Genomic DNA, 72089 nt, shown 5'->3' with positions numbered 1-72089 from the left:
TGAGTAACTATATGTCTAGTAATGAATTCCAAAGGTGAAAGGGTTAATGAACATAAGGACCCTATTAAGATGTTGATTGATACCCCATTGAGGATAAAAGCAGTGAGTGGGAAGGGGAGTGCATTGTTCTGAGGAAACAGCCATAGACATACGGCTGAGAAACGCGTCAAGAGTGCTCCTTGCGTATGTGGACATAATTATCAATGCAGCCTATGGGTCTCCCCGTGCCGGTAAAGCACCAGATCAATCTCGTGAAGTGAGAACAGCGCGCAGTCGCTGATAGATACCGCCGGAATAAATCAGCCCGAGGGTCTGTAACATTACAAGCCATTTGCGGCACTGACACAGGAGAGGCGGGCCGCGAGATCCCTGGTGCAAGCGGAGCAGCTGTGTGCTGCATAGGACACTGACGGACGCCCGGCGGGAGTTGCAGCCGTGGTTAATAGTGGTGAGACCAGCCGTGTATGCGGCCTCCAAATATAGAATGAGATATTATGAATGAACTGTGGAGCATGCTCATTATCTAATAGGAGTTCTACTGCATTTATCTAAAATCTAAATATCAGACGGGGACGCCCGTCAGAACTTTTTATATCAATTTGGCTCCAGTAGTCTCCGGATAAGAGACTGTATTATGAATAGTTTGTATTTGCTATAATTCAAATACTGCGTGCTTCAAATCTGTGTTTCTGGTATCAACACAGACAAATCATTGTCCCAGCGGGAGGATATAAAAATAACCTGTGAATACAATCTTGATATATGGTGACTTTAGTTCTCCAGATATGTCTGGGACTGTGAACATTTAGTGTATTCAACCATTTTACTTTTACGAGGCTGCCTAAAGGAGTGATAATTGCTAGAATTAAATGCATAAAGTGGAGTAATACATATGATATCTTGGAATGATACAATTGTTTCACTTGGAATAAGGTGTGTCAATTTAATGAAAGTGTATCCACTGTGCATAGCTGTGTTATTATTAGGTACCACAGAAAAGCAGTTATGGTCCTTTGATATGCTTTGATGTCCAATTTTTAGATTAGAAGTATTGATTAATTAATTATATGTGAATTAGTGATTCTATAACTTTTTAATAAAAAAACTCTTTTATTGTGGACAGCGCTTTCAACCATTTGCTTTTGTGTTTACAACCAGGACCGGCTCAAAGAGCCCGAGGCTGGTTATGCTTAGGAGGGGGGACCCCACACATATTTTTTCACGATTTTTAACCCATTCCCACCCCTTCCCACTGAAAAACATAATCTGATCTCTCCATATTATTTTAGTCAGTAAAAAAAAAAAAATATTCTTTTAAAAAATATATAAATAATACTTGTGGCTCCTAATAGACAAACCAAGTACATCATCCCTTCTAATATAAATAGATATGCTATTAGCAATAAAAAAACCCACAAAAAAAACATGTTTTTAAAATGTTTTATTAGATCCCGCCAGCAAAATGAGGTGGACTGAAATTGACGAAATTACTGTCGAAAAGCACTGTTGTCGAATCGACATTCTTCAATTGAATATACTTTTGTCGAAAAGCCGCATTTTTACTATTGCAGACATGTCGAATTTGATAATTGTCGAATTGCAAAAAGTCGAATCTGAAACGGACGTTTTTTTGTCGAAAAGTACTGTATTGCATTGTCGAATCTTTTTTTGTCGAAAATGCCCCGTTTTACGACATTTGCGGCAATTCGACCGCAATTGCATATACCCCTATGCATCTTATTATATGTATTGGGCTGATGCAGAGGGACTGCTATGCTGGCTGACGTAGCATATGTGGCACATGCCCAGAAGAGGGTTACAATTACAGTATATGCACCCGTGCAGATCTGCGTGAGGGACTGAACAGGATGAAATAAGGGCACTGTCATGTAGGCCACGTATAGTTAGAGTGTGTTTACTGTATTTCGAACACATGCAAAACGGGACAAAGAAGCATAGGACTATGCCTGGGTAAGCTGCTTTATATGCAGATAGCCAGGGATAGGTGAAAATATAGGGTGTAGTATGTTATGCCGGCAGCCGAGATCCCAGCGGCCAAAATACCGGCGCCGGGATCCTGACCGCCGACATGCCGGCAGCTGGGCGAGCGCAAATGAGCCCCTTGCGGGATCGCTTTGCTTGCCACGCCGCGGGCATGGTGGCGCACGTAGCTATTTATTCTCCCTCCAGGGGGGTCGTGGACCGCCAAGAGGGAGAATAGTTGTTGGTATGCCGGGTGTCTGGATTCCGGCGCAGGTATACTGAGCGCTGGGATCCCAACAGCCGGTATACTAAATACCATCCACAAATATCAGATGATGACTGGTGATAGCACTAGCGGACCACTTGTGGTTGTTTGCTAATGCTTTGTTTGCACTAATTGGTGCTTTTTTCATTGATCGGGCATAGATTATACTTCTGAAAGAATGCTTGGTTAGCTTTACTGCTTCACAGCCCTGAAGTCGTGAACTCAATTCTTGACCATAGCAACTTGTGTGGCGTTTATATGTCCTTAAGTGGTTAATCCAACACTCAAAATGCAACACTAGTGTATATGGGTGTCCATGTGATAGGGGATATAGATTGTAAGCTCCACTGGACCAAGGACTGATGTGAAGGACTGAAATATTCCCTGTAAGCGCTGCATAATGTGTATGCACTATATAAATAACTTTTAGTAAATGATTAATACTTCAACTCTTTGTATTTGTATGTTATTTGCATATGCAACACGTCGTGGTTTCTGCTGCACTATAGAGGTTCTTGTCATTTTATTGATGCCTAAACTGTACATGAAACAAGTTGTTTACAGCATGGATGGGTATCTGGTCTTTAGGTCGACACTCATTAGGTCGACCACTATTGGTCAACATGCAATAGGTCGGCATGGTCATTAGGTCGACACATGAAAAAGTCAACAAGGTTTTCACATTTTTTTCTTTTAATTTTTTGCACTTTTTCATACTTTACAATCCACGCGGACTACAATTGGGACTAGTAACCCGTGCCGAGCGCAGCGGTAGCGGAGCAAGGCAACCTGCCTGGAGGCATGGCGAGCAAAGCGAGCCATGCGAGGGGACACGGTGCACTAATTGGGGTTCCCTGTCACTTTACAAAGAAAACAACACCATTTAAAAAACAACTCATGTCGACTTTTTTCCATATAGATCTAATGACCGTGTCAACCTATTTTACATGTCGACCTAGTCACTGTCAACCAATAGTGGTCGACCTAATGACTGTCGACCTAGTTACTGATGACCCAATGATCCACACCCGCATGGATGAGCCTGTTGGAAATCGGATGCATATGCTAATGTTGCCCATCGTTAGGTATTTTGTTCTTCTACACAGGTGCAGAAATGCAATTTTTAGTTATGTAAGTAAATTGTGCAACCAATCCTGCATCAGTCCCATTTCCATCTACAACTTCAAAGCTTCCTAACATAGGCAGGATCCCCCCCCCCCCCCCCCCCCCCACACACACACACACACACACACACACCCGCCCGGCAGCAGGGATGGCCATGGTTGGGATAACTATCAATGATACAATTAGTGGTTAACCTCAATGGCACGAAACAATTGACTAGAAACAACAAAGGTTTTGCATATCGATGAACACCCTTGCTCTATTACTCAATGGGCGGTTTGACAATCAGGTGGGGGCGGGGCTTTGCGTGTCACATCAGGGGGTAGAGCTAGGCTCTGTGTCTTGGCACCAGGGTGAATGAAAAAAAAACCTTTGTGGGGGCTCTGCATAGGCAAATGCAGGGGGGAGTTTCGGTTGCCCGGAAACCCCCCTCCTCTTTATGATCACCCAGAACTCAACTTTATGATCACCCAGTCTAGCCGTCCACATGTAATCTGCTGAAAATGTCTCTCTAAAAATAGGCGCCGCCTTGGAGGAGACCTCTAGCATCTGTCAGGGGAGTGCCGGGAACGCTGGCACCGTCGGCAGAAGAGGCAGGAAGCTGCATCTTTTGCTGTGAAACCCCTGACAAGCATGAATTCCCTGGTAAGGAACATGAAACCCCATGCAACGAACATGAAACCCCTGACAACAAGCATGAGACCCCTCACAACGAGCAGGTAATTAAAAAGTAATTAGAAGCCTGACTGTGGGTCATAATTTGTAAGGGGTATTATTGTACGTGGGGCATAAAATGGTGTCAGGGGCATAACTGTGTGTGGCATATTATGTAATGGGCATTACAGTGTGTGGCCAGAAGCTGTTTTTGGCAGGAGGAACAAAATTCATAGTTACGCCACTGCCTAGAACCTTGCAATAAGCCCTAACACCTGGGACTTATATTACCCACCCTCATGGCCATTGGACTGGAGCATACCCGCAGTCAGCCCTACCATCCAGCCTCCAGAATATAAACTACCCCAGACATAGCCTCCTTCAACCACACAGCTCCAGGGACATACATTACCTGCCCTATCCCCTCCCCGGCTCATCTTACCTCCACAGTACCGGGGACAGGGCTGGTGCTACCATTGGTCAGCTCTAGGCAGCTGCCTGAGGGAGCCGGCACCTGGATGGCGCCACTGATACTGCCTAACATCCTTATACTACACAACGCTTGCGGTAGCTGCGAGTCTTCTCAACTGCAGCTACCGGACAGAGGTGTAAGCAGGCTGTAACTGCAATCTTGCTAATACATTTAAAGCCATAACCAGTGATCGCGATTTGCATTATCCACAGCACCAACATTTTTCTAATCAGCGGTAGTGTCTTGCAGACACGCAGCAAGCCTACAGTATATCACCACACCCACTTCTGTCCTTCCATCCAATCAGAATGCCCTTTCTGCTATATTAGAAAGACTCACAAAATACCAGCACAGCACAGTGATCATCTCAGTCCTTGCGTATATATTCGCATAAAGTTGCAGATGCAACTGAAATATAAGACACAAGGAAGGCCACAACCGTGTGCAATTCAGAAACAGGCCCTATGAGGGATCCCGCCACCTTGACAGACCCCACCCACATTAAGGCTGCTTCCATAAATTTCTCGGGCTGGTTTTCCATCCCAGTACGTTACTGATGACTTGCTCTCTATAGTGCGATATTGTAGGAGTGGGGTATTATCCGTTATCCCTTTGTAAATAGTAGGGATACTTAAATGATGTGAAATTACATGGGATAGATTTTCATTCAATGGATTTGTTGAGGAATTTTGAAAAAAATCATTAAAAGTAAATGGACAGTTTGACATTCAAATTACTACAAGCCAAAAGCCACATATTAAGTTCATGACATAGTTGCTAAATGATATAAAAGCACATGCAATATTATCAGTTATACAGCAGGGATTTTTACCTCCCAACCATCATATTTTCAGTCATGTGCACAATTGTAAACTACTATACTGCAATATAACCCACTGCATCAGCTGGCACACAGGCACTTCCAGTACTTCTACAGCACTTGGGCGGCAGGGACAGCACAACAAGCATGCCTTGTGCAATAGTACTGCAGTTTGGTGAATAATACTATCAGTGCACAGTGACAGTCATAGCTCTTCAGAATGACATGAATCCAACACCTGATGCCACAATATAATGGCTTTAATTGAAATTAGAATTAGCGATGCATGATACAAAACAAACATACTGTACGGAGCAGCCAGGAGAACAGACAGTGAGAACAGACATTACAACAACATATTGCTTAGGAACCTGCCCTATAATTCTACACGTTTGGAAAGGCTGCAGGCATGTACCATGTGTGTGCAGGATGGCCCATGTGTGTGCAGGATGGCACATGCATTTATAAACCTCTCAAGATAATAAAGAGGGAGGAGTGATTGTTCTAGGAACTGATGTCACCCTAATTCTCTTTCTACATGTTCAACATGAATGATTTTAAAGTTGTCTGCAGCAGCATCCCTGTGAGGACATGAAGCAGACAGCACGCAGGGTGAGAGATCCAGCAATGCAGCATGCCACACACTGAGCACATGGCCAGCACCCGGCTCCTGATCCTCTTGTGGACTCACCTCAAACGTGGGAGACGCACCCTTGTCTGGCAGTGTGCAGCCCAGAAGCTCTGCAAAAAACTTTGCCATATACAGTCAGTGTGGATAGGGATCTCACCAGCAGATATTGCAGTGCAGTAGTAATGAAGTGCTTAAGGTCCAGAGTTGTCCAGTAAACTGTCATCAGCATCAGGGCAGGAGAACAAATCCCATACATCCTATCCAGCCCCGAGTAGTGCTCAGAAGGTGCTGTTCCACGTATTGTCTCCCGTCCAGCATGGTGAGGCTGCTAGATAGACACAAGGGGTCCTAAATAGGCAGGAATCACCAGCACTGTCTACGCTTTCATGTCTGCTCCTAGCCTCCCCAGCTGAATGTCACTATTACCAACGAGGCTGAAGTTAGCTTCTTATTCGGCCAGCTTCTTATTCACTTCTTATTCAAGCTCCAGCTTCTTATTCACTTCTTATTCGAACTCCAGCTTCTTATTCAGATCATTCAGTTTCGCAAGGGTTAATAAGTCTTCTGTCACAAATTTGACACCTGAAATCAACAGAGTAGGGTCCCTTGCATGTGACCCACTTGTATTTTGCCTGGCCCAACACTGTTTTGGGCATGAAATACACTGGCAAAGTGGGCACACACACCATATTTTGCCATTTTGAATAAGTAGCTGTAGTTTTGCAAGGGTTAACTAGTCTTGGGCCACAAATTTGACACCTGAAATCAACAGAGAGTGGTCACTTGCATGTGACCCACTTGTATTTTGCCTGGCCCAACGCTGTTTTGGGCATGAAATACACTGGCAAAGTGGGCACACACACCATATTTTACCATTTTGAATAAGTAGCTGTAGTTTTGCAAGGGTTAACCAGTCTTGGGCCACAAATCTGACAGCTGAAATCAACAGAGGGTGGTCACTTACATGTGACGCAGTTGTATTTTGCTTGGCCCAACGCTGTTTTGGGCATGAAATACACTGGCAAAGTGGGCACACACACCATATTTTGCCATTTTGAATAAGTAGCTGAAGTTTAGCAAGGGTTAACTAGTCTTGGGCCACAAATTTGACCCCCATAAACAACAGAGGGTGGTCACTTACATATGACGCAGTTGTATTTTGCCTGGCCCAACGCTGTTTTGAGCATGAAATATACTGGCAAAGTGGGCACACACCATATTTTACCATTTTGAATAAGTAGCTGTAGTTTTGCAAGGGTTAACCAGTCTTGGGCCACAAATTTGACACCTGAAATCAACAGAGGGTGGTCAGTTACATATGACCCACTTGTATTTTGCTTGGCCCAATGCGGTTTTGGGCATGAAATACACTGGCAAAGTGGGCACAAACACCATTTTATAAATTGCCATTTTGAATAAGTAGCTGTAGTTTTGCAAGGGTTAATTAGTCTTGGGCCACAAATTTGACACCTGAAATCAACAAAGCGTAGTCACTTACATATGACCCACTTGTATTTTGCTTGGCCCAACGCTGTTTTGGGCATGAAATACACTGGCATAGTGGGCACACACACCATATTTTCCATTTTGAATAAGTAGCTGTAGTTTTGCAAGGGTTAACCAGTCTTGGGCCACAAATTTGACACCTGAAATCAACAGAGGGTGGTCAGTTACATATGACCCACTTGTATTTTGTTTGGCCCAACACTGTTTTGGGCATGAAATACACTGGCAAAGCGGGCACACACACCATATTTTCCATTTTGAATAAGTAGCTGTAGTTTTGCAAGGGTTAACCAGTCTTGGGCCACAAATTTGACACCTGAAATCAACAGAGGGTGGTCAGTTACATATGACCCACTTGTATTTTGCTTGGCCCAATGCGGTTTTGGGCATGAAATACACTGGCAAAGTGGGCACAAACACCATTTTATAAATTGCCATTTTGAATAAGTAGCTGTAGTTTTGCAAGGGTTAATTAGTCTTGGGCCACAAATTTGACCCCTGAAATCAACAGAGAGTGGTCACTTGCATGTGACCCACTTGTATTTTGCCTGGCCCAACGCTGTTTTGGGCATGAAATACACTGGCATAGTGGGCACACACACCATATTTTCCATTTTGAATAAGTAGCTGTAGTTTTGCAAGGGTTAACTAGTCTTGGGCCACAAATTTGACACCTGAAATCAACAGAGGGTGGTCAGTTACATATGACCCACTTGTATTTTGTTTGGCCCAACACTGTTTTGGGCATGAAATACACTGGCAAAGCGTGCACACACACCCTATTTTCCATTTTGAATAAGTAGCTGTAGTTTTGCAAGGGTTAACCAGTCTTGGGCCACAAATTTGACACCTGAAATCAACAGAGGGTGGTCACTTACATATGACCCACTTGTATTTTGCTTGGCCCAATGCGGTTTTGGGCATGAAATACACTGGCAAAGTGGGCACAAACACCATTTTATAAATTGCCATTTTGAATAAGTAGCTGTAGTTTTGCAAGGGTTAATTAGTCTTGGGCCACAAATTTGACCCCTGAAATCAACAGAGAGTGGTCACTTGCATGTGACCCACTTGTATTTTGCCTGGCCCAACGCTGTTTTGGGCATGAAATACACTGGCATAGTGGGCACACACACCATATTTTCCATTTTGAATAAGTAGCTGTAGTTTTGCAAGGGTTAACTAGTCTTGGGCCACAAATTTGACACCTGAAATCAACAGAGGGTGGTCAGTTACATATGACCCACTTGTATTTTGTTTGGCCCAACACTGTTTTGGGCATGAAATACACTGGCAAAGCGTGCACACACACCCTATTTTCCATTTTGAATAAGTAGCTGTAGTTTTGCAAGGGTTAACCAGTCTTGGGACACAAATTTGACCCCTGAAATCAACAGAGAGTGGTCACTTGCATGTGACCCACTTGTATTTTGCCTGGCCCAACGCTGTTTTGGGCATGAAATACACTGGCATAGTGGGCACACACACCATATTTTCCATTTTGAATAAGTAGCTGTAGTTTTGCAAGGGTTAACCAGTCTTGGGCCACAAATTTGACACCTGAAATCAACAGAGGGTGGTCAGTTACATATGACCCACTTGTATTTTGCTTGGCCCAATGCGGTTTTGGGCATGAAATACACTGGCAAAGTGGGCACAAACACCATTTTATAAATTGCCATTTTGAATAAGTAGCTGTAGTTTTGCAAGGGTTAATTAGTCTTGGGCCACAAATTTGACCCCTGAAATCAACAGAGAGTGGTCACTTGCATGTGACCCACTTGTATTTTGCCTGGCCCAACGCTGTTTTGGGCATGAAATACACTGGCATAGTGGGCACACACACCATATTTTCCATTTTGAATAAGTAGCTGTAGTTTTACAAGGGTTAACCAGTCTTGGGCCACAAATTTGACACCTGAAATCAACAGAGGGTGGTCAGTTACATATGACCCACTTGTATTTTGCTTGGCCCAATGCGGTTTTGGGCATGAAGTACACTGGCAAAGTGGGCACAAACACCATTTTATAAATTGCCATTTTGAATAAGTAGCTGTAGTTTTGCAAGGGTTAATTAGTCTTGGGCCACAAATTTGACACCTGAAATCAACAAAGCGTAGTCACTTACATATGACCCACTTGTATTTTGCTTGGCCCAACGCTGTTTTGGGCATGAAATACACTGGCAAAGTGTGCCCACACACCATATTTTACCATTTTGAATAAGTAGCTATAGTTTTGCAAGAGTTAACTAGTCTTGGGACACAATTGTGAGACCTGCAATCAACAGAATGTGGTCACTTACATATCACCCACTTGTATTCTGCTTGGCCCAACATTGATTTGTGAATGAATTACGCTGGGAAAGTAGGCACAACCACCATATTATGATTTACCATTTTGAATATGTAGCTGTAGTTTTGCAAGGGTTAACTAGTCTTGGGCGACATATTTGATACCAGAAATCAAGGGTTAGATTAGCTCCTTATCGCACAGGGGAGTCATAGAGAGTCTATGTTGCGTTAAAGTTGTCTGAAGTCAGCTCTTATCCTTGCTTGAAGGAAGCTATACTCAGCAGGATTGGGGTGACGGGTCCCAGCAAAGCCCAATAATATTATGAGTTGCAGCTGAACCCATCTGAGCCTCCAGTGGTCAAACTGGCATAATTGGCCAAACTGAGTAAAACCTGGTTACAGATAAAAACTCTTCTCAGTGGGTAGTGGAAGTGATGGCTCTAGACCAGGCTATACGGGTATCAGACCGTGGTGTAAAACACTGGGCCTTTGCAGGCTGACCCCAGACAATTGAGGAGCTAGCAGTGGTGATTGAGAGGTACCTGACCCTGGGAAATTTTAATAAAGCCAAGCAAGGGTTACAGCCAGTACATAAGCCCAATACCCAGATCCCCATTGTTAAACCAAACAGCCCGTCTCCAGTCATATGTTTTGAGTGCAGAGAGCCCAGTCATGCACAGCGGTACTTCCTAAAGCAGGGTGAGCTAGTGGATTGCAGCTCAGGGAAAACAGTACAACCTGTATTCAGTATGGCGCCTGGAATTATTTCCCCAGCTGAAACTACCATTTCATCTGATGGTACAGATTGAAGGCTGGGATATCTGGGCCTTGGTTGATACTGGCAATGAATTATCTATCATCTCTGCTAACCTGGTTCTTCCCGGGTCTGGCCAGGTTGTGCTTCTGGTAAAGATGCTATGTATACTTGGTGACATAGAAGAATGCCCATGAGTGCACCTGCCGGTGGTGATTAAAGTAAGACCAGTAAAAATGGTAGTCACAGTAGCTTCCAAACCTCTTTATCCACTAATCCTGGGCCAGGACTTCCCACTGTTGCAGGAGTTTGTTACCTGGCATGACATTGGCAGACAGACAAAGGTTAAGCTGTCGCAGGGGCCAAGATCTACTGGAAGCCAAGGTTGTATGACTGTAAACCCCTCTCTTGCCAGTGAGATTGAGACACATTAGTCCCCCATTTGTGAAAGAGTGTCTTTGCAGGACTTTAGGCGAGATCAACATAACGATGGCAACTTGTCTAATACTTTTTAAAATGTGGTAGTGGTAAATGGTAAGGTAAACTCTGCTTTACCACCTGGAGGTGTACCTTACTTTATGTGAAAAACATTTTTTTTTTACCTTGTAACTTATTTGCAAGGTAAAAGGGTAGACCAGTTGCTGATTCCCCGAAAACACGAGCAGCTGGTACTGAGGGCGGCTCACATGCATTTATGGGGTGGCCATTTAGGGGAGAGGAAAACTCTCCAGCTATGTTTCTCCTGGCCAGGCATTCATGCTGCAGTAAAAGAATATTGTCAGGAATGCCCAGTGTACTAAAAGAATGCACCCCAGACAGAATTTAGGGCGACCTTGGTTTTCCTGACTATAATTTCCATGCCTATTCAGCCAATTTTTATAGATCTGATAGGGCCAGTAGAAAAATCGGATCATGGGCATCAGTATATATTGGTGACGGTGGACTACTCCACCGGGTACCCGGAGGCCATACCACTATGTAACATGAAATCTAGCACTATTGTCCAGGAGTTCTTGATGCTGTATACCCGTCTAGGAATACCAATAGAGGTCCTGACCGACTAAGGTACCCCTTTTGTGTCTAAATTAATGAAATACCTGTGTCGCCTGTTAAAGGTGGATAGAATTACCATTTCGGTTTACCACCCGCAGACAGACGGCTTGGTTGAATGCTTTAACAGAACCCTTATGCAGATGATGAAAAGGGCAGTGTCACAGGAGAAGCGAGATTAGGACCTACTCTTACCTTAGCTAATGTTGGCAGTTTGAGAGGTACCCCAAGCCTCTTTTTTTATTATTATTATTATTATTATTATTATTATCCTTTATTTATATAGAGACTTTATATAGAGACTGTATGGGGTTTAGACCCTTCAAACTCCTCTATGGTAGACAACGCAGAGGGATACTAGATCTATTAAAAGATGGGTGGGAGCAGCAATTGTCCCAAGGGGATGCGGTTAAGATCCCGCCGGACGGAATCCCGGCGGTTGAAATACTGACGCCGGAACCCCGACCGGCACAATCCCGACATATTCTGCCTCCGTGGGTGTCCACGACACCCATAGAGGGAGAATATAAAAGTGTGCTGAGCATAGCAAAGCACCGTGCCTGCAGCGTGGCGAGCAAAGCGAGCCCACAATGGGCTGCGTTCTGCTCGCCACCCCTGTCGGGATTGTGTGGTCGAAATTCCGGCGTCAGTATTTCGACCGCCGGGATCCCATCCTGCGGGATTTAGTACTGATCCCGTCCCAAGAGCCTAACATCGTTCAGTTTGTGTCCCAATTATATGGCTGTCTAAGGCAAATTGCGCCACTTCTGACCAAGCATATGGCAAGAGCTCAACAGGATCAAAAACGCAGTCATGGCGTTACTGCTGTCAACCGGACTCTCAATAGGGGCAACAAGGTACTGATACTTGTGTCTAGGTACGGCAGGAAGGTAGAAGGAAAGAGGTAAAAGTCTACCATGTGAATTTGTTGAAGCCTTGGAAAGTGCCAGTCATCCCTCTTTAGTGGCCATGAAAACCCCAGAATGTCTGGTGCCTACTGAAGTAACTGAGTCCTAGCCAGAAACAAGAAGTGGTAAACTTAGTAGCACAGTACCAGGTTGTGTTCTCTGCCCTCCTGGGGAAAACTCAAATCATACAGCATGACAATGTTACTCCACCCAGGGGGGTGATAAAACAAAGGCAATATTGTATATCTGAGGCCCAACAGGCAGCAGTAAAACGGGAACTGGAAGTGATGCGGCGCTTGGGGGTCACAGAGTAGTCAAACAGTGAATGGAATAATCCCATTTTTTTTTAGAGCCCAAGCTTTTTGGAGCTTTGAGATTCTGTAATGACTTCAGAAAGTTAAATAAAGTTCCTCGGTTTGATTCCTATCCTATGCCCCGGGTTTATGAACTTAGCAATAAGCCTGTATCTAACTACGCTAGATTTACTGAAGGGGTACTGGCAAATTCCTCTGATGGAAGCTGCCAAAGCAACAACAGCCTTCTCTACCACAGTGGGTTTGTTCCAGTCGCACCTTCCAAAGGTGGATGCAGTGTTACAGTCTCTACAGGCACAAGGGTTCACAGCTAACCTGGAGAAGTGTGCCATCATATCTGTGGAGGCAAAGTATCTGGGGTATATTGTATGCCAAGGGTAAGTTAAACCTCAACCTGGCAAGGTGGAAGCAGTCTTCACATGGCCTAAGCTAAAATGTATGTCGCAACTCAGGATATTCTTTGGTCTGGTGGGCTATTATCGTAGGTTCAGGGGTGGAACTTGCAGCGGTGCAACCGGCAGGGCCCCTCCACGATGAAGGGGCCCACAGCCGGAGGCACTACAATGAGTGAGACTGACTCATTACATGCCACCTGCCGGCGCGCTGCAAGCCGCCGCTTCCCCTTAACAGAATGAGGCTGAGCTGCAGTCTGGCCAGAGGGGGAGGAGGATGCAGTGGAGGAGTCTGGAGAAGGAGAAGGGGCCATCTTCCCCTCTCATTCACGGGCAGCCCAGCTGTTTCTTTTTGCTACCGGAGCCGGAGCATCACGTGACCATGCGGCTAAACTGTAGAGTTAGTGCAGCAGCATTCCTTGTAAAGGCGGTAAGGCAGCTGTGTGTTTATTTATTTTTATTTTATTATACATTTTTCTAATTGTACATTTCATCCTGCAAACTCAGAATCGCGGACCTCGAAGAGGCGGAGCCTACATTGAGGGGGCGGAGATTGGGAGGTGGTGGTCTCTCTGCAAATAGTAATGGTGACTGTGCAGTGACATATAACATACAGCACAGCATAGAGTGACCCCACTAAGGCAGCCAGGCACAGGGTCATGTGTTGTCACCCAGGGTGCATGTGCTGCTGCTGGCTGCATGATGCATAGTGTGGACATCTGTCTCCATGGGCCTTGTGTATCCTTGTACAAAGGAATTGTCCCATTTTTATACAGTGAGAAGTCTTCTGAGTTTTTGTGGGAGTTGGATACAATTGGCCGACAGTTATCATATTGATATTCATTATGTCGACATAAAGAACTGTCAACAAACAGTCCCTTGTGATATAGCAGTTTCGTACTTTATACCGGTGACAGCAGTGCCTTTTTCTGGATCACATTGCATTGGCGATGTCTCAGCAGTGTTCTGGTGAGTATTTTCCCCATTATCCCTAATCCCTAAACCTTTCCCTAGTAGCTAACCTTAACCTTTACCCCTCCCCACAGCCTAACCCTAGCCACCACCCCAGTGCCTCCCCCCTCCCCCCCAGCAGCCTAACCCTAAAACTTTACCGTAGTGCCTACTATATTGGCGTTATGTGTAAAAGAAGCTCTACTGTGTGGCGTAATGTGTATAAGGAGCTCTACTGTGTGGCTTAACCTGTATAAGGGGTATTACTGTGTGGTGTAACGTCTATAAGAAGCACCACTGTGTGGCGTAACGTGTATAAGGAGCACTATTGTGTGGCGTAAAGTGTATAAGGACCATTACAGTGTGTTGTAACGTGTATAAGGAGCTCTACTGTGTTGCGTAACATGTATAAGGAACAGTACTGGGTGGAGTAACGTGTATCAGGAGCACTACTGTGTGGTATAACGTATATTAAGATACTACTGTGTGGTATAACGTATATTAAGATACTACTGTGTGGCGTAACATGTATAAGAGGCACTACTGTGTGTTGTAATGTGTATAAGAACTACTGTGTGGCGTAACGTGTAGAAGGAGCTCTACTATGTGGCGTAATGCGTATAAGAAGCAGTACTGTGTGGCATAACGTGTTTCAGGAGCACTACTGTGTGGCGTAACGTGTAGAAGGAGCTCTACTATGTGGCGTAATGCGTATAAGAAGCAATACTGTGTGGCATAACGTGTTTCAGGAGCAGTACTGTGTAGCGTAATGTATATAAGGAGTACTACTGTTCAGTGTAATGTAATGTAAATCAGTGTAATGTAATGAGGTTGCACTACTGTGTGGCATAATTTGAATTGGTGGTACTATTGTGTGCCCACACCCCTTTTCAATGAGACCATGCCCTATTTTTTGACACACGTTTTGGATCTTGGGCGGGCTGGGGCAACGCATTTTGTTGCACCTCGGCCCACTATGGTCTTGTTCCGCCACTGCGTAGGTGCATGCGCGAATTTGCCACAGGGCAGCATCATTCACTGAATGTCTGAGGAAACAGTCCCCAGACAAGATCTAATCACAGATGTGCTAAATGTAGCACATCTACAATCATGTACTCTGACATGCGGGTGGATGCCCAGCACAGGGCTGGTCCGCCCTGCATGACTGGCCCTAGCCCCCCCCCCATCCCCCTCGCACAGGTACAAAACCATTGCACGGTGTCGATGATTTTGTACCTGATGAGTAACTCCCTGCAAACGAAGCTCCTGCACGCTGGCAGTCCGCTACTCGCCACATCCCGGGTCGCAGAGTCTGTGTGTAACACCACGCAGCTGCCTCGGGCCACCCCCCAACGGTCCAGACAGGCCTCCGTTGTCCGGACCGTGGTTCTAAAGCCGGTGGCATGCCCCTTCCCACCACATGACCGCCTCTGCCTGTCAATCAGGCAGAGGCGATCGAAGCCCTGAGATGCTGATAGAATCTCACTGGGCTCCCGGATTGCGCACTCCACAAAGTAATTCAGACTGCGATCGCTGCTGCTGCAGTGTTGCAGTCTGAATTACCCCCTAGGCCCGCAGAGACTACATTGCAGAATTTAAGAAAAGCTTTATGCGCAGAGACTGTATTGATAGGCTCCTGATTCCAGGTGTCAAATGTGTGGCCCAAGACTAGTTAACCCTTGCAAAACTACAGCTACTTATTCAAAATAGCAATTTATAAAATGGTGTTTATGCCCACTTTGCCAGTGTATTTCATGCCCAAAACAGCGTTGGGCCAAACAAAATACAAATGAGTGATATGTAAGTGACCACCCTGTGTTGATTTCAGGTGTCAAATTTGTGGCCCAAGACTAGTTAACCCTTGCAAAACTACAGCTACTTATTCAAAATGGCAAAATATGGTGTGTGCCCACTTTGTCAGTATATTTCATGCTCAAAACAGCGTTGGGCCAGGCAAAATACAACTGCGTCATATATAAGTGACCACCCTCTGTTGTTTTTGGGGGTCAAATTTGTGGCCCAAGACTAGTTAACCCTTGCTAAACTACAGCTACTTATTCAAAATGGCAAAATATGGTGTGTGTGCCCACTTTGCCAGTATATTTCATGCCCAAAACAGCGTTGGGCCAAGCAAAATACAACTGCGTCACATGTAAGTGACCACCCTCTGTTGATTTCAGGTGTCAGATTTGTGGCCCAAGACTGGTTAACCCTTGCAAAACTACAGCTACTTATTCAAAATGGCAAAATATGGTGTGTGCCCACTTTGTCAGTATATTTCATGCTCAAAACAGCGTTGGGCCAAGCAAAATACAAGTGGGTCATATGTAAGTGACCACCCTCTGTTGATTTCAGGTGTCAGATTTGTGGCCCAAGACTAGTTAACCCTTGCAAAACTACAGCTACTTATTCAAAATGGCAAAATATGGTGTGTGCCCACTTTGTCAGTATATTTCATGCTCAAAACAGCGTTGGGCCAGGCAAAATACAACTGCGTCATATATAAGTGACCACCCTCTGTTGTTTTTGGGGGTCAAATTTGTGGCCCAAGACTAGTTAACCCTTGCTAAACTACAGCTACTTATTCAAAATGGCAAAATATGGTGTGTGTGCCCACTTTGCCAGTATATTTCATGCCCAAAACAGCGTTGGGCCAAGCAAAATACAACTGCGTCACATGTAAGTGACCACCCTCTGTTGATTTCAGGTGTCAGATTTGTGGCCCAAGACTGGTTAATCCTTGCAAAACTACAGCTACTTATTCAAAATGGTAAAATATGGTGTGTGTGCCCACTTTGCCAGTGTATTTCATGCCCAAAACAGCGTTGGGCCAAGCAAAATACAAGTGGGTCATATGTAAGTGACCACCCTCTGTTGATTTCAGGTGTCAAATTTGTGGCCCAAGACTGGTTAACCCTTGCAAAACTACAGCTACTTATTCAAAATGGTAAAATATGGTGTGTGTGCCCACTTTGCCAGTGTATTTCGTGGCCAAAACAGCGTTGGGCCAGGCAAAATACAACTGCGTCATATGTAAGTGACCACCCTCTGTTGTTTTTGGGGGTCAAATTTGTGGCCCAAGACTAGTTAACCCTTGCTAAACTACAGCTACTTATTCAAAATGGCAAAATATGGTGTGTGTGCCCGCTTTGCCAGTGTATTTCATGCCCAAAACAGCGTTGGGCCAAGCAAAATACAACTGCGTCATATGTAAGTGACCACCCTCTGTTGTTTTTGGGGGTCAAATTTGTGGCCCAAGACTAGTTAACCCTTGCTAAACTACAGCTACTTATTCAAAATGGCAAAATATGGTGTGTGTGCCCACTTTGCCAGTGTATTTCATGCCCAAAACAGCGTTGGGCCAAGCAAAATACAAGTGGGTCATATGTAACTGATCACCCTTTGTTGATTTCAGGTGTCAAATTTGTGGCCCAAGACTAGTTAACCCTTGCAAAACTACAGCTACTTATTGAAAATGGCAAAATATGGTGTGTGTGCCCACTTTGCCAGTGTATTTCATGCCCAAAACAGCGTTGGGCCAAGCAAAATACAACTGCGTCATATGTAAGTGACCACCCTCTGTTGTTTTTGGGGGTCAAATTTGTGGCCCAAGACTAGTTAACCCTTGCTAAACTACAGCTACTTATTCAAAATGGCAAAATATGGTGTGTGCCCACTTTGCCAGTATATTTCATGCTCAAAACAGCGTTGGGCCAGGCAAAATACAACTGCGATACATGTAAATGACCACCCTCTGTTGATTTCAGGTGTCAGATTTGTGGCCCAAGACTGGTTAACCCTTGCAAAACTACAGCTACTTATTCAAAATGGTAAAATATGGTGTGTGTGCCCACTTTGCCAGTGTATTTCATGCCCGAAACAGCGTTGGGCCAAACAAAATACAAGTGGGTGATATGTAAGTGACCACCCTCTGCTGATTTCAGGGGTCAAATTTGTGGCCCAAGACTAGTTAACCCTTGCAAAACTACAGCTGCTTATTCAAAATGGCAAAATATGGTGTGTGTGCCCACTTTGCCAGTGTATTGTATGCCCAAAACAGCGTTGGGCCAAGCAAAATACAAGTGGGTCATATGTAAGTGACCACCCTCTGTTGATTTCAGGGGTCAAATTTGTGGCCCAAGACTAGTTAACCCTTGCAAAACTACAGCTACTTATTCAAAATGGCAATTTATAAAATGGTGTCTGTGCCCACTTTGCCAGTGTATTTCATGCCCAAAACAGCGTTGGGCCAAGCAAAATACAAGTGGGTCATATGTAAGTGACCACCCTCTGTTGATTTCAGTTGTCAAATTTGTGGCCCAAGACTGGTTAACCCTTGCAAAACTACAGCTACTTATTCAAAATAGCAAATCATGGTGTGTGTGCCCACTTTGCCAGTGTATTTCATGCCCAAAACAGCGTTGAGCCAGGAAAAATACAAGTGGGTGACATGCAAGTGACCACCCTCTGTTGTTTTTGCGGGTCAAATGTGTGGCCCAAGACTGGTTAACCCTTGCAAAACTACAGCTACTTATTCAAAATGGTAAGATATGGTGTGTGTGCCCACTTTGCCAGTGTACTGTATTTCATGCCCAAAACAGCGTTGGGCCAAGCAAAATACAACTGCGTCATATGTAAGTGACCACCCTCTGTTGATTTCAGGTGTCAGATTTGTGGCCCAAGACTGGTTAACCCTTGCAAAACTACAGCTACTTATTCAAACTGGTAAAATATGGTGTGTGTGCCCACTTTGCCAGTGTATTTCATGCCCAAAACAGCGTTGGGCCAGGCAAAATACAACTGCGTCATATGTAAGTGACCACCCTCTGTTGTTTTTGGGGGTCAAATTTGTGGCCCAAGACTAGTTAACCCTTGCTAAACTACAGCTACTTATTCAAAATGGCAAAATATGGTGTGTGTGCCCACTTTGCCAGTGTATTTCATGCCCAAAACAGCGTTGGGCCAAGCAAAATACAACTGCGTCATATGTAAGTGACCACCCTCTGTTGATTTCAGGTGTCAGATTTGTGGCCCAAGACTGGTTAACCCTTGAAAAACTACAGCTACTTATTCAAAATGGTAAAATATGGTGTGTGTGCCCACTTTGCCAGTGTATTTCATGCCCAAAACAGCGTTGGGCCAAGCAAAATACAACTGCGTCATATGTACGTGACCACCCTCTGTTGTTTTTGGGGGTCAAATTTGTGGCCCAAGACTAGTTAACCCTTGCTAAACTACAGCTACTTATTCAAAATGGCAAAATATGGTGTGTGCCCACTTTGCCAGTATATTTCATGCTCAAAACAGCGTTGGGCCAGGCAAAATACAACTGCGTCATATATAAGTGACCACCCTCTGTTGTTTTTGGGGGTCAAATTTGTGGCCCAAGACTAGTTAACCCTTGCTAAACTACAGCTACTTATTCAAAATGGCAAAATATGGTGTGTGTGCCCACTTTGCCAGTATATTTCATGCCCAAAACAGCGTTGGGCCAAGCAAAATACAACTGCGTCACATGTAAGTGACCACCCTCTGTTGATTTCAGGTGTCAGATTTGTGGCCCAAGACTGGTTAATCCTTGCAAAACTACAGCTACTTATTCAAAATGGTAAAATATGGTGTGTGTGCCCACTTTGCCAGTGTATTTCATGCCCAAAACAGCGTTGGGCCAAGCAAAATACAAGTGGGTCATATGTAAGTGACCACCCTCTGTTGATTTCAGGTGTCAAATTTGTGGCCCAAGACTGGTTAACCCTTGCAAAACTACAGCTACTTATTCAAAATGGTAAAATATGGTGTGTGTGCCCACTTTGCCAGTGTATTTCGTGGCCAAAACAGCGTTGGGCCAGGCAAAATACAACTGCGTCATATGTAAGTGACCACCCTCTGTTGTTTTTGGGGGTCAAATTTGTGGCCCAAGACTAGTTAACCCTTGCTAAACTACAGCTACTTATTCAAAATGGCAAAATATGGTGTGTGTGCCCGCTTTGCCAGTGTATTTCATGCCCAAAACAGCGTTGGGCCAAGCAAAATACAACTGCGTCATATGTAAGTGACCACCCTCTGTTGTTTTTGGGGGTCAAATTTGTGGCCCAAGACTAGTTAACCCTTGCTAAACTACAGCTACTTATTCAAAATGGCAAAATATGGTGTGTGTGCCCACTTTGCCAGTGTATTTCATGCCCAAAACAGCGTTGGGCCAAGCAAAATACAAGTGGGTCATATGTAACTGATCACCCTTTGTTGATTTCAGGTGTCAAATTTGTGGCCCAAGACTAGTTAACCCTTGCAAAACTACAGCTACTTATTGAAAATGGCAAAATATGGTGTGTGTGCCCACTTTGCCAGTGTATTTCATGCCCAAAACAGCGTTGGGCCAAGCAAAATACAACTGCGTCATATGTAAGTGACCACCCTCTGTTGTTTTTGGGGGTCAAATTTGTGGCCCAAGACTAGTTAACCCTTGCTAAACTACAGCTACTTATTCAAAATGGCAAAATATGGTGTGTGCCCACTTTGCCAGTATATTTCATGCTCAAAACAGCGTTGGGCCAGGCAAAATACAACTGCGACACATGTAAATGACCACCCTCTGTTGATTTCAGGTGTCAGATTTGTGGCCCAAGACTGGTTAACCCTTGCAAAACTACAGCTACTTATTCAAAATGGTAAAATATGGTGTGTGTGCCCACTTTGCCAGTGTATTTCATGCCCGAAACAGCGTTGGGCCAAACAAAATACAAGTGGGTGATATGTAAGTGACCACCCTCTGCTGATTTCAGGGGTCAAATTTGTGGCCCAAGACTAGTTAACCCTTGCAAAACTACAGCTGCTTATTCAAAATGGCAAAATATGGTGTGTGTGCCCACTTTGCCAGTGTATTGTATGCCCAAAACAGCGTTGGGCCAAGCAAAATACAAGTGGGTCATATGTAAGTGACCACCCTCTGTTGATTTCAGGGGTCAAATTTGTGGCCCAAGACTAGTTAACCCTTGCAAAACTACAGCTACTTATTCAAAATGGCAATTTATAAAATGGTGTCTGTGCCCACTTTGCCAGTGTATTTCATGCCCAAAACAGCGTTGGGCCAAGCAAAATACAAGTGGGTCATATGTAAGTGACCACCCTCTGTTGATTTCAGTTGTCAAATTTGTGGCCCAAGACTGGTTAACCCTTGCAAAACTACAGCTACTTATTCAAAATAGCAAATCATGGTGTGTGTGCCCACTTTGCCAGTGTATTTCATGCCCAAAACAGCGTTGAGCCAGGAAAAATACAAGTGGGTCACATGCAAGTGACCACCCTCTGTTGTTTTTGCGGGTCAAATGTGTGGCCCAAGACTGGTTAACCCTTGCAAAACTACAGCTACTTATTCAAAATGGTAAGATATGGTGTGTGTGCCCACTTTGCCAGTGTACTGTATTTCATGCCCAAAACAGCGTTGGGCCAAGCAAAATACAAGTGGGTCATATGTAAGTGACCACCCTCTGTTGATTTCAGGGGTCAAATTTGTGGCCCAAGACTAGTTAACCCTTGCAAAACTACAGCTACTTATTCAAAATGGCAATTTATAAAATGGTGTCTGTGCCCACTTTGCCAGTGTATTTCATGCCCAAAACAGCGTTGGGCCAAGCAAAATACAAGTGGGTCATATGTAAGTGACCACCCTCTGTTGATTTCAGTTGTCAAATTTGTGGCCCAAGACTGGTTAACCCTTGCAAAACTACAGCTACTTATTCAAAATAGCAAATCATGGTGTGTGTGCCCACTTTGCCAGTGTATTTCATGCCCAAAACAGCGTTGAGCCAGGAAAAATACAAGTGGGTGACATGCAAGTGACCACCCTCTGTTGTTTTTGCGGGTCAAATGTGTGGCCCAAGACTGGTTAACCCTTGCAAAACTACAGCTACTTATTCAAAATGGTAAGATATGGTGTGTGTGCCCACTTTGCCAGTGTACTGTATTTCATGCCCAAAACAGCGTTGGGCCAAGCAAAATACAACTGCGTCATATGTAAGTGACCACCCTCTGTTGATTTCAGGTGTCAGATTTGTGGCCCAAGACTGGTTAACCCTTGCAAAACTACAGCTACTTATTCAAACTGGTAAAATATGGTGTGTGTGCCCACTTTGCCAGTGTATTTCATGCCCAAAACAGCGTTGGGCCAGGCAAAATACAACTGCGTCATATGTAAGTGACCACCCTCTGTTGTTTTTGGGGGTCAAATTTGTGGCCCAAGACTAGTTAACCCTTGCTAAACTACAGCTACTTATTCAAAATGGCAAAATATGGTGTGTGTGCCCACTTTGCCAGTGTATTTCATGCCCAAAACAGCGTTGGGCCAAGCAAAATACAACTGCGTCATATGTAAGTGACCACCCTCTGTTGATTTCAGGTGTCAGATTTGTGGCCCAAGACTGGTTAACCCTTGAAAAACTACAGCTACTTATTCAAAATGGTAAAATATGGTGTGTGTGCCCACTTTGCCAGTGTATTTCATGCCCAAAACAGCGTTGGGCCAAGCAAAATACAACTGCGTCATATGTACGTGACCACCCTCTGTTGTTTTTGGGGGTCAAATTTGTGGCCCAAGACTAGTTAACCCTTGCTAAACTACAGCTACTTATTCAAAATGGCAAAATATGGTGTGTGCCCACTTTGCCAGTATATTTCATGCTCAAAACAGCGTTGGGCCAGGCAAAATACAACTGCGTCATATATAAGTGACCACCCTCTGTTGTTTTTGGGGGTCAAATTTGTGGCCCAAGACTAGTTAACCCTTGCTAAACTACAGCTACTTATTCAAAATGGCAAAATATGGTGTGTGTGCCCACTTTGCCAGTATATTTCATGCCCAAAACAGCGTTGGGCCAAGCAAAATACAACTGCGTCACATGTAAGTGACCACCCTCTGTTGATTTCAGGTGTCAGATTTGTGGCCCAAGACTGGTTAATCCTTGCAAAACTACAGCTACTTATTCAAAATGGTAAAATATGGTGTGTGTGCCCACTTTGCCAGTGTATTTCATGCCCAAAACAGCGTTGGGCCAAGCAAAATACAAGTGGGTCATATGTAAGTGACCACCCTCTGTTGATTTCAGGTGTCAAATTTGTGGCCCAAGACTGGTTAACCCTTGCAAAACTACAGCTACTTATTCAAAATGGTAAAATATGGTGTGTGTGCCCACTTTGCCAGTGTATTTCGTGGCCAAAACAGCGTTGGGCCAGGCAAAATACAACTGCGTCATATGTAAGTGACCACCCTCTGTTGTTTTTGGGGGTCAAATTTGTGGCCCAAGACTAGTTAACCCTTGCTAAACTACAGCTACTTATTCAAAATGGCAAAATATGGTGTGTGTGCCCGCTTTGCCAGTGTATTTCATGCCCAAAACAGCGTTGGGCCAAGCAAAATACAACTGCGTCATATGTAAGTGACCACCCTCTGTTGTTTTTGGGGGTCAAATTTGTGGCCCAAGACTAGTTAACCCTTGCTAAACTACAGCTACTTATTCAAAATGGCAAAATATGGTGTGTGTGCCCACTTTGCCAGTGTATTTCATGCCCAAAACAGCGTTGGGCCAAGCAAAATACAAGTGGGTCATATGTAACTGATCACCCTTTGTTGATTTCAGGTGTCAAATTTGTGGCCCAAGACTAGTTAACCCTTGCAAAACTACAGCTACTTATTGAAAATGGCAAAATATGGTGTGTGTGCCCACTTTGCCAGTGTATTTCATGCCCAAAACAGCGTTGGGCCAAGCAAAATACAACTGCGTCATATGTAAGTGACCACCCTCTGTTGTTTTTGGGGGTCAAATTTGTGGCCCAAGACTAGTTAACCCTTGCTAAACTACAGCTACTTATTCAAAATGGCAAAATATGGTGTGTGCCCACTTTGCCAGTATATTTCATGCTCAAAACAGCGTTGGGCCAGGCAAAATACAACTGCGACACATGTAAATGACCACCCTCTGTTGATTTCAGGTGTCAGATTTGTGGCCCAAGACTGGTTAACCCTTGCAAAACTACAGCTACTTATTCAAAATGGTAAAATATGGTGTGTGTGCCCACTTTGCCAGTGTATTTCATGCCCGAAACAGCGTTGGGCCAAACAAAATACAAGTGGGTGATATGTAAGTGACCACCCTCTGCTGATTTCAGGGGTCAAATTTGTGGCCCAAGACTAGTTAACCCTTGCAAAACTACAGCTGCTTATTCAAAATGGCAAAATATGGTGTGTGTGCCCACTTTGCCAGTGTATTGTATGCCCAAAACAGCGTTGGGCCAAGCAAAATACAAGTGGGTCATATGTAAGTGACCACCCTCTGTTGATTTCAGGGGTCAAATTTGTGGCCCAAGACTAGTTAACCCTTGCAAAACTACAGCTACTTATTCAAAATGGCAATTTATAAAATGGTGTCTGTGCCCACTTTGCCAGTGTATTTCATGCCCAAAACAGCGTTGGGCCAAGCAAAATACAAGTGGGTCATATGTAAGTGACCACCCTCTGTTGATTTCAGTTGTCAAATTTGTGGCCCAAGACTGGTTAACCCTTGCAAAACTACAGCTACTTATTCAAAATAGCAAATCATGGTGTGTGTGCCCACTTTGCCAGTGTATTTCATGCCCAAAACAGCGTTGAGCCAGGAAAAATACAAGTGGGTCACATGCAAGTGACCACCCTCTGTTGTTTTTGCGGGTCAAATGTGTGGCCCAAGACTGGTTAACCCTTGCAAAACTACAGCTACTTATTCAAAATGGTAAGATATGGTGTGTGTGCCCACTTTGCCAGTGTACTGTATTTCATGCCCAAAACAGCGTTGGGCCAAGCAAAATACAACTGCGTCATATGTAAGTGACCACCCTCTGTTGATTTCAGGTGTCAGATTTGTGGCCCAAGACTGGTTAACCCTTGCAAAACTACAGCTACTTATTCAAAATGGTAAAATATGGTGTGTGTGCCCACTTTGCCAGTGTATTTCATGCCCAAAACAGCGTTGGGCCAGGCAAAATACAACTGCGTCATATGTAAGTGACCACCCTCTGTTGTTTTTGGGGGTCAAATTTGTGGCCCAAGACTAGTTAACCCTTGCTAAACTACAGCTACTTATTCAAAATGGCAAAATATGGTGTGTGTGCCCATTTTGCCAGTGTATTTCATGCCCAAAACAGCGTTGGGCCAAGCAAAATGCAACTGCGTCATATGTAAGTGACCACCCTCTGTTGTTTTTGGGGGTCAAATTTGTGGCCCAAGACTAGTTAACCCTTGCTAAACTACAGCTACTTATTCAAAATGGCAAAATATGGTGTGTGTGCCCACTTTGCCAGTATATTTCATGCCCAAAACAGCATTGGGCCAAGCAAAATACAACTGCGTCACATGTAAGTGACCACCCTCTGTTGATTTCAGGTGTCAGATTTGTGGCCCAAGACTGGTTAACCCTTGCAAAACTACAGCTACTTATTCAAAATGGTAAAATATGGTGTGTGTGCCCACTTTGCCAGTGTATTTCATGCCCAAAACAGCGTTGGGCCAGGCAAAATACAAGTGGGTCACATGCAAGTGACCACTCTCTGTTGATTTCAGGTGTCAAATTTGTGGCCCAAGACTAGTTAACCCTTGCAAAACTACAGCTACTTATTCAAAATGGCAAAATATGGTGTGTGTGCCCACTTTGCCAGTGTATTTCATGCCCAAAACAGTGTTGGGCCAGGCAAAATACAAGTGGGTCACATGCAAGGGACCCTACTCTGTTGATTTCAGGTGTCAAATTTGTGACAGAAGACTCATTAACCCTTGCGAAACTGAATGATCTGAATAAGAAGCTGGAGTTCGAATAAGAAGTGAATAAGAAGCTGGAGCTTGAATAAGAAGTGAATAAGAAGCTGGCCGAATAAGAAGCTAACTTCAGCCTCGTCTATTACCATAGTAAAATAGAGAAGGGCCCCACAGAGGGGGTAAAGAGAGGGACAACACTGCAGCATTCAGTAACGATACATGATGGGGAAGAAGACAGCTTCAAACTCTTTGGCTGGAGGATTATATGATACACAGCACAGTCTGCTGCAGATAGGTAGCTTTCTCCTTTGTCCTAGTAACAATGAAATGTTCATCTAATAAACATCTTTGTGTTTTAGACATAATAGTTTAACAAGGGGTTGGCACAGAGTTAAAAATACGCCTGTTTGCAGCGCATATCTTGCACGTTTTTGCTCTGCACATGCTGCAGAACCAGGGCCGGATTAAGGGCCACATGGGCCTGGAGCTGAACATTTTCAAGGGCCTATACCAAAAAAAGTAGGAACTGTGACCAGTGCTGTGTGGGTGTGGCCAGAGGCATATGGGTGTGTACACCCTGTACACTATGACCCCCCAAAGTCTCCCTAAATACATAAACATAGAAAATGTGCATCATTTTGTGGGAAAAAAACAGCAAAAACTATTTTAATACTTATGGTTTATGATTGTTTGGCCAGTTGTGCAAGCTGGTCATCATCCTGCTACCAGGATAATGGGCCTATTTTTATGTGGAGGTCTGGAGCTGGAGCTCCATCCGCCCCATTGTTAATCTGGCCCTGTCCAGAACTGAGTAGAAGTAACTACTGGCGATTAGGGATGGCCATCAACCATCGATGATTCAAAATCACTGATGGTCTATGTCCGATGTAGAATACTTTTACCATTGATGGTGGAGAACCAGATGGTTTCCCGCCATTGATGATAGAGAAGCACTAAATTTATTTCGTTTTCTCAAAGGTGCTGGGGTACGAGACTAGCTGCACCCCCTGAAGCACCTGTGAAGCCCGGCCCCTCGGCTCTGATTGTCCCGCAGCCAGAGCCGGATTAAGGGGGGGTCCCAGGGGGTACGTTACCCTGGGCCCCCAAAATCTCTGGGGCCCCCCTGGACCAGTAAGAATTGTTCACTTTGGCCCCAAGAGCACACAGCTTCTGCTGCTGTATAGCTGCTGTCATCGGGGCCAGCACTCAGTGCAGCAGCCAGTCACAGCCTAACTGGTCATCTCTCACTGCCACCAATGGGCTGCTGTGAGGATGCCTCTACTCACTCCCCTCCTGGCTGAGACCCCGCCCCTATTCTCCGTGAAGCTCCGCCCCTTTCTCTCATCTCTCCCTATGTCATTGTTTATCCTGATTCCTGCCCTAGCCTCCACCATTTCTCCTCCTCTCTTCTGCTCTATCTGTGACTGTCCCTCCTTCTCCCCATGAGCTCCAGCTCCGCAGTCTGCTGAGACCAGGCAGCCTACTTCCTACCGAGGTAAGTATATGGGGAAGTGTAGGGGGGTATATTAATGCAGTCTGGAGTTGTATTGATGTTATTTGTGGGGGTTATGTTAAGAGGATGGGGGGTGTTAACATTATGGGGACTATATTACTGTTATTGGGGTGGGGGTGTATTAATATCATGGGGTATAGTACTGTTTTCTGGGTGGTGGGCTGTGGGGTATATTAATATTATGGACGTATAATACTGTTATCTGGGTGGTGAAATGGGGTGTATATTAATATTATGGGGGTATATTACTGTTATCTGGGTGGTGGGCTGTGGGGTATATTAATATTATGGACGTATAATACTGTTATCTGGGTGGTGAAATGGGGTGTATATTAATATTATGGGGGTATATTACTGTTATCTGGGTGGTGGGCTGGGAGTATATTAATATTATGGGGGTATATTACTGTTATCTGGGTGGTGGGCTGTGGGGTATATTAATATTATGGGGGTATATTACTGTTATCTGGGTGGTGAAATGGGGTGTATATTAATATTATGGGGGTATATTACTGTTATCTGGGTGGTGGGCTGTGGGGTATATTAATATTATGGGGGTATATTACTGTTATCTGGGTGGTGGGCTGTGGGGTATATTAATATTATGGGGGTATATTACTGTTATCTGGGTGGTGGGCTGTGGGGTATATTAATATTATGGGGGTATATTACTGTTATCTGGGTGGTGGGCTGGGGGAGGTGTATATTAATATTATGGGGGTATATTACTGTTATCTGGGTGGTGGGCTGTGGGGTATATTAATATTATGGGGGTATATTACTGCTATCTGGGTGGTGGGCTGGGAGTATAGTAATATTATGGGGGTATATTACTGTTATCTGGGTGGTGGGCTGGGGGAGGTGTATATTAATATTATGGGGGTATATTACTGTTATCTGGGTGGTGGGCTGTGGGGTATATTAATATTATGGGGGTATATTACTGTTATCTGGGTGGTGGGCTGTGGGGTATATTAATATTATGGGGGTATATTACTGTTATCTCGGTGGTGGGCTGGGGGAGGTGTATATTAATATTATGGGGGTATATTACTGTTATCTGGGTGGTGGGGCTGGGGGGTATATTAATATTATGGGGGTATATTACTGCTATCTGGGCGGTGGGGTTGTTTTAATACTGAGCCTGATTTGGAGGTGGGTGAATCTGCAGTAGCTGCAGCAGCTGCTACTACGTCTTTATGCTAATGCCGCAGTCGGTGGGCGCCCTTATGTGACGTCCACCAGCTGTAGTGAAGATCTGTCAATGTGCGCATGAAGACGGGCCATCGATCAAACATTGGTTGCACCATCAGACATTATAGAATCCCTTTGGTGCTCTGACTGTCCATTGGATCGTGGCTGCCAGTGCCAGTGGAACTGCGTCTTTTGACGCAGTCTCTGACATTGACAGGTCTACCACCATTAGCCACTCTCCAATCACCTCCCAGGAACGCCTATCGAAATTGCATGGCTCTCCATGCAATGCAGATATGTGTCTCCTGGTGGTATCGACTGGGACATATTATATTGGCCAGATTGACATAGTGCTAGGGTTCATACATTCATAGGATTCTGTACTTTTACATGTCTGCAGATTTGAAGGCAGAGAAAACCAAGTATCTAGAAGAGGAGGCAGTGGATTGGAGCAGATATCCTCAGTAAGTAGCTGTGACATGCACCCACCCACACATTATAAAAAATACACACGCACACCACAGCAAGGTGTCCGGCTCTCCCTGTAGAAAAAAGCCTTCAGCGCCGGGTGCCCGCACAATCTGAATCACATATATCCCCACATAGGGGGTAATTCCAAGTTGATCGCAGCAGGAAATTTTTTAGCAATTGGGCAAAACCATGTTCACTGCAGGGGAGGCAGATATAACATGTGCAGAGAGAGTTAGATTTGGGTGTGGTGTGTTCAATCTGCAATCTAAATTGCAGTGTAAAAATAAAGCAGCCAGTATTTACCCTGCACAGAAATAAAATAACCCACCCAAATCTAACTCTCTCTGCACATGTTATATCTGTCCCTCCCCTGCAGTGCACATGGTTTTGCCCAATTGCTAAAAAATTTCCTGCTGCAATCAACTTGGAATTACCCCCATAGTGCAGCACTCCAGGCAGCTGAAATAAACACTATAACAGCGGCATATATTTGTCAACTTTTCAGTGCCTGACGAAAGGCGCACCTACAGTATAAACGGCACAGAAACGTTACCAAATATATGCCGCTGTTATAGTATTTAATTCAGACGCCTGGGGTGCTGCACTGTGTGGGTATATGTGTGTGTGTATTCGTTGCGTGCATCTTTGTTAGGGGCCCCCCTGACTGAGTGCGCCCTGGGCCCCCCATAGCCTTAATCCGACCCTGCCCGCAGCCCATCGAATAGTAAAGCAGGGGTGACGATCGGTGGGTGAAACCATTGATGGCTTTCCAACAGATGGTTTCACCACATCGAGGTCAGACATCAATGGTAACTTCGATGGTGGCTATCTATGGTTAACCCCATGATGGCCATCTCTACTGGCAATACAGGGTTGTACACATTTCATGCACATCAACACTTAACAAATGAGTGTAACTCGGCTGTAATGGGGGCATGCTCATGTAGGCGGGATACAGTTCCGTGTCGGTGCATGGGATCCCGGCGGTCTGCATACTGACGCCGAGATCCCAAAGACTGACAATGCCTCCATCCACAATACCACCTAACAGGGGCTATTCTTACTCGTAGGTGTCTGCTGACCGCAAATGCTTTGTTGCGCCCGCCCCCCTCCCCCGCCCCGGGATCCCAGCGTCGGTATGCTGATTGCCAGGATCCCGTGCACTGTCCACGTAACCCCAACCCATGTAGGCAATGTTCATAGAGGGCGTGATGAATGAATTGCAGGCTGTGCACATTTGGCTGAAAGTGCAGGTTTCCCTGATTTAAGGTGTATCTTTTGCACCAAGATAAGTGTGGGTGTAAGTGTGCTCTGGTGGTAAAGATGGGTATTAAACCAAGCATACCAATAGGGGGCGGGGCACTTGCATAGATGCATCAAATCTAAATACTGGCAAATATATGCATTTTGTGGGAGCAATAATGGTAAATTTTGTGTTCAACTGCATCAGTCCCTAAATGTTTTTGTACTAATGAAATAGTTAATGATGATACATTTCTGGTGATGACGTCCTTAATTGAGAATAGAAAAAGAACAAAATAAACATACTGAGCATCTAGCTAAGGAACACAGGTGGTCATTCCGAGTTGTTCGTTCGCTAGCTGCTTTTAGCAGCATTGCACACGCTAGGCCGACGCCCTCTGGCAGTGTATCTTAGCTTAGCAGAATAGCGAACAAAAGAGTAGCAGAATTGCTACTAAATATTTTCTTGCATACCTACTCCTAGATTGCGAGCAACTCGGTCCGTTTAGTTCCTGGTTTGATGTCACAAACACGCCCTGCGTTCGGTCAGCCATTCCCCCGTTTCTCCAGCCACTCCCACATTTTTCGCTGACACACCTGCGCTTTTTAGCACACTCCCGGAAAACGCTCAGTTACCACCCAGAAACGCCCCTTTCCTGTCAATCACTCACCGATCAGCAGTGCGACTGAAAAACGCCGCAGGATCCACAGCAAAATGTCACGCCGCCGCCCCGGGCCCCTTACTTACCCCTCCGGGCGCGCTGGTCCTCTCTGCGGCCGTCCTCGCTGGCGGCTTCCGGCTCCCGTCCCTCGGCCCGGCGTCTGGGCGGGTGACGTCATCAGGCACTTCCCACCAACCAGCTGGTGGTGGGAAGTATAAATTCAGGCACCAGGAACTGCATCAGTGCCTGAGTATCATCAGTTCCCCAGGAGTAGTGATCGCCAGACTTCCGTGCCTCCGAGCATCCCCGTGCCTCCAAGCACCTCCGTGCCTCCAAGCATCTCCGTGCCTCCAAGCATCTCCGTGCCTCCAAGCACCTCCGTGCCTCCAAGCATCTCCGTGCCTCCGAGCACCTCCGTGCCTCCTAGCACCTCCGTGCCTCCGAGCACCTCCGAGCATCCCCGTGCCTCCCAGCACCTCCGTGCCTCCGAGCATCTCCGTGCCTCCAAGCACCTCCGTGCCTCCGAGCATCTCCGTGCCTCCTAGCACCTCCGTGCCTCCAAGCACCTCAGTGCCTCCAAGCGCCTTAGCACCTCCAAGCACCTCAGTGCCTCCAAGCGCCTTAGCGCCTCCAAGCACCTCAGTGCCTCCAAGCGCCTTAGCGCCTCCAAGCACCTCAGTGTCTCCACGCGCCTCAGCGCCTCCAAGCACCTCAGTGCCTCCAAGCGCCTCAGCGCCTCCAAGCACCTCAGTGTCTCCAAGCGCCTCCAAGCACTTCAGCGCCTCCCTGCACCTCAGTGCCTCCAAGCACTTCAGCGCCTACAAATACTTCAGTGTCTCCAAGCCCCAGCGCACGTAAGCGCAGTTGTGCCTCCAGCACCTGGTATTCTTCTCTGATTCACCAGCACCTTTCAAGTTCTGTCTTTCAGGAGACCTTCAGCGTCCAAGTGTGTCTCCTGTTTGCCGACCTGATCCTGCATGAGGAAAACTTACATTCGGCCATCTCTGCTGCGGCCCAGTTGCGGTTCCTCTTCCCGGTCATCGGAAGAAACCCCGAGTCCACAACACTCCCAAACCAGGTCAGTGATAGTATACTCAGGCCCCATGGACCCGGGGGATCAGAACACGGACTCAAGTGCCATCCAGAATCTGGCTTCCCGAGTACAAAGTCAGGAAGCAGCACAAGGTCAGGTGATGCAGTACCTCCAGGAGTTGTCCGGGCTTCTGGATCAGATCCAGGCGTCTCTAGCCTCGGTAATTCCGGCACCAGTTCCAGTAGCCGCACCAGTTGCCGCTTCCAGCAATGTTCAACCATCGGCCGGTGCCACTCCGCACCTTCAGCTGCCTACTCCGTCCCGTTATAATGGGAATCCTAAAAATTGTCGTGATTTTTTAAACCAATGCGAGGTACATTTCGAGCTACTTGCACATAACTTTCCTACAGACCGGTCCAAGGTGGCATATATTATTTCTCTGCTGGAAGGATCTGCCTTGGATTGGGTGTCTCCATTATGGGAACGTTCGGATTCACTGGTTTCCAATTACACCGAATTCATCACGTCTTTTCGACGAATTTTTGACGAGCCCGGCAGGATGACCTCGGCCTCTTCTGATTTGCTCCGCATCCGTCAAGGCTCCCGATCCGTGGGTCAGTATGTGGTTCATTTTCAAACCATTGCCTCTGAACTTCGCTGGAATAATGAGGCTCTGAGAGCTGCTTTCTGGAACGGTCTCTCTGATCGCCTGAAGGATGAGTTGGTCACTCGGGAGCTTCCGGATTCTTTAGAGGAATTGATCTCTCTCTGTGTCAAGGTAGATCTCCGGATGCAGGAACGTGGAGGTAAACGTAGTCGATCGGATCGCTCTAGGTTCCGGCTTCCCCCTGCAAGGCAAGCGGTGGTCCCAAGTACAGACGAACCCATGCAGATTAACCGATCCCGATTGTCCCCGGAGGAGCGACAGCGTCGTCATGAGGGTAAACTCTGTCTGTACTGCGGAGCTGCGGGTCACTTCATCAAGTCTTGCAAATCCCGTCCGGGAAACGGGCAGGCCTAGCTTGTTCCGGAGGAGTCAAGTTGGGGGTTACGACCAAATCTTCTCCGACTTCGGACTGTTTGCTTCCTGTAACGTTAACCACCAAGGTTACTTCCAAGTCTTTTGAAGCCCTGTTAGACTCTGGGGCTGCTGGGAATTTCGTTTCTTCCCTCTGTGTCCAAAGCCTGAATTTGGAAGTACGGTCCATCGAACGGCCTATTTCCTTGACAGCTATCAATGGTACTAGGATTTCCAAGGGTATCATAACAGAACACACGGTTCCAGTTAAATTACAGGTCGGGGCTCTACATCAAGAATATTTGGAGTTCCTGGTGATTCCGGAGATGCATCACGATCTGGTTCTTGGAATGCCTTGGCTCAGAATTCACAATCCCCATATCGATTGGAAGACCGCACAGATTCGGTCTTGGAGTTCTTTTTGTCACGCTAACTGTCTCACTCCTGTCTGTCCGCTTCGTGTTTCTACTAAGGCGGAGGAAGAACTTATCCCGGAGGCGTACCAAGAGTTCAAGGATGTGTTCTCGGAACAGGCGGCTGACCAGTTACCACCCCATAGGTCTTGGGACTGCCCCATTGACCTCATCCCAGGGAAAATGCCGTCCCGGGGTCGCATTTATCCTCTGTCCCTTCCAGGGACACAAGCTATGTCAGACTATATCAAGTCCAATCTTCACAAGGGATTCATTCGCCCCTCTATCTCCCCGGCTGGAGCGGGCTTCTTCTTCGTGAAAAAGAAGGACGGAGGGTTAAGACCATGTATCGACTACCGCTGCCTAAATGATATTACCATCAAAAATAAATACTCCTTGCCTCTAATCACAGAGCTATTTGATAGAGTTCGTGGTGCCCACGTTTTTTCCAAGCTCGATTTGAGGGGGGCCTATAACCTTATACGCATCAGAGAGGGAGATGAATGGAAGACCGCCTTCAATACCCGGGATGGGCATTATGAGTATCTGGTGATGCCGTTCGGTCTTAGCAATGCTCCTGCTGTCTTCCAGGGATTCGTCAACGAAATCTTCCGAGACATGTTATACCTCAGTGTCGTGGTGTATTTGGATGACATACTGATTTTTTCCAAAGACCTTGCTGAACACAGGATACAGGTCAAAGAGGTACTCCGTCGTCTACGTGAGAGTCATCTCTATGCCAAGTTATCCAAGTGTACCTTCGAAGTAACATCAATACCGTTCCTCGGTTATATCATCTCGGGGATGGAGCTTCGCATGGACCCGGAGAAACTTTCCGCCATTCGGGACTGGGCACAGCCACTCTCCTTGAGAGCAATACAGAGATTCCTGGGTTTTGCGAACTATTATAGAAAGTTCATTAGAAGTTTCTCCACCATTGTTGCACCCATTACCGCGTTGATGAGGAAGGGTTCCAACACGGGTTTGTGGCCCCCCGAAGCCATAGAGGCCTTTTCCCACTTGAAATCGGCTTTTATGTCTGCTCCAGTACTCCAACAACCAAATTTCGAGGAACCTTTCTTCCTAGAAGTTGACGCATCCTCGGTCGGAGTTGGGGCCGTTCTCTCTCCGTACGCCTCAGATAAGAAATTACATCCGTGTGGCTTTCACTCTCATAAATTCTCTCCGGCTGAACGAAATTACACTATTGGAGACCAGGAACTCTTGGCAATTAAATCTGCCTTGGAAGAGTGGAGATATCTCTTAGAAGGGGCCAAACATGTGATTACCATTTACACTGATCACAAAAATTTGTTGTATATCAAAACCGCACAGTGCTTGAATCCTCGCCAAGCTAGATGGGCACTCTTCTTCACTCGATTTTCTTTTGTTATCAAGTACCGAGCCGGGACTTTAAATACTAAAGCGGATGCGCTGTCCCGTTCACAAACTCCCACAGATGAAGAGGATTCTTTTGAGCGGAGTTTAATTCTGAATCCTATTTCTGTCTCCGCTGCCTCAACTACTCCAGGTCCTCCCCCTGGAAGAATGTCCGTACCAGCTAAATTCCGGTCGAGGATACTACAGTGGGCCCATATCTCTAAGTTTTCCGGTCATCCCGGCGCCCAGAAGATGTACAAGTTTCTGCAAAGATCTTACTGGTGGGACTCCATGAGGAAGGATGTACAGGATCACGTTAATTCTTGTCCACAGTGTACACAGCATAAATCTCCCTATCTACCTCCTGCTGGGTTACCTCGTCCTCTGCCCATTCCTATGAAACCGTGGACTCACATTTCCATGGACTTCGTCACCGACTTGCCCTATTCCAAAGGTTTCAACACTGTCTGGGTGATCGTCGACCGTTTTTCGAAGATGGCGCATTTCGTTCCTTTGACTGGTCTGCCGACAGCTCCTAACTTAGCTCTAATATTTGTCCGAGAACATTTTCGGTTGCATGGGTTGCCTCAAGAAATAGTCTCTGATCGAGGGGTACAGTTCACCGCAAGGTTTTGGAAAGCTCTCTGCTTGGCCTTACAAATTAAACTTAAGTTTTCGTCCGCTTATCACCCCCAAACTAATGGGCAAACGGAACGAGTCAATCAAGACTTGGAGACTTTCCTCCGCCTGTATCTATCCCCTTCACAGGACAACTGGGTAGAGTTATTGCCTTGGGCAGAGTTTGCACATAACCATTCATTTCATTCCTCCACTGGCGAATCTCCGTTCTTCATCAACTATGGCTTCCACCCACAAATTTCGGAATTACCAATTCTTCCAACAGGAGAGATTCCAGCTGTGACTTCCACTCTACTACACTTCAGACAAATTTGGAGTAAGGTTCATGCTAGTCTTAAAAAGGTTTCTGTCCGATACAAGTTCTTTGCGGACAAGAAACGGCGAGCCGCTCCTCAATACAAGGTTGGAGACAGGGTATGGCTCTCCACACGTAACCTCCGGCTAAAGGTACCCACCATGAAGTTCGCCCCAAGGTTCATCGGTCCATACCCTGTGCTACAAATCCTGAATCCTGTGGTCTGCAAGTTGGGATTACCTTCCCATCTACGCATACCAAATGCCTTTCATGTTTCTCTCCTTCGTCCTCTCATCCTTAATCGTTTTCATTCTAAGCCCTCAAGCCCCACTTCGGTAGAAACTGAAACTGGGACAGACTTCGAGATCAAAACTATTCTGGACTCTCGTTATCTTCATAAGAACCTGCAATATCTGGTAGAATGGAAAGGTTATGGTCCTGAGGAGAGAAGTTGGATAGGAGCTTCTGAGGTCTCAGCTCCTCGACTAATCCGGATCTTCCATGCCAAGCACCCTACGAAACCTGGGAAGTGTCCAGGGGCCACCAATAGAGGAGGGGGTACTGTCACGCCGCCGCCTCGGGCCCCTTACTTACCTCTCCGGGCGCGCTGGTCCTCTCTGCGGCCGTCCTCGCTGGCGGCTTCCGGCTCCCGTCGCTCGGCCCGGCGTCTGGGCGGGTGACGTCATCAGGCACTTCCCACCAACCAGCTGGTGGTGGGAAGTATAAATTCAGGCACCAGGAACTGCATCAGTACCTGAGTATCATCAGTTCCCCAGGAGTGGTGATCGCCAGACTTCCGTGCCTCCGAGCATCCCCGTGCCTCCAAGCACCTCCGTGCCTCCAAGCATCTCCATGCCTCCAAGCACCTCCGTGCCTCCCAGCACCTCCGTGCCTCCAAGCATCTCCGTGCCTCCAAGCACCTCCGTGCCTCCTAGCACCTCCGTGCCTCCGAGCATCTCCGTGCCTCCCAGCACCTCCGTGCCTCCGAGCATCCCCATGCCTCCCAGCACCTCCGTGCCTCCGAGCATCTCCGTGCCTCCAAGCACCTCCGTGCCTCCGAGCACCTCCGTGCCTCAAGCACCTCTGTGCCTCCAAGCACCTCAGTGCCTCCAAGCGCCTTAGCGCCTCCAAGCGCCTCAGCGCCTCCAAGCACCTCAGTGCCTCCAAGCGCCTCCAAGCACCTCAGTGTCTCCAAGTGCCTCCAAGCACTTCAGCGCCTCCCGGCACCTCAGTGCCTCCAAGCACTTCAGCGCCTACAAACACTTCAGTGTCTCCAAGCCCCAGCGCACGTAAGCGCAGTTGTGCCTCCAGCACCTGGTATTCTTCTCTGATTCACCAGCACCTTTCAAGTTCTGTCTTTCAGGAGACCTTCAGCGTCCACGTGTGTCTCCTGTTTGCCGACCTGATCCTGCGTGAGGAAAACTTACATTCGGCCATCTCTGCTGCGGCCCAGTTGCGGTTCCTCTTCCCGGTCATCGGAAGAAACCCCCGAGTCCACAACACTCCCAAACCAGGTCAGTGATACAAAACTGCTAAGTTTTTATTTAAATAACTAAGCGCATGCACGCTGCGTACCATGAGTATGCGCATTTAGCAACAAATCGCAGCATAGCGAAAATCGGCAACGAGCGAATAACTCGGAACGACCACCACTGTGCTCTCCGCTCTACATTGTAAACTACTTTACCTGCAATTCACTTGCAATTACTTAGCATCCTGTTGGCTTAATCTGGTCTGGTGGCCATAGCTGCAATATACACATTCTACTGATCCACTTGGAAGACCCAAAGAGCCACCCACTTCCATTAGTAACAAACCTCTGTGTGTATAACATGACCCACTGAGTTCCACTGATTTCCCAACTTTACACTTGTAGGCTGCCATAACCCATGACACGGAACAGGATTGTTTTTTATTATTACTTATATCTTATACTCTCAACATAGAGGCTTCCACAGTTTCAGTATGATTTACCAACGGAAATAATCCCGACAGCCATTGACGACAGTCAAAATATTCACACCGTCAAAATACCGACATTCATTATGCCGACATGTTCAAAATGCCAACATAGTCTGAATACCGACATTTGAAATGCAGACATGTCAAAATACCGACATCAGTTTATTTTTGTGTGTCAATGTCGACACAGGTCGACATGGACCTCATGTAAGTATACCGCTGCGCTCGCCATGCTTCAGGCTATTATATTCCCCCTCCAGGTCCACTGGGATGGTAAAGTATGGTAAAGTATGAACAAGTCTGTTTTGGGGCAAAAATTCCTTAAAAACGCATGTTTGCATTTTGACATGTCAGCATTTCAAATGTCGGTATTCTGAATTTGTCGGCATTTTGAACACGTCGGCATAATGAATGTTGGTATATTGGCCGTGTCGGTATTTTGACTGTCAATGGCTGTCGGGATTATGACCGTCGGTATTGTGGGGGTCATTCTGAGTTGATCGCTCGCTAGCTACTTTTTGCAGTGCTGTGATCAGATAGTCTCCGCCATCTGGGGAGTGTATTTTAGCTTTGAAGTGTGTGAACGCCTTTGCAGCCGAGCACTACAGAAATAGTTTGTGCAGTTTCTGAGTAGCTCTGGACTTACTCAGCCGCTGCGATCACTTCAGCCTGTCCGGTCCCGGAATTGACGTCAGACACCCGCCCTGCAAACGCTTGGACACGCCTGCGTTTTTCCAACCACTCCCTGAAAACGGTCAGTTGACACCCATAAACGCCTTCTTCCTGTCAATCTTCTTGCGATCGGCTGTGTGAATGAATTCTTCATTAAATCCATTGCCCAGGAATGATCTGCTTTGTACCCGTATGATGCGCCTGTGCATTGCGGTGCGTACGCATGTGCAGTAGTGACCTAATCGCTGCACTGTGAAAAACGGCAGCGTGCAATCAGGTCGGAATGACCCCCAGTGTCCGTTGGTAAATCAACTGCTACCCGCTTCCACAATGTGGATGTGTCTTCAGTAGTTTATACATTAAATGTTCACTGGTGCTAATAGGATATTATTGTGTAGGGCGTAGTATGGCTGACCGGCGGTCTCCTGACCGCCGGACAGCTTACCGACGCCGGGATCCCGGCGGGGAGAGGCGAGTGCAGCAAGCCCCTTGCGGGCTCGCTGCGCTCGCCACGCTGCGGGCTCGGTGGCGACCTACGGTCGCCACGGGTTCTATTCCCACTCTATGGGTGTCGTGGACACCCAAGAGTGGAAATAGTCCCTGTTGGTCGGCATGCCGACCATCGGGATAGTGGGGGTCGGGAGGCTGGAGGAGGTCATGTGACCGTCGGTCACATGAATACCACCCATTGTGTAAACCCTCGAAAAAATCAAGTCAAAGTAGTAATTGTGTTTATGACACTGAGCATGAAGAGCATCACATCCCTGTGAGTAGTTTAGGAATGTCCATCCAATAAATACAAATAATAGAATATTATTTAAAATAAAAAAGGATGAAATGTTACCCAAGCCATAAACAATATATTGACACATTGTCATTGAGAAACAGATTCATAAAACTATATAAATGTTATCACTATTAAAGAAAATGTCACAATATATTAAAGTATATTAAAAAGAAGCATTAGTTGAATAAAATCACAGTATAACATGGTAGAAAATAACTGATATGAGAATGATACAATATAAGAAAATAAAGCATAAAAAATACAAACAATGTGACTGTAGGTCTGCTAGGAGGGAGTGGGTGGAGAAACACTAGTTTGCAGGAATCTATGACCTGCAAACTCTCTTTGTTCTAGGGCAGGCCTGGCCAACCTGTGGCTCTCCAGCTGTTGTAAAACTACAAGTCCCATCATGCTTTGCCACAGTTTTGCTATTAAGGAATGCTAAAACTGTAGCAGGGCATGCTGGGATGTGTAGTTTCACAACATCTGGAGAGCCACAGGTTGGCCGGGCCTGTTCTAGGGAATAGGATTGCCACTTAGCAACAGCTGGTGGGGTTAGGTGCAGTGCAAGCCTCCCTGATGATCGCTGGAAGGGTAAAGTGAAAGAAACTCTCACTTACCCTTCCACAGCACTGGGGAGAGCGGGGACGAAGCCGCGGGTAGCGGCCGCTCCCGGATGCGTTCGCGCGGAGCGCGCGCGCACGCTGGGCACGTGCGCAGGCACCATATAAGGCGCTAGGCCCCGCCCCCAGGTTAGATTTTAAGGAAGCTTACAGATGGCAATCCCAACTAGAACAAGAGAGTACATTTTTAAAAGGGGGTAAGATCACCCTAGCTCCAGTAACCTAGTAACAAAGGACACGGGAGACCATATATATGTAGAAACAAAATGTGTTTACTAGAAGCCTTTCAACAGTAATACATGTGATAAGAAACAACGACTGGCGATGGCCAAGAAGGAACTGTTATGCTGTGGTGTAATTAGCCTATAAGCAAAAACTCCTGCAACTTGCAGAACTTATTAAAGATATTTGTAAGGCTATTTTTGTTCTTTAGGTTGCTGCATCTGCGGCTGCTTCTTCGGACCTTTCGGAGCGCCTGAAATTCAAAGAGATAAACAGGCATAATTAATGACTGTTGTTAGAGATTACAACCAACAGACCTAGCAAGGTATAGGGTGGGTAGGGTGGGAGCTGTTGCTAGGTGGCAATCCTATTCCCTAGAACAAAGAGAGTTTGCAGGTCATAGATTCCTGTAAACTAGTGTTTGTTCGTCGGCAGGCTTGCCACCTAGCAACAGCTGGTGGGTAGACTACCACATACCTGGTGGTTGCTCTAATGAATTCTATCCTTTGAGTATCAGAAGGCCTCCAATAATGTTTCACGAAGGTACGAGTGGACGACCAACGTGCGGCCTGCATTATGGATTGTAACCTTATGGATTGTAAGGTTAGCCTCTTGCCGCTGCCGATGTGACGGCGGCTCCGCGGATGGAGTGTCCCTTAAAAATGGAGGTATCTATTCCTGAGCTTTGCATGGCAGAAACTATCCATCCTCTGATTGTAGGCTTTCGGCATGTCATAAAAAGGTTAGAAATGTTATCTCTCCATGGAGCTGTTGTTGTGAGATAAGCGGATAAGCACTCAACTATGCAAAGATTAGTGTCTGACTGGTCACTGACTAGGTCAAACTCTAACAAAGGGTTTTGAATGGAACTGGTTTTTGTGTGACCTTTTAGGACGATATGGAACCCCATTGGAGTGGTTGTCATCCAGGGTTCAGATGTGTCTATTAAGGAAAGTTCGGCTCCTCTGGCTGCGAAAGCTAGTGCTAGTAGAGAAGCCAGTTTTCTTGAAAGATTGGAGATGTCGGAATCTGAAGGTATTGTGGCCAAATAATTTAAGAAAGGATTAATGTCCCACGTGGAAGAGTATCGCGGACGTGGAGGCCTAGACAAGAAGATACCCTTGAGTAATCTAAGGTACATCTTGTTTTCCGTAAGCCCTGGAATGAGAAGAGCTAGGGCTGAGCAATAAGACAGTATGGTGGCGGATGCCAGGCCTGACTCAAACTTAACGGCTAGGAAGTCTATCGCTAAGTTAGGTTCGGAAAGAGAAGCCGAAGGAAGATTTTGAGAAGCTTGCCAAGACATAAACTCATTAATGATGGACTGGTACCTGGATTTTGTTCTGGGTCTAAGGGAAGCATTGATTAAGGTTACTGAGGCGGTCGAAAGGTTAGTAGTGGTCAGCAACCGAGTAATGTCGCTATCCACATGCAATGTGGAAGTTCCTGAAGGAGGTCGGGAGTCCCTTGGAAACAATCCTTGGACATGCCTAGGGGAAGCTTGGGTCCCTTGCGAAGAGGGTTGATCAAGGGGAACCAAACTCGGGAAGGCCAAACGGGGTACACCAAGACGAGCTGAGGCACTCTGTCTGTCTTGATTTTGTGAAGTACCTTCAGTAGCAGAGCTGGGGGAGGGAAAGCATATGGGAGAACTAGATCTGTCCACGGAAAAGACATTGCGTCCAAGTGGAGAGCCCCCTGAGTCCAGATTTTGGACACGAAAGTTGGGACCTGTGTGTTCGATGGAGTTGCAAACAGGTCTACTTGCGGTTGACCAAAGGTTCATGATACTGGTGAAAATTTCCGGTCTCAGAGTCGCCCGATCCAGTGTTAATTTCTTCCTGGATAAGGAGTCGGCTAACTCGTTTAGCTCTCCTGGGACATATGTTGCAGAGAGGAGTATGGATCTTTCCACTGCCCAGTTCCATATGTCTATAGCTTCTTGACAGAGTGTTAGGGATCGAGTACCCCCCATTCTGTTGAGGTAGGACACTGCCGTCCTGTTGTCTAGACATAGGAGAACTGAGATGTTCTGGAAGGTCGGGGGAACTGGAGAGGAAAGTGCTAACTTTGCCGCCCTCAGTTCTAATAGATTGATGTGCGCTGTCGATTCTTGAGCGGACCATCTTCCCCTTACCGCTCGGTCTCTTGTAAATGCTCCCCAACCCGAGAGGGACGCATCTGATGTGATGACAATGTCTGGAGGAGGAGGTAGGAGAGGTCTGGGGGATGGTAGCTGAAGGTCCCTCCAACTGCAAATCTCTTTGAGAACCAAGGGTGTCAAGATGATTTTGTCTGACCAAGTCCATCCCCGATGAAGGAGAGCTGAAAGAAGAATCTGAGAGTGTCTGCAGACAAGGGGAGCGTGGAGAAAACCGGGATCTAAAGATCTCATCTTCCCTATGACTCTGGCCAAGTCTCTCAGCGAGAAACTGTGTTTCAGGGTTCGAGTTATGAAGTCTTGAATGTCTCTCCACTTGTCTGGGAGAACTGCTATCGAGAAAGAAGGGGTATCTAGTCAGGGACGGATCTAGACTTTTCTTTAGGGGGGGCGGTTTACTGTTTAATCTTGACTCCTCCTTCTACAGTCCCAACTCCTCCCATCTGCAATCCTAACTCCTCCTCTCTCAATTCTGACTGAACTTTTTGAGTGAGACTGAGATAGAGCTTTGTGATTATTCTATGTACATGTGACTGTGCTATGGGGTAATTCTATTTATTAGCCCTGGTACCCACACACCAGCAAGTGAGGGGCAAATGCTCTGCAACCCTTGCTCTCCTGGCTCCTCTGTGCTGCTGTGGTATAAGCTGCAGCACATCGTTCTGCCTCAGGCTCTCCCCGGAGAGCTCTCTTCTGCTCAAAAGTGGGCGTGGCTGTGACTGTGTTAGGGGGGGGGCGGTCGCCCCCTTCGCCCCCCCCCCCTCCCCCCCCCCTTCCCCACTCCCTAGATCCGGCCCTGTATCTAGTAAGAAACCCAGAAAAACAATTGACTGGGTGGGTGTTAATATGGACTTGTCGTAATTTATTGTAAACCCTAGGTTCTGGAGGAGGGAAAGAATTAGTTCTTTGTGAAGCAGAAGGGTTTTCTGGTCTGCATGTACTATTAACAAGTCGTCTAGGTAGATTATACAACGGATCGTTTTCTGGCGTAGGTGAGAGATCACTGCTTTCATAAGACGAGTGAATGTGTAGGGAGCGTTGGAAAGGCCGAAAACCATGACGGTCCACTGATAGAGAACGTCTTTCCACAGGAACCTTAGAAGTCTTCTGTGGTTTGGATGCATTTGAATTGTGTGAAAGGCCTCCTTGAGGTCTATTTTGATACAGAAATCGTTCCTTGTTAGTAGGAAAGGTATGTCGGCTAAGCCCTCCATACGGAAAGAGCGAGGTTTTATGTGTCGGTTGAGAGATTTGACATTTAAGACTGGTCTGTATGAACCGTCCTGTTTTCTGACGGGAAAAAGGTGACTGACCCAGCCTTTTGTGGAAGTGTCTGCTAACTCTATTTTGCCTAACTGTAGGGCAAGGGATAGGACTCCATCTAATGACGGACTGGCGTTTTTTGAGCAGGGGAAAATTTGTCGTGGAAAATGTAAAAGGGGGAGGGACAAACCTTTTTCCACGATTCTTAGCAACCACCTGTCTGTGGTAATCTGCCTCCGGGAGGCTATTGACTGGGAAAGACAAGGAGGAGGTTGCAAAGTAAAGTGACTTACCGTATCCTCTGTCTTTCCTGGGGGCGTATGTGCCGCCGGACCCTGCGCCTCTTGCGGTCCGTGTTCGGGAAGGGCCATCTCTGTGAGCTCTGGGAGCGCCTCTATAGTCTTGGGTCGAGCTGCTGGCTCCCGCAGGACGACCCTCCTGATGAAAGGGCCGCCTGGAAGGCTGAGGTCCTTTAAGGTCCGCAAAGGATTTGCGAGCTTTATAGCATACCTTCACTTCGTCTATGAAATCGGGTCCGAAAAGGTCAGAATCTATCAGATTGGGGACATCTACTGGTCTGGGTGCTAGGTTAGTTAGCCCTGCATTAGCTAGCCAGCGAGTTCTACGTGAGTTCGATATGAAATCAAATGTCTGACCAATTATTAAGGTAGCCCTACTAATAGCCTTTATGAGTGCCATTTTAGAAGCTACCAGGGAATCTAGGGAGCCCCCTGAGACGCCTTCTTTTTCTACTTTGTCAAGGACAAATAATAAAGGACCGGCGGCGTCTGAAACCTTAAATTGGATTTTTCTTAGCAATTTATCCATAGTGTCACTCTGGACTTTCCCCCCCACGAGTGAAGTTAAGGCTGGGTCGATGTCAGGGGCAAACAGGGCCGGAATATCTGGGATGCCAGTGTGATTACGGAGAACCATGTCATCCTCCTTAACTAATGCCGTTCTAAAGGCTAACTGGGCAAAATTGTATACTTGGGAGCGTTCGCTCAGAGCCCAGTGGACTGAATATATTTTAGAAGGTGGCATTCTACCCGCTAAAGGCTACACGGGCCATCTGCAAGTCACTATATTCGCCTCTGCGAGAGGATGCGCTAGTCCTGGTTACTTCCTCTGATTCCCAATCTACTGGAGGGTAACCAGTTTCCCTAAATGCGTGGGAAAGGGGGGTTGTATGACTATGAGTAGTCCCCTTATGAGTGCGGTCCTGTGCAGGTTGCCGATCAGTGACAGGGAATGTATGCCGGCTGTGGGCAGGAGAGGGGGGTCTGCTATGGCCCTTTAGAGGTATTCCAAGCACTGGCAATACCTGGGAAAGAGATATTTTTACCTGAACAGGCATCTCTAGAAGAAACATGGGGGTATATTTACTAAGGTCCCGATTTTGACCGAGATGCCGTTTTTTCTTCAAAGTGTCATCTCGGTAATTTACTAAACTCAAATCATGGCAGTGATGAGGGCATTCGTAATTTTTTGGAAGTCCAAGAAAAAAATTACGAATGAATACCCCATCGGTCAAAACGCGGCTGTTTAAGTATGAATCTCGGTAATTTACTAAGAAGTGCAAAGCAAAAAAAAACAAAACACTGCCGTGAAAAATTACAACTCGTAAAAAAGTGCTAAAAAAAAACAGACCTGCTTTTTTCCCCCGTGATTGGATAGGCATGCACGGATCCATGAGATCCGTGCATGTATATCAGTGGGAAGGGGTGGGAAAGTGGTTATTTTCGGAAAAAAAAAATGCGTGGGGTCCCCCCTCCTAAGCATAACCAGCCTCGGGCTCTTTGAGCCGACCCTGGTTGCAGAAATATGGGGGGAAAAATGACAGGGGTTCCCCCATATTTAAGCAACCAGCATCGGGCTCTGCGCCTGGTCCCAAAAATACGGGGGACAAAAAGAGTAGGGGTCCCCCGTATTTCTAAAACCAGCACCGGGCTCCACTAGCTGGACAGATAATGCCACAGCCGGGGGTCACTTTTATATAGTGCCCTGCGGCCGTGGCATCAAAAATCCAACTAGTCACCCCTGGCCGGGGTACCCTGGGGGAGTGGGGACCCCTTCAATCAAGGGGTCCCCCCCCCCAGCCACCCAAGGGCCAGGGGTGAAGCCCGAGGCTGTCCCCCCCATCCAATTGGCTGCGGATGGGGGGCTGATAGCCTTTTGTGAAAATGAAAAGATATTGTTTTTAGTAGCAGTACTACAAGGCCCAGCAAGCCTCCCCCGCATGCTGGTACTTGGAGAACCACAAGTACCAGCATGCGGCGGAAAAACGGGCCCGCTGGTACCTGTAGTACTACTACTAAAAAAATACCCCAAAAAAGACAAGACACACACACCTTGAAAGTAAAGATTTATTACATACATTCACACAAACATACAAACATACTTACCTATGGCCCCACGCAGGTCGGTCCTCTTCTCCAGTAGAATCCAAGGGGTACCTGTTGAATAAATTATACTCACCAGCTCCAGGGTCCCAGGCTCCTCGTAGCATCCATTTGTAATCCACGTACTTGAATAAAATAAAAAAACGGACACCCGAGCCACGCACTGAAAGGGGACCCATGTTTGCACATGGGTCCCCTTTCCCCGACTGCCAGAAACCCACTCTGACTTCTGTCTAAGTGGGTTTCTTCAGCCAATCAGGGAGCGCCACGTTGTAGCACCCTCCTGATCGGCTGTGTGCTCCTGTACTGACTGACAGGCAGCACACGGCAGTGTTACAATGTAGCGCCTATGCGCTCCATTGTAACCAATGGTGGGAACATTCTGCCCTGCGGTTGACCGAAAGTGACCTCACCGCTGAGCAGAAAGTTCCCACCATTGGTTACAATGGAGCGCATAGGCGCTACATTGTAACACTGCCGTGTGCTGCCTGTCAGTCAGTACAGGAGCACACAGCCGATCAGGAGGGTGCTACAACGTGGTGCTCCCTGATTGGCTGAAGAAACCCACTTAGACAGAAGTCAGAGTGGGTTTCTTGCAGTCGGGGAAAGGGGACCCATGTGCAAACATGGGTCCCCTTTCAGTGCGTGGCTCGGGTGTCCGTTTTTTTATTTTATTCAAGTACGTGGATTACAAATGGATGCTACAAGGAGCCTGGGACCCTGGAGCTGGTGAGTATAATTTATTCAACAGGTACCCCTGGGATTCTACTGGAGAAGAGGACCGACCTGCGTGGGGCCATAGGTAAGTATGTTTGTATGTTTGTGTGGATGTATGTAATAAATCTTTACTTTCAAGGTGTGTGTGTCTTGTCTTTTTTTGGGTATTTTTTTTAGTAGTAGTACTACAGGTACCAGCGGGCCCGTTTTTCCGCCGCATGCTGGTACTTGTGGTTCTCCAAGTACCAGCATGCGGGGGAGGCTTGCTGGGCCTTGTAGTACTGCTACTAAAAACAATATCTTTTCATTTTCACAAAAGGCTATCAGCCCCCCATCCGCAGCCAATTGGATGGGGGGGACAGCCTCGGGCTTCACCCCTGGCCCTTGGGTGGCTGGGGGGGGACCCCTTGATTGAAGGGGTCCCCACTCCCCCAGGGTACCCCGGCCAGGGGTGACTAGTTGGATTTTTGATGCCACGGCCGCAGGGCACTATATAAAAGTGACCCCCGGCTGTGGCATTATCTGTCCAGCTAGTGGAGCCCGGTGCTGGTTTTAGAAATACGGGGGACCCCTACTCTTTTTGTCCCCCGTATTTTTGGAACCAGGACCAGGCGCAGAGCCCGATGCTGGTTGCTTAAATAAGGGGGAACCCCTGTCATTTTTCCCCCCATATTTCTGCAACCAGGGTCGGCTCAAAGAGCCCGAGGCTGGTTATGCTTAGGAGGGGGGACCCCACGCATTTTTTTTCTCCGTTTTACAGTGTTTATTTAAAAAAAAAAAAAAAATGAACCCCAGCACGGATCACACAGATCCGGCCGAGATTCATTTTGAAAAAGTCGGCAGTGTTTTGCTAAACACTGCCGTAAAAAAGGTAAAAAAAACACGAATGACATCGACATCGGAACAAATGAAAAATCCGAATACGACAGCTTAGTAAATTAGTCGTAATAAATTCAAAAAGTTGCAGTTTTACACTTTCGATGTCATTCGTGATTGAACTTTGACCTTTTTCCGAAAATTACGAATGTTAGTAAATATACCCCAGGGTCAGTGTGTTTCTTTTTACTTGTGCACTTTCTCACCACTCTGTGAGAATATGCAGGAGGAGAAGGAGTCTCAGCATTCTGACTGACTTCTCCCTCCTCAGAGATGTCCCTGTTGTCATCCGACCTGACAGGGTTAATGATTTTTCTTCTTTTAAATATAAAGTCCTCATCTGAGGAAGTTGTGTCAGCAGCCTCTCCTAGGCTTTTCCTAGAAGGCTGCCTGCCTCTTTTGCTGCGCTGTGGGGACACTATGAGGGTGTCTGTAGCTGACACAGACACTGTGTCCTCCATCCTGCAGCGCTGAGGTAAAATCTAACCTGGGGGCGGGGCCTAGCGCCTTATATGGTGCGCGCGCACGTGCCCAGCGCGCGCACGCGTGCCCGGCGGTGCGCGCGCGCTCCAGTGACGCGCGCAATGCGCGCGAACGGGTCCGGGAGCAGCCGCTACACGCGGCTTCGTCCCCGCTCTCCCCAGTGCTGTGGAAGGGTAAGTGAGAGTTTCTTTCACTTTACCCTTCCAGCGATCGTCAGGGAGGCTTGCACCTAACCCCACCAGCTGTTGCTAGGTGGCAAGCCTCCCGACGAACAAAAAGGAGGGGAACAGAGAGAGATGAAACAGTGGTTAATGAGGAAGGGGGTCAAGAGAAGGTTGCATAAGAATGGGGAGACTAGGTTCTGAGGGATGAATGGAAGGTGCTAGAGGAGACAAGAATACAAAGTAATTTTTTGGCGCTCTAGAACAAAATACAGGGTACAGCCTCCAAAGATAAGAAAAGAATACCACCGTTCATTTCTAGACACAACTTTTGGAAGAATATATCAATGGGTATGGTATTCCTTTTGGTTCTTTATGCTTTATAAAAAAAGAAGAGAAAAGATCATAGCGTAGTATTTTCTTAATCAAGGATATCCAAATCACCCAATTCCACAAAAATACATATCTTTTCTCCCCTTATGGTTATAAGGTAACCTTTTATAACCTCAAACTTATGAGGTACGTGAAACAAATAAATATCTCCTTTAAGAGTAATCAAAGATAATTAACACCTACGGTGAAACAAACCACTTCATTTAATAGGGTGTACCTATAGGAGAAAGTGCCCAATTCACTAAGAGTAGAATGACACACCTTCTTGAACCCCTTAGGTCATATGGTTACTTTAAATAACCTCAAAATTATGAGGTATATACAGGTTGAGTATCCCATATCCACAATGCTTGGGACCAGAAGTATTTTGGATATCGGATTTTTCTGTATTTTGGAATAATTGCATACCATAATGAGATATCATGGTGATGGGACCCAAGTCTAAGCACAGAATGCATTTATGTATCCTTATACACAGTTTACACACTGCCTGAAGGTAATTTTAGCCAATATTTTTAATAACTTTGTGCATTAAACAAAGTGTGTCTACATTCACACAAATCATTTGTTTCATATACACCTTGGGGGTAATTCCAAGTTGATCGCAGCAGGAAATTTTTTAGCAGTTGGGCAAAACCATTGTCACTGCAGGGGGGGCAGATATAACATGTGCAGAGAGATATAGATTTGGGTGTGGTGAGTTCAATCTGCAATCTAAATTGCAGTGTAAAAATAAAGCGGCCAGTATTTACCCTGCACAGAAACAAAATAACTCACCCAAATCTAACTCTCTTTGCAAATGTTATATCTGTCCCCCTGCAGTACACATGGTTTTGCCCAACTGCTAAAAGATTTCCTGCTGCGATCAACTTGGAATTACCCCCCTTATACACACAGCATGAAGGTCATTTAATACAATATTTTAAATAACTTTGTATATTAAACAAAGTTTGTGTACATTGAGCCATCAAAAAACAAAGGTTTCACTATCTCACTCTCACTCGAAAAATTCCGTATTTTGGAATATTCCGCATTTCGGAATATTTGGATATGGGATACTCAACCTGTATTGCACATTCAGATATCCTTCAAAGGCAAATCAGAATAACCACAATATTCCTTTTAACACTTTTATTTTTCACTCCACCAAGAGAAAAATGTTTAAGAATAAGGAGAATAAGAGAGTTGGTTCTTGGGGAATGACCAGGGCCTGCAACAGGGGGGATCAAATTCGACACCTGTCCCGGGCCCCAAAGATACGCCACTTAGTGCCCAACAGGGATATGAGCCGTCTTGTCCAAATAGGGCAGCAAGCAGTAGGCGGTGTGGGCGCAGTCTCAGAGTGACAGGAGCCTCTCACACACAGTGACTGTGCATTGCAAGTGTGACCCTGCTCTTCCGGTTCCAGCTCTGTTGCAGGCCTATACGGAACATGGCAGCAGCTCCTCTGGTCAGGATTCCCGTGCCCTGTGCCAGCCGCTTCTGGTGAGATGTGAGGGCCGTATGGTACCTGCTGTGCAGTGTTCGGGTCTGGATACCGGGGAGTGCAGTGCAGGCGAGTCTCTTCCCGTGGTAAGAGCAGCTAGGTGAGGGGATACAGGGCTTTGGGATGGGGTGGGGAGCTGGGAATGCAGCATGGAGTCATTGGCGAGAGACAAACTGTGGGGTGTGTGGGAGGAAGGAGAGAGGGAGACACAGACTGCAATGTGTGTGGGGGAGGAAGGAGAGATATACATATTTATATATGTGTATAGATAATTGAAAAAAAAAAAATATATATATATATATATTTATTAATTAACAGAGATATCACTGTACCGGGCCCCAACAGTTTTGTTGCTGGCCCTGGGAATGACACAGAAGGTTCAGTCGGGGGACATAGGGACTCTGACTTCAGGATAACAGTCATGTTTGGGTGTGTGGAAAAAAGATGGTGGTGTCTGTAGGATGTAGGTTTTAGTGATAGCGAGGAGGATAAGACAGTTATACCCCTTTCAGACTGCCTGATGCGGGTCGCACATGGGAGCCTGACATGGGAGCTCCCAGCATGCGACCCGCCTCAGGCTCCCAGCCGCCGCTCACTGCAACCCGGCATATTGCCGGGTTGGTGGCATCAGCGGTGACGCGGCGGGGGCAGCGCTTAGAGATCACACATGATATCCAAGCGCCGCCTGTACACAGAGTGGGAACAGGAAATGGGTCGCATCAACCCGGCTCCCGTTTACATCGCACAATGAGCCCGGTTGAAGACGTGTTCAACCCTGCTCATGACCAGGGTTGAAATACCAGGTCACTGGACCCGGTATTTCAACCCTTGCACCTATAAGACCGCACATGAACACAGGTTATACATGTTCATGTGCCAATAACCCATGTTCAGTGGTGGCGGTCTGAAAGGGGTATTAGAGATAAAGAATCATGGATGGAGCTCAACTTGTTGAAAGCTGACCTGACATTCCTGACGGGAGGCATTTGATATGCCGGCTGTCGGGATCCCGGCGCTCACCATAACGACACCGAGAATCCCAAAAGCCGGCATACCGAAAACTATTCTCCCTCTTGGGGTGTCCACGACACTCCTGGAGGGAGAATAAATAGCATGGCGAGCGCAGCGAGCCCTCAAGGGGCTCTTTTACGCTCACCCCGCTGCCTGCATGCCGGCGGTCGGGATTCTGGCGCCGGGATGCTGGACACCAGGTTCCCAAGCGCCGGCATAACTTACTACACCCATTCCTGACGGCACACAAGATGGGGAGGGATGGAAGAGGAGAAATGTAAATGAGGTTAGAAGAGTTGCAGGAGCACTGGGGAGTGTTTTGTTGAGGGGAGTCAGAGAGGGAGTGAGTGGGAATAGGGTGGAATCTGGGGCAGGGGAAAAGAGAGGGGTAAGGGAAGGAGGGATAGAGATTTAATCAAGGATTAGGTGTGACCGTAAACAGACTAAAATAAGTGATGGAGGTAGAAAAAATAGGATTTTAATACCTACCGGTAAATCCTTAGTCCGTAGAGGATGCTGGGGACTCCGTAAGGACCATGGGGTATAGACGGGATCCGCAGGAGACATGGGCACACTATAAGACTTTGAATGGGTGTGAACTGGCTCCTCCCTCTATGCCCCTCCTCCAGACCTCAGCTAGAAAACTGTGCCCAGGGAGACGGACATTTCGAGGAAAGAATTTATTGTTTAAACACGGTGAGTGTCATACCAGCTCACACCTTAAACATGCCGCAGAACATGGCATTCAATAGAACACCAGCCAACGGCATGAAAAAATACACAGCCACATGCTGATAAAATATGTAACACAACCTGTGTGTCAACCCAATCAATAATAAGATACCGCATGCCATGGCATGAACAACGTCAGCAACAGCCTGACAGAAAAGAAACACCACAAGAGTGTATCCATAACCAATAACTGCAGACACAGTACGCACTGGGACGGGCGCCTAGCATCCTCTACGGACTAAGAGAAAATGATTTACCGGTAGGTATTAAAATCCTATTTTCTCATACATCCTAGAGGATGCTGGGGACTCCGTAAGGACCATGGGGTTTATACCAAAGCTCCAGACCGGGTGGGAGAGTGCGGACGACTCTGCAGCACCGATTGACCAAACAAGAGGTCCCCATCAGCCAGGGTATCAAACTTGTAGAGCTTAGCAAAAGTGTTTGAACTCGACCAAGTAGCCGCTCGGCAAAGTTGAACCGCCGAGACTCCTCGGGCATCCGCCCAAGAAGAGCCCACCTACCTAGTAGAATGGGATTCTACCGACTTCGGTAACAGCAATTCAGCCGTTGAACGAGCACGCCGAATCGTATCATAGATCCAGCGTGTAACAGACTGCATAGCCGCAGGCGCCCCAAACATGCTGGGAGCATACCGGACAAACAGAACCTCTGTTTCCCGAATCAGAGCCAAATTGGCGACCTAAATATTCAAAGCCCTGACTTCATCCAGAGACTTTGAATCAGCCAATGCTTAAGTAACCACAGGCATCAAACTAGGCTGGTTTCTGCGAAACACAGAAACCATTTTTGGCAGAACTATTATTCGAGTTCTCAATTCCGCTCTATCCACATGGAAGATTAAACAGGGGCTCTTGTGAGACAAAGCCGCTACTTCCGACACCCGCCTTGCGGACTCCAAGGGGTCAATAGCATGACCACTCTCCAAGAGAGAAATTTTAACACAACCTTTCATAAAGGTTCCAATCAACGTGACACAAGAAGCCGCAACACCATGTCAAGGTCCCACGGTGCCAACGGGGCACAATTGGAGGTTGGATGTGCAGTACTCCTTTCGCGAAAGTCTGAACTTCCGGAAAGGTGGCCAATTTTTTTCCCCCTCATACGTCCTAGAGGATGCTGGCGACTCCGTAAGGACCATGGGGTATAGACGGGATACGCAGGAGACATGGGCACACTATAAGACTTTGAAAGGGTGTGAACTGGCTCCTCCCTCTATGCCCCTCCTCCAGACCTCAGTTAGATTCTGTGCCCAGGACAGACTGGACACACACTAGAGTTTCTCTAAAAGACTTTATGTTAGGTTTTTTATTTTCAGAGAGACCTGCTGGCTACAGGCTCTCTGCTTCGTGGGACTGTGGGGAGAGAAGTCAGACCTACTTCTGTGAGTTAAAGGCTCTGCTTCTTAGGCTACTGAACACCATTAGCTCCAGAGTGTTCGATCACTTGGTGCGCCTAGCTGCTTGTTCCCGGTGCCGCGCCATCACCCCCTCACAGAAGCCAGAAGAAAGAAGCCGAGTGAGTATGAGAAGAATAGAAGACTTCAGTGACGGCAGAAGACTTCCGAGTCTCAGAGGTACTGCGCAGCGGTCGCGCTGCGCGCTATTGCTCCCACACACCAACGGCTCTACAAGTGTGCAGGGCGCAGGGAGGGCGCCCTGGGCAGCAATCTATACCCCTGCCAGCATATATAGCTATATTAATAGTAGGGCTGAAGCGCGCCGAGAAGGGGCGGGGCTCATCCCTCACAACAGGATTCAGCGCCATTTTCTCCATGTCCCCGCCAAAAGCATGTATATAGTGCAAACGAGGGGGGGGGGGGGGGCACAGTGTTTTAGTGCTATATAGAGGGATATATAGCACTATTTTTGAAAATGGATATGCAATCATTGTGTTGTGCATATATGTCTGTGTGTTCCCTGTCAGATATACCCACTATAGCTTTTTAGTCCACATGTGTCGACATGCGGGAGTGCTCTGTCATAAACAGCTATGGGGATCCCTGTCGGCATCACCGACGCATGTTGGTACTTGATTCAGTAGATGCAGTGTCAGCAGGTCGGTAGTTGTATGCTTTTCAAAAGTAAACACTGTTTGGGAGACACAGTAGTAGGTGGGTGACCCTGTTGGCACCAACTGTTATTACTGGGTGTAAATTAACATGCTGTAACTGCCTTATACCTGTATATATATTTATATGTATATGTATGGTACGGTTCCATGGGCCTGTAGCTCGAGCACAGACATGGTAGTATTTGTGGGGGAGTGTTATTAATATTATATATGTATACTTCCCTCGGACCCCTCGGGGTCGCAAGAATGTTATTTTGCCTGGTTACTACTCCCTACTGTCGACGAATACTATGTTTTCTGTCGACCATAAGGTTTCCTGTTAGATCCATAACTGGGGCATTCAGTACATGGTCATACACATTCAGAACACATTAATGTCACTAGGGACCCGACGGTTCCGGACAATCCGATTATATGTATGATATATATATATATTTATATGCTATGTGTGTATATGTGTATTACATTATGTATATTCATATTACGATTTCTAATGAATGCTGAAGTAAAAGTATTCCATTCTCATGTGCTGGTCGCTCTGTTGGTGAATGCTCTTGGTCGGCCGTGACGAGTTGGTCTCAGATCCTCACAAGGAGTCCGAAGGTTTATTCTTTTCCCGTCGCGAATAGAATACTGTGAAAGTCAACTCCTGGTCGACATGGGGCCCTGTCACAAAGGATCGTACACAGGAAGCTAAGTGATATTTTAATTATATGCTTTAGCGTTATTTGCATTACATGCACATGGGGGAATGTTTGTATTCGGAAAGGCATCCGATAGAATTACCCTAAAAAGAGTAGGGAATGTTTCTTGTGTTGGTTCTTCTCTATAACATTGCGGCAGGCTGCCGTGCGTCTGCAGTAGGTGTGGCCGGAGGAATGCTGAGGCTGACTCCGAGAGATACTGGAGTTTTTTCCCTGTGACGGTGTACCGCTGTTTGGAGATGCCTCAGTTAAGTCACTCTTGGCGAATACCACTGGTAATTCTACCTTCGTGAGTTAGATTCCCTCACAACGGTTGGTGACGCATTCTTTTGTGGGATACAGTCATTTTAACTGTTTCGATACAGTTCTTTTATCCCTTTCTGTGCAGATAGTGGAAGGTGAAAAGGTAAGAGCTCTGCTGCCTTGTTAGGTTCGCAGAAGCGGATATTGTCTTCTGTGTCTACCACACCCACCGCATGTCGCTGGGTCTATCTGGTTGAAGCCCACACCGGTGGGAACTCGTCTAATACTCTTCCGTCAGTCCGGGAATGGACTTGGACCTGGGGGTCAATAATAGAATCCAAAGGGGGACATACTGGAGTTTACAGATGATTCCCCTCACTGATTTTTCAAATAGATCTTACTGATTCCCCTCTGGAAGGCGAGGTAGTACGCAACGCCATACCAGAGTTGCGTCAGGTTCAGGACTTTGTCCTGCTGTCTCTGTTAAAAAAATATATATATAGCCACTCAAGTAGCCTAGTGGTACAGTGCTCTGCACTACAACAGCTGGGGTCCTGGGTTCAGTTCCCCATCCACCAGAAACAAAGACTTCTACTTACGAAGTTGAACTACAGCATGGAATCTCTCAGGCCATGGAGCTCCAGCACGTAAAGGTAGAAAAAGGGTTTAAATGCGTTTTTCTCAGCATTCAGCCTACCTGGGTTGATATCCAGGATTGTCTTTGCCATCTCACCGGAGTGTTGGCAATATGATGGTTTTCTTTCAATAGTAAGAGCCATTGTTATTCTGTACTGAGATGCTCCCCTGATTACGGTGAGGTCAAGAAACAAGTGTTCCAAATAGTTATTTCTCTCTGACTGTTCTTCGACACAGGAAATGGCTGTTGTTCCCAACGACGCTGATGTCGGAGGTGGGTATCAGTGTAGTTACTGAACGGCTGAGGTTCTGTGTTTTCCTGTGGAAAGAGGTCTGAGGTTCCTGAGTCGGATCAGATTTGCAGTGACAATCCATCAATATGTTCCGTTGATGAAGAAAAAGGGTGCGGCCTAAGAGGCCTTTTCGGTGAGCAGCTCAAATGCCAGAGTGGTTTTCACGAGACCAGTTGGAAATGTGGTCCGGGTCTCACCTGCACATGCACCGGAGTATAATCCTAATGGCCAGGATTTCGCTCCTGTCGTGTCTGCACAGTCTCACCTCCTAGAGGGACGAAGGTTCGGGATCCAGGATTAGATCCTGGTGTCCATGCATGAAGATCTCCGAGGCTGAGGAGCAGTCTTTCCAAGGGAAGTATTTCCAGAGGAAAAGGTCAAGCTGGAAAGCTTGTCTGCAATAAGTTTTCTTGAATTAAGAGCTATTTTCAACGATCATATTCTTCGTGATCGGCCCGTGTTATGTCTGTCGGACAATTTGACAGCAGTGGCGTAAGTAAGCCGCTAGGGCGGAACAAGGACCAAAGCGGCAATGGCAGAAGCCACAAAAGTTTTCCGCTGGGCGGAAAGACAGGTAAACGATATTAGCGGTCTACGTTCCGTATGTAGACGACGGAGAAATAGATTTCCTCTGAAGTCGCGATCTCCATCCGGGAGATATACACTCGTCATCGAGAAGTTTTCACAGAAGTGACAAGTCTTTGAGGAGTGCCTCAATTGAACATGTTGGCGTCTCGCCTCAACGAGAGACCTCAGGGATATTGTTCCAGGTCAAGCGACACTCAAACTATAGCTGTGGACGTCTTCGGGACACCTTGGGTGTTTTCAGTCGGTCTATGTGTCCCCTCTGCTTTCACTCTTCTGAAGGTGATAAACGTAAGAAGAACAAAGGTTCAGGCGATCCTCATTGTTCCGGTCTAACCAAGGAGGACTTGGTATCCAGTTCTTCAAGATTTACTCATAGAAGATCCCTGGCCTCTTCCTCTATGTGAGGAACTGTTACAGCAAGATCCGGGCGTGTATCAAGACTTACCGCGGCTGCGTTTGACGGCGTGGCGGTTGAACGCCATATCCTAGCTTGAAAGGGTATTCCCAGTGAACTAATTTCCACACTTCTTCAGGCTAGAAAAGAAGTAACGGCAAAGCCTTACCAACGTGTTTGGAGAAAATATGTGTCTTGGTGTGAATCCAAGAAGGCTACTACGGAAGACTTTCAGCTGGGTCGTTCTTCTCCATTCTTTGCAAACAGGTGTGGATGCAGGCCTTAAGTTAGGCTCCTTTTCAGTGCGGTTTTGGCCTTATAAATTTTCTTTCAAGTAAAGAATTTGGCCACCATTCCGGAAGTTCGGACCTTCATGAAAGGAGTACTGCACATCCAACCTCCATTTGTGCCCCCATTGGCACCGTGGGACCTTGACGTGGTGTTGCGTTTTCCTGTGTCACACTGATTGGAACCTTTATGAAAGGTTGTGTTAAAATTTCTCTCTTGGAGAGTGGTCATGCTTTTGGCTTTGGCGTCCGCAAGGTGGATGTCGGATGTAGCGGCTTTGTCTCACAAGAGCCCCTGTTTGATCTTCCATGTGGATAGAGCAGAATTGAGAACTCGGATAATAGTTCTGCCAAAAGTGGTTTCTGTGTTTCGCAGAAACCAGCCTATTTGATGCCTGTGGTTGCTTAAGCATTGGCTGATTCAAGGTCTCTCGATGTAGTCAGGGCTTTGAATATTTATGTCGCCAATTTGGCTCAGATTGGGGAAACAGAGGCTCTGTTTGTCCGGTATGCTCCCAGCATGATTGGGGCGCCTGCGTCTCTGCAGTCTTACACGCTAGATCTGTGATACGATTTGGTGTGCTCGTTCTACGGCTGGATTGCCGTTACCAAAGTCGTTGAGACCCATTCTACTAGGAAGATGGGCTCTTTTTGGGCGGATGCCCGAGGAGTCTCGGCGGTTCAACTTTGCCGAGAGGCTACTTGGTCGGGTTTAAACACTTTTGCTAAGCTCTACAAGTTTGATACCCTGGCTGATGGGGACCTCATGCTTGCTCAATCGGTGCTGCAGAGTCGTCCACACTCTCCCGCCCGATCTGGAGCTTTGGTATAAACCCCATGGTCCTTACGGAGTCCCCAGCATCCTCTAGGTCGTATGAGAAAATAGGATTTTAATACCTACCGGTAAATCCTTTTCTCTTAGTCCGTAGAGGATGCTGGGCGCCCGTCCCAGTGCGTACTGTGTCTGCAGTTATTGGTTATGGTTACACTCTTGTGGTGTTTCTTTTCTGTCAGGCTGTTGCTGACGTTGTTCATGCCATGGCATGCGGTGTCTTCTTATTGGTTGGATTGACACACAGGTTGTGTTACATATTCTCTCATCTTGTGGCTGTGTAATTTTTCATGCCCTTGGCTGGTGTTCTATTGAATACCACGTTCTGCGGTATGTTCAAGGTGTGAGCTGGTATGACACTCACCGTGTTTAAACAATAAATTCTTTCTTCGAAATGTCCGTCTCCCTGGGCACAGTTTTCTAACTGAGGTCTGGAGGAGGGGCATAGAGGGAGGAGCCAGTTCACACCCATTCAAAGTCTTATAGTGTGCCCATGTCTCCTGCGGATCCCGTCTATACCCCATGGTCCTTACGGAGTCCCCAGCATCCTCTACGGACTAAGAGAAAAGTATTTACCGGTAGGTATTAAAATCCTATTATTATTTTTTTGAAAGAAAATTTATAAGGCCAAAACAGCACTGAAATGGAGCCTAACTTTAGGCCTGCCTCCACACCTGCCTTCCAAGAATGGAGAAGAACGACCTAGCTGAAAGTCTTCCGTAGGAGCCTTCTTGGATTCACACCAAGACACATACTTACGCCAAATACGGTGGTAAGGCTTTGCCGTTACTTCTTTTCTAGCCTGAAGAAGTGTGGAAAACTACTTCATAGGGAATACCCTTTCGGGCTAGGATATGGCGTTCAACCACCACGCCATCAAATGCCGCTGCGGTAAGTCTTGATACACGCCCGGATCTTGCTGTAACAGTTCCTCACGTAGAGGAAAAGGCCAGGGATCTTCTATGAGTAAAACTTGAAGACCGGATACCAAGCCCTCCTTGGCTAGACCGGAACAATGAGGATCGCCTGAACCTTTGTTCTTCTTACTTTTATCACCTTCAGAAAGAGGGAAAGTGGAGGGGACACACAGACCGACTGAAAACACCCAAGGTGTCACGAGCGCATCCACCGCTATAGTTTGAGTGTCGCTTGACCTGGAACAATATCCCTGAGGTCTCTCGTTGAGGCGAGACGCCAACCTGTCCAATTGAGGCACTCCTCAAAGACTTGTCACTTCTGTGAAAACTTCTCGATGACGAGTGTATATCTCCCGGATGGAGATCGCGTCTGTAGAGGAAATCTATTTCTCCGTCATCTACATCCGGAACGAAGACTGCTAATATATATTTTTACCTGTCTTTCTGCCCAGCGGAAAACTTTTGCGGCTTCTGCCATTGCCGCTTTGGTCCTTGTTCCGCCCTAGCGGCTTACTTACGCCACTGCTGTCAAATTGTCCGACAGACATAACACGGGCCGATCACGAAGAATATGATCGTTGAAAATAGCTCTTAATTCAAGAAAACTTATTGCAGACAAGCTTTCCAGCTTGACCTTTTCCTCTGGAAACACTTCCCTTGGAAAGACTGCTCCTCAGCCTCGGAGATCTTCATGCATGGACACCAGGATCTAATCCTGGATCCCGAACCTTCGTCCCTCTAGGAGGTGAGACTTTGCAGACACGACAGGAGCAATACCCTGGTCATTAGGATTATACTCCGGTGCATGTGCAGGTGAGACCCGGACCACATTTCCAACTGGTCTCGTGAAAACCACTCCGGCATTTGACCTGCTCACCGAAAAGGCCTCTTAGCCCGCCCCCGTTTTCTTCATCAACGGAACATATTGATGGATTGTCACTGCAAATCTGATCCGACTCTGGATCCTCAGACCTCTTTCCACAGAAAAAACACAGAACCTCAACCGTTCAGTATCTACTCTGATACCCACCTCCGACATCCATGTCGTTGGGAACAACAGCCATTCCCTGTGTCGAAGAACAGTCAGAGAGAAACAACTATTTGGATCACTTGTTTCTTGACCTCACCGTAATCAGGGTATGCAGATTGTCACCATGACTTATTAAAGCACGTTTTATGATATTCTACAAGTCTCCGAGTGCCGCTGAATGGAACAGAGTCGCCTATGGAAATGGATCTCCAGAGGGCACCGGAGCATGTAATCACCAGCTAGGTGAGTGCCGATCCGCCCGCAGCAGCTATATATATATATATATATATATATATATATCATACATATAAGTATTTTGTCTAGAACCCCAGGGTCCCTAGTGACATTAATGTGTGCTGAATGTGTACGACCATGTACTGAATGCCCAAGTTGTGGATCTGACCAGGAAACCTTATGGTCGACATAAAACCTAGTATTTGTCGACAACAGGGAGTGGTAACTAGGTAAAAATAACATTCTTACGACCCCGAGGGGTTCGAGGGAAGTATATATATATCATTCCCCCACAAATAAAAGCACATCTGTGCTAGAGCTACAGGCCCATGGAACCGTACCCTATACAGGTATAGGTTATAAGTGACTTCATGTTAATTTACACCCAGTAAAACAGATGGTGCCGACAGGTCACCCACATACTACTGTGTCACCCATACAGTGTTTACTTTTGAAAAAGCATACAACTACCGACCTGCTGACACTTGATCTACAGACCCAAGTACCAATGCCGACAGAGGGATTCCCATAGCCAGCTCGTGGCAGAGCACACACACACATGTCGACACATGTGTACTATAAGCTATCATGGGTATATGTGACAGGGAAAACACAGAAACAATTACAACTCATTAACTAACACGCTCATTATACTGTATAGTGCTATATTTTCCTTTTTTGCACTAAAACACCTTGCCCCCCCTCTTTTCTCACTGTTAGCTGCCTAACAGTGCTTTTTGGCGGGGACATGAGGAGAAAATGGCGCTGTAACAAGTTGTGAGGGCTAAGCCCCGCCCCCTCTCAGCGCGCTTCAGCCCCTCTAATATTATTCATATTTATACTAGCGGAGGGGTGCCTATACAGTGCCTATGCACTGTATATATCTTTTGCCAGTGTCAGGAAAGGGGTATATTGCTGCCCAGGGCGCCCCCCCCCCCCCCCCTGTGCCCTGCACCCTTGTAGAACCGTTGGTGTGTGGGAGCAAAGGCGCGGTACCTCCGAGACCTGAAGTCTTCTGCCGTCACTGAAGTCTTCTTTTCTTCCCATACTCACCCGGCTTCTGTCTTCTGGCTTCTGTGAGGTGGTTGACGGCGCGGCTCCGGGAACAAGCAGCTAGGCGCACCAAGTGATCGAACCCTCTGGAGCTAATGGTGTCCAGTAGCCTAAGAAGCAGAGCCCTTAACTCAGAAGAAGTAGGTCTGACTTCTCTCCCCTCAGTCCCACGAAGCAGAGAGCCTGTAGCCAGCAGGTCTCTCTGAAAATAAAAAACCTAGCATAAAGTCTTTCCAGAGAAACTCAGTAGAGCTCCCCTAGTGTGTGTGACCAGTCTCTCCTGGGCAAAGAATCTAACTGAGGTCTGGAGGAGGGGCATAGAGAATGAGGAGCCAGTTCACACCCATTCAAAGTCTTATAGTGTGCCCATCTCTCCTGCGGATCCCATCTATACCCCATGGTCCTTACGGAGTCCCCAGCATCCTCTAGGACGTATGAGAAAAAGGCTAAGAGGGAATTTAATTTACGGGGTGTGAAAAAGGGTCGTAGCCTTGGGCTTTAACATCTGGGGCTACACACTAAGAGCCCATTTTTTTGCCCGGTAAATTGCACTATTAACAGGTGTTAACCCATAGAATCTGGGATATGTTCTCTCTGCGATGTTTTAACATTATTGCGGCAACCGAAAACAGGCTATTTATCAGGAATTTCTTTTCTTTGCTATATTAATAGCAACAATAAATGGCCCTCTATAGTTTCTGTAATGGGGTTGATAATACTTACCTTTTTTTATCTTCTTTTATTGACTCATTGTAGTCCAATGGGTTAAAGAAGAGACATCAACCAAAGGCAGCTCCAAGTAACTCCCTGATGCATACTGCATACCCTCCAACATGACCTATTCCATTAGGTACAAAATGCTCTGTTCCTGGACTTCCCTGTTATTTTCTTATTGCAATCACCTGTGAAGAAACACCTTTCTTCTCAGTTAACTAGTTCAACACAGGTGATGGAAATCATAAATTAATAGGGAAGTCCAGGAACAGAGCATTTTGTACCTAATGGAATGGGTCATGTTGGAGGGTCTGATACTGTATGAGTTAAGATTTGGCCAGCCTGTGTACATGTGGGCTCTAAAGTGGGGTTTGGATTACTGGGTGAATATGCAGTTTGTGCAACCACAGGTTAATGTATTCAGTGCTTTATATTTTATTAATGGAAAAAATTAGAATGGTGACTTTAGGCAGGTCTGGTTTTAAAATGACAATTTTGCAGCTATTCTCATGTTTGTACGAATGCTTTTTATAAACAGAATAGGCACTAAACTATGGTAGCTAATCCAGGGATCAGCGGGATCCCGGGACTTTGGGCAAAAATTGGCCATGAATCAATACCGAGACTGGAGTTTCCAATCCCGGGGATTTCGTAATTAGCCAGTCCCTTTGTTTTTTCAATGCCGAGCAGCCTCTCCATGTCAATCAGGCTGAGGCTATCGGAAAAATGCGAGCCACACGCAGACCCGCTCTGAACGTGTGCAGAATGGATCCTGTGCCAGCGCAGTTTCCCGATAATTGGGAAACTGCGCAGGGGATCGCACAAGCGATCCAAACTGAATTAGCCCCTTAGTACTGGACCACTAAACCCTGGCACCCCAGAAAGTGCTCTGGAGCACCCCTGGGTGCAAAGGCACCCAGTTTGGGAACCACCAGCCTAACCCTAATTCTAATTGCCTGCCTAATCCTAATTGCGTCCTCACTCCTCGGGCCCTCGCACTTTTGACAGCACCTCACCCAGTGGCGGATCTAGGGAGAGCGATCAGTGCGCTGGTCATTGTAACATATAGCAGCGCAGCGGCACAGCATGCAGCTTGAACTGGGCTGCAGAGGGTCTAGGGGCTATCCGTTTGGCAGGTCAACCCTACTTAGGTTGACAGTCAGTAGGTCGACCACTATTGGTCGACATTGACATGGTCAACATGGACAAATGGTCAACACATGAAAATGGTCGACACGTGACAGGTCAACACATTAAAAGGTTGACATGGCTTTTGTTTTTAAAAAATAGATTTTTAACTTTTTAATACTTTACCATCCATGTGGACTACGATTGGGAATAGTAATCTGTGCCGAGCGCAGTGGTAGTGGAGCGAGCCACCTTGCCCGCAGTGTGGTGAGCGAAGCAAGCCATGCAACGGGACGTGGTACACAAATTGGGGTTCCTGGTCATGTCGACCTTAACACAGGTGACCATTCATACCAGAACCGGTCCAGGGAGGCTGCTGATGCTAAGTAGCAGCAGTCTCCTGCATGATGTATATATTACAGTCGCCAGCGGCAGTAGACAGGTAGGACACACCGGCAGTATGCTCCAGCCAGGGAGAGTGAGGGGGTGGGTGAAGAGCCGGGGGTGCTCCAGCGAGGAGGTCCCTGGCAGAGACGGCCTTAGCTATAGGCAGGCTAGGCATTTTCCTAGGGCATCCAAGCATGTCCCTGCAGTATCTCATGCTGGGAGGGACAGTCTGCAAACTAACTGTTCCTTTCCAAATGTATTCAATCAGTACTTGTATACACTGCTGTTTACATTTGTCAAATAGAATGCACACTGTCCCTTAAAGTTTGTTAAACTCCCTCCGACATGCTTGAATGCCCCTGACTTGTGAGAGACAGCAGAAGCTTGGTAACTGCAATTTCTGGACATGTGACATTTTCACTGACTATATAAGGTTATTACTGGATGGCTCCTTATTATACCACATGTTTATTTTTGAAGACTGCTTCACATAAATCTGACATCACCTATACTGCTTGTGCACATGGGGGAGGGGAACCCTGCGATCCTGTGTGTGTCCCTTCATCCTATGCAAACCCCAGGTGTCTGCAGGGACATAACATGGGCAGTTTTCTCCCCACACTTTATTTTCTAGTCAGTCCATGCCGTAAAATTCCCCTGCCACCCAGTACTGTAACGTGGTCAGTAAGTTGCATTGCGCTATTTCTATATGAAACTTCAGTGCAGCGTGACATTCGGATATGTCAGACTGGGCATGCAGTTGCCGGGAGTAACAGACACCAGCAAACACACTGAACAGTGAAGAGAATGGACAGTTGCTACATGTTTGATACTGGTCTTTTTGTATAACCAGCAAGTGTGGCTGTATCTGGACATTGCTGCTATCTGTTTCCAACTAGCAAGCGAAAATAAAGGGTGAGGCTTGCAAAGGATGGTATACCCAGTGAGGTCACATCCCTTGCACAGGTGCCCCTTTAACGGGTGCGAGCGCAGGCACGCACCCACCCATCCTGCCACCTTCATATCACAAAACGCAGTCATAAGTTTAATAAAAAAAAGCTACTAGCATTACTGATGTGGCAGTGGCGTAACTAGAAATTTTCCCCAAGCCAAAAAAATTCTTCGCGCCCCCCCCCCCCCCATCCCCCATAATTGGCACTAGTAAAGGGATAAACATGCGCGCGCCACAAAAAGGGGCGTGGCTTCATTGAAATGGGCGTGGCTTCGCATAAAGGAGCGTGGCATTGCAGGAAAAGACTACCTTATACCCCAGTTTTGCAACCTGCACGCCCAGACGTTAGCCACCACAGGAAAGAAAAATAATCCTGATTCATGGGGGTCATTCCGAGTTGTTCGCTCGTTGCCGATTTTCGCTATATTGCGATTAGTCGCTTACTGCGCATGCGCAAGGTTTGCAGAGCGCATGTGCTTAGTTATTTTACACAAAAGTTAGGTATTTTACTCACGGCATAACGAGGTTTTTTCATCGTTCTGGTGATCGTACTGTGATTGACAGGAAGTGGGTGTTTCTGGGCGGAAACTTGCCGTTTTCAGGGCGTGTGCGAAAAAATGCTGGCGTTTCTGGGAAAAACGCGGGAGTGTCTGAAGAAACGGGGGAGTGTCTGGGCGAACGCTGGGTGTGTTTGTGACGTCAAACCAGGAACGAAACTGACTGAACTGATCGCAATGGCTGAGTAAGTCTCGAGCTACTCAGAAACTGCTAAGAAATTTCTATTCGCAATTCTGCTAATCTTTCGTTCGCAATTCTGCTATGCTAAGATACACTCCCAAAGGGCGTCGGCTTAGCGTGTGCAATGCTGCTAAAAGCAGCTAGCGAGCGAACAACTTGGAATGAGGGCCATTATTTGTCATTTTTCCTCCTTATAGTAATGCCCAGTATACATTATGCCACATACTGCAATGGCCCTTAGACATTATGCCACACACAATAATGCACATGACACAATATGCACACACCGTAATGCCCCCGACACATTATGCCACACACCGTAATGCCTGTGACACATTATGACAGGAATCGCAATGCCCGTTATACATTATGCTACACACTGCAATGCCCCTGATACATTATAGCACATACAATGTCTGTGACACATTATGACACACACCGCAATGATCCTGAGACATTATACCACATACCACAATGCCCGTGATATAGTATACAACACACCGTAATGCCTGACACATTATGACACACACCGCAATGTCCGTGATACATTATGCCACACACTGCAATGACCCTGAGATATTATACCACATATCACAATGCCCGTGATATAGTATACCATACACCGTAATGCCTGTGACACATACCACAATGCCCGTTATACCTTATGCCACACACCGCAATGCCCGTTATATATTATGCCACACTGCAATGCCCCGGAGACATTATACCACATACCACAATGCCCGTGATATAGTATGCCACTCACCGTAATGCCTGTGACACATTATGACACACCCCGCAATGTCCGTGATACATTATGCCACACACCGTAATGCCCATTACACATTAAGTCCTACAGTAAGGCTTCTAATTACTTTTAAATTACCTGCTCATTGCCAGGGGTTTCATGCTCTTGGTTCCATGCATGGTGCCAGGGGTTTTCATGCTCAGGGTGTCATGCTCGTTGCCAGGGGTTACATGCACTGGGTGTCATGCTCGTTGCCAGGGGTTTCATGCACTGGGTGTCATGCTCGTTGCTAGGGGGTAGTGCTTGTTGCTAGGGCTGTGCTCCCAGTGCCACATATGCCCCCAGTGCCAGATATTCCCCCACAGTGCCAGGTACTCACATGCCCCCTGTGCCAAATATAGCCCTCCCCATGTGCCAGGTACACATATACCCCCCCAGTGCCACATATGCCCCCAGTGCCAGATATTTCTCCACAGTGCCAGGTACTCACATGCCCCCAGTGCCAAATATAGCCCCCCCCCCATGTGCCAGGTACACATATACCCCCCCAGTGCCACATATGCCCCCAGTGCCAGATATTCCCCCACAGTGCCAGGTACTCACATGCCCCCAGTGCCAAATATAGCTCCCCCCATGTGCCAGGTACACATATACCCCCCAGTGCCACATATGCCCCCTCAGTGCCACATATGCCCCCCAAAGTGCTCCCCCTCCCCCTGTGCCGAATATGCTCCCCCAGTGCCAGTTAAATCCCCCCCCTTCCCCGCACTCCCCCGCTGTTTTGTGATGGAGGGACACGGAGGGCACAGCGCACGCCTCTCCTGTGTTCCTCCTGCGTCTCCGGCGGGTCTGTTAAAGGAAGTGCCGGTTCGTGAGCAAATCAGAGCTCTCGAATGGCACTTAATTTATTAGACCCGCCGGAGACCCAGGAGGGAAACAGGAGAGGCGCGCGCTGTGCCCTCCGTGTCCCTCCATCACAGCAGCGGAGGGAAGGAGGGAGAGGAGACCGCAGATTGACATGCGGACGCTCGTCCGCATGTCAATCTGCCCTAAATCAGTGGCGGCGCCCCCGCAGCCCTGCGCCCCCAAGCCACCGCGGGGGCTGCGGGGGCAGTAGTTACGCCACTGTGATGTGGGGCATATGTGTCAGGTGCATTATTGTGTGGAATTATGTGTATTATGGGCATTACTGATGTGGGGCATATGTGTAAGGTGCATTACTGTTTGGCATTATGTGTATTATGGGCATTACTAATGTGGGGCATATGTGTTAGGTGCATTATGTGTGGAATTATGTGTATTATGGGCATTACTGTGTGGCATTATGTAGGGTTGAACTGGCCCACAGGGTAACCACCCGGTGGGCCCCAGTGCCTGAGTGTTGCTGGATCAAATGCAGAACTAGCGGTGGTGCTAGGGGACACCAGACAAAATTTTGCCTATAACATCAAATTGGCTAGGGCCGGTTCTGGTCCCTGGGCCCTTGCTCCGGGACCTGACAAAGATTACAGTACAACATATCTTGTGTTTTGTATGCAGAATATCCTGTCCCAGCCATGCCATTTCACTGATGTCATTTTGGGTTTTAATACATCGATATACAAGCTCGTCTGCATATATATTCCTCTTTAAAAACAGCAACTGTCCTTGGAAATTAAGCACTGATGGTAAATGTGATTGCAATGAATTATGCATCAGGCAGGGATATTTAAAGTTCCAGTGAATCCAAAATACATATCGTATCAGTAGATTCAGAAGTCGGAAAACTTTGATATGAAAACTGAATTGCTAATGTGCCAATGTGTAATGAGGAAAAAGTAGCAGAATAACCTGAGGAAAACATATGTATTCATTTTACTTTATCCAGATGTAGATTTCTTAATATTGAATGTTCTTAAGTAAACCATGCTATATGAATGATTAAGTAGATAGTACAGCAAGACAGCGAAGAGGTGCAACTGCAGAGCCGTCTGGCCTAGATCTATCAAGGTGATAAAAACCTCCTGTGGGGAACATTTCGGGTTATTCTAAGACATCGGTTTATCAAACTGTCTAAAGCTGTCTCTGCTTACTAAGTTAGTTCTATAGAATAAACTGGCATACCGTAAGTCTACGCCTTTGCATACTGTATAACTTGTATGCTTCTATACTTAATTAGCACTGCCGCAGGGTGCGTTGTGTAACAGTGTACGTGAATAAAACAGTTGAACTTTTCTGTTAGAAATGTGTATGTCATTTTCTCGTGAAACAGGATTGTCATTAGAAATAAAACCAAGAAGGCTGCATTTCAGCAAATGGAGTTTGGGATTTGGTCAGTATTAATGGTCCTCAATGCTCAGAAATACAGGCAAATACTTATCCATCATGTAATACCATCAGGAAGGCGTCTGATTTGCTCCAAATTTATTCCACAGAAGGACAACGTCCCAAAACATACAGCCAATGTCATTAAGAACTATCTTCAGCATAAACAAGAACAAGGAGTCCTGGAACTCATGATAATGGCACCACAGAGCCTTGATCTCAACATCTTCGAGTTTGTCTGGGATTACATGAAGAGACAGAAGGATTTGAGCAAGCCTATATCCACAGAAGATCTGTGGTTAGTTCTCCAAGATGTTTAGGACAACCTCCCTGCCAAGTTCCTTCAAAAACTGTGTGCAAGTGTACCTAGAATTGATGCTGTTGTGAAGGCAAAGGGTGGTTACACAAAATATTGATTTGATTTGGTTTTCTCTTCTGTTCATTCACTTTGCATTTTGTTAATTGATAAAAATAAACTATTAACACTTCTATTTTTGAAAGCATTCTTACTTTGCAGCATTTTTGCCACACGTGCCTAAAACTTTTTCACAGTACTGTAAATTGAGAAGGCTAAATGACCCATTAGTACATCTCTTTGGGTTCACTTTATCTTTACTTAATACTTAAGTAATATTAATTTTTAAATCTCAGCCTACCTCTCCTGACCTGATTTTGAAGGTAAAATATTTGTTTCTCCAAACTCATTCCAAAATGCTCCATTGAGTTCAATTTGGCAGATTACCCCATGTCTAAAGTTACCTCATCCAGGGGCCTATTTATCAAGAACTTCAGCCCCAGTAGTCATGTGGAAATAGCAGTTTCAGCATGATTACCACCATACTTAGTAGTAAAGTGTGCCAAAAAAGGGCGTGGACACATGCCACAATGGGTGTGGCCACTGAAAAAGGTGGCATGTCAACACTTTGGGAACAGTCCTTTCCATTCCAAATGTACCTTACCTATATGATGGTTTCTCACAATGGGGAACTTCTAAAGAAATGTATCCTCCCTGGTCAGACAGCATCTTCAGTTGGTAGTCACTTTCCAGGTAGGATATCACATGGTCTGGAAGATGCCTGTTTGTGTAGGAATATAACCAAAGTCCTCATCATACAACAGAGATTCAACCAGATGCATGCCACATGTGTCACTTTTACCCCCTGTGTCTCCCAGACACACCATCATCTTCCCCCTGCATCTCTCAGCCACACTATCTTGTTCGCCCCTGTGATTCTCAGCCATGCCATCATCTCCCCCGAGTCTCTCAGCACCACATCATCTAAATCTGCTACTCTCAGTCTGTCCCCTTTATTTCTGTGTCTCTCAGCAGGGTCATCTTAACAGCAGTGTAGGCCCCTGGGCAAAGCAATGCACCCTACCCATCCTCCAGCCAGTGGTGCAGAGAGGCAGGGGGAGCAGGTACACATTACCCGGGCTCGAGCTGCTGGAGGGGCCCGTGGGGGCCCAGGTCCGCAAACCATCCCCCAAGGATAACTGTACAGGCCGGACGGCTGCCGGTGGCACCATCCACCTGGTGAAATCTTCGGGAATATGGCACCGCACATAGAAAGCATAGAAAGTCTTTGCTCTCTAGTGTCAGCGTCATCTTCCCAAATATCACTGGTAAGATGGAGCTGGCCGGGGAGGAGGGATCCGCTTCCAAATCAAGTAAGGTAGGTAGCGGGTGCCTTCCCCCTTGCCCACCTATGTTAAAAATGGTGCCCCCTTTTGTTAAAATGGTTCCCCCCTTGTGGAGCACGTGGGGCCGCTAAGCGGCCCAGCAATTATTTTATTATTCACAGATTTTTGTACTAAAGGACATAGTCACGCCCACTTAATAAACCACGCCCCCAGGCCTTTACCGGAGCCCAGCGTGGCTTTCAATGGGGTGGAGAGTGCTATCAGCGACTGCTTTCATGTCCCTTGGGCGGTAGGGGGTGTTCTAACTTTCACTCAGCATATAGGACCTGGAACAGTAATTTCTGCTACTTACTCCTTTATTGCACAGATGGTGGGAGATAGGGAAGGAGAACACTAAACAGTAGAAGTGTGCATTGTGCTGAATGAAGGGGCTCTGGTATGACTTCAAGCGTGGGCTTAATATTCATCATTTTGCGGTGGGAGGGCAGCTTGCTAGACTGCAGATATCTTTAGTTCCTGGAAATAGATTTCTCAGCTTTCTAAGGAAGAAAAAAAAAACAGAGAGTCCCATCTTTCAGGAGGTACTGGGGACTTGGGGAACAGAGTTCAGAAGCCAGAGCAATCCACCGATGAAAATATAAAAACTGCATACCAGGCGTGTGGATCTGGAGCAGGGACCAGCTGCTAGAAGGCTGTTACCTCTGGTTCTGGGCATACTAGAGACAAGCTGCCAGTGTCCACTGACAGTAGAAAGTCCCAGCATTTGGAGTATACCCTCAGAAATACTCTAAAGGCCCCCATCCACTAGCGAGTTTTATCTCAGCAATGAGTTGGATCCTTTTTCCTGCAATCTGGCCGGCAGCTTCCCGGGAGCCCTGCGATTGCGATATGCTACTTGAGGTTTTGTTTTTTTTACATGTGATTTATCTTATGCGGTCTAACGTTATTAAACCTATTTCTGTGCAATTGAGATTAATATTATGGTCAGCCTGTGTGATCTGCGACTGCAATTTGAGGCAAATGTAAATGCACCTCACATTGCAATCGCACAAAAAGGACATGCGATGTGACACTTTTCATGCAATCTGTCTCAGCAATTCTTCTCAATTACATAAAAGCGCACATATCGCACTAGTAGATGGGGGCCTTTAGTCAGACAGAACCCGAGATATCTGGCTGGGAGGAAAAGCAATTAACCGACATTGATGGAGACCACTCTTTGTCAGATATCTCTGGTTTCCCAGGGCCCAGAGGTTAAAGTGAGCCGGAACGGGGCGGAACCGCGTTCCGTCATTTCCATTTGGAGATGTAACCAGTTCCGCCTCTTCTGGCTCACCTAACCCAAAGAGGGTGATGTCGGGCGCCCGCTGAGATTGTGGGCATTGCATAGGGGGCATCACGCCTGGGGACATAGATGTCGGGCGCCCGCTGAGATTGTGCTATCAGCGGGCACCTGGCTCCTTCCCCTCAGTGGCTGCCGGAGGCCGAAGCTCAATCCTGACCTCTGGCTTCCAGCTCAGGCAGTGTGTGGCTGGGCAGCGCTATGGGAGAGACTTCATGACATCTCTCCCATAGTTCTGAGGAGCGGGCGGTCAGATGGAGGGCAGCGTGGTCCGGAAGCAGGAGTGGGGCTGGTGAGTATAGTGTTTTTTTTTTTTTTGTGTGTATGTGTGTGTTTAAGCGGCGCTACTATGGGGCACATCTGCTGGGGGTATAACTACAGGAGCACATCTGCTGGAAGCATAACTAATGGGGGCACATCTGCTGGGGGCATAACTAATGGGGGCACATCTGCTGGGGGCATAACTAATGGAGGCACATCTGCTGGGGGCATAACTAATGGGGTCACATCTGCTGAGGGCATAACTACAGGGGGCACACGTACTGGGGCATAACTACAGAGGTCACATCTACTGGGGCATAACTACAGGGGCACATCTACTGGGGGTATAACTAATGGTGGCACATCTACTGGGGCATAACTACAGGGGGCACATCTACTGGGGCACTTCTGACTGGGGCAAATCTACTGGGGGTATAACTACGGGGACATTACTACTGGGGGCAATACTACATGGGGACATTACCACTGGGGGCATTACTACTGGGACACTACTAATGAGGGCATTGCATAGGGGGCACTTAATAAGGGGCATCACTCCTGGGGACATAAGGGGCACTACTACTGGGGACACTGTGTAAGGGGCACCAATACTATGGGCACTACCACTACAGTGGACATTGCATAAGGGGCACTACTACTGAGGGCATTGTATAAAGGGCACTACAGTTGTGAGCATTATTTGCATTTGGGGTGCTACTACTGTGGGCTTTGTATATAAGGGGCACTAATGTGTGTCATAACAAGAATAAGGGACACTACTATGTGGTATTATGTGAATAAGATTGTGCTACTGTGCGGCGTAATTTGAATTGGGGATACTATTGGGTTACCACGCCCCT

The 72089-nt window shown here is 46.8% G+C and overlaps 1 long non-coding RNA gene across 1 annotated transcript; it reads left to right on the top strand.

The window, feature by feature from the left end:
* Window positions 1-27246: 27246 nt before the first annotated feature.
* On the top strand, window positions 27247-68476 carry LOC134955807 (uncharacterized). Its single transcript, XR_010185962.1, has 3 exons — window positions 27247-27393; window positions 29006-29069; window positions 68096-68476. It is a non-coding gene; the product is annotated as an uncharacterized LOC134955807 (long non-coding RNA).
* The last annotated feature ends 3613 nt before the right edge of the window (window positions 68477-72089 follow it).

This window comes from Pseudophryne corroboree, chromosome 1 (genome assembly GCF_028390025.1).
Source record: "Pseudophryne corroboree isolate aPseCor3 chromosome 1, aPseCor3.hap2, whole genome shotgun sequence".
NCBI lineage: Eukaryota > Metazoa > Chordata > Amphibia > Anura > Myobatrachidae > Pseudophryne > Pseudophryne corroboree.
Note: the sequence above shows the minus strand (reverse complement) of the source record. Positions and strands in the feature narration are given on the sequence as shown.